The sequence below is a fragment of the Nannobrachium achirus genome (genome assembly GCF_963921795.1).
Source record: "Nannobrachium achirus genome assembly, chromosome: 10".
In the NCBI taxonomy this organism is placed as follows: Eukaryota; Metazoa; Chordata; class Actinopteri; order Myctophiformes; family Myctophidae; genus Nannobrachium; species Nannobrachium achirus.
The window spans coordinates 41156460-41228548 of NC_137819.1; the positions used below are offsets into that span (position 1 = coordinate 41156460).

The 72089-nt window shown below is 41.6% G+C and overlaps 3 protein-coding genes across 3 annotated transcripts in view; 2 read left to right on the forward strand and 1 right to left on the reverse strand.

The window, feature by feature from the left end:
* Positions 1–1115: 1115 nt before the first annotated feature.
* LOC308293053 (glyceraldehyde-3-phosphate dehydrogenase-like) lies at positions 1116–8895 on the forward strand (the record flags this gene model as incomplete). The annotated part of the gene is made up of 11 exons (XM_080735483.1): positions 1116–1138; positions 3013–3115; positions 3438–3547; positions 3951–4041; positions 4180–4295; positions 4675–4756; positions 4881–5032; positions 5177–5255; positions 5990–6073; positions 6562–6659; positions 8820–8895. The coding sequence occupies 11 exons, from the start codon at positions 1116–1118 to the stop codon at positions 8893–8895; spliced, it is 1014 nt and encodes a 337-aa protein (XP_080591609.1).
* Positions 8896–10471: 1576 nt separating this feature from the next.
* On the forward strand, positions 10472–42109 carry iffo1a (intermediate filament family orphan 1a; the record flags this gene model as incomplete). Its single annotated transcript, XM_080734547.1, has 10 exons — positions 10472–10834; positions 11830–12506; positions 31661–31721; positions 34525–34620; positions 36001–36141; positions 37372–37562; positions 38117–38237; positions 39090–39179; positions 40269–40399; positions 41962–42109. The coding sequence occupies 10 exons, from the start codon at positions 10472–10474 to the stop codon at positions 42107–42109; spliced, it is 2019 nt and encodes a 672-aa protein (XP_080590673.1).
* A 15253-nt stretch (positions 42110–57362) lies between these two features.
* LOC308293054 (C-type lectin domain family 6 member A-like) overlaps positions 57363–72089 on the reverse strand; it is a gene marked incomplete at both ends in the record, with an annotated part of 15450 nt that continues 723 nt past the window's right edge. The window contains 5 exons of the mRNA XM_080735484.1: positions 57363–57513; positions 58202–58326; positions 58910–59061; positions 59532–59659; positions 61795–61884. Coding sequence (XP_080591610.1) covers positions 57363–57513; positions 58202–58326; positions 58910–59061; positions 59532–59659; positions 61795–61884 — 646 coding nt within the window. The remainder of the gene's footprint in view (positions 57514–58201; positions 58327–58909; positions 59062–59531; positions 59660–61794; positions 61885–72089) is intronic.

Sequence of the window (72089 nt, forward strand, 5' to 3'; positions counted from 1 at the left end):
AGTCTAAGTTAGGAAGGAAGTCCTTTTCAATCGTCCGTTATGTGTCTCGTTGTACGGGTTAGGGTTAGGGTTAGGTTTAAGCATAGTTTTACTGAGGTTAGGGTTGGGATAAGGTTTTGGTGGTCGGACCAAAGCAAATTAAGGGTGTTCGACCTAAGGACAGACATATATAATATTTAAATGACAAAGGGATAATATGCAAACATGGACAGTCTGACAGCAGATTTTTTTTTGTCGAAATGGCTCTTCAACGGCGGCGAAACGGCCGGACAGGTTAGGTGAAAACACTCTCCTCCACGGCAAAAGTGCCACGCAAAAAGGCCAAATCCATGTAGGCGAAAAAATCATAGGCGAAAGCAGGCGAAAGCGCTGTTGACCGGTCCACTGCCAAGGTGCACGAACTGGAGCGGCGGAACAAGGCGCTGGAGAAGCAGCTCCAGCAGGCGCTGGATCAGAACGAGGAGAGCGGGGACTCCGGGGAGGACTGGAGGTTCAACCCCTCAGGGGGGCGTGTCCGCGTCGCAGGGTGCCCCCACGTGGGCGTGACCAGCACCACTCGGACAGAATAAATAGCCGTGGCACCTTGTGCTCATTGTGCTTCCCACCTTCGAGGACACAGAAGACTTCCACACAACCGGTACTTGCCTACTTCCATCTCTGATGGCTTGGAGTTGGGATTTTGCCTCTATGGTGCCGAGATGTTGCCTCGTTGCGCATTTTACGCACAGCTTTTTACGCATGGCTAAAGGACCGGTAGAAGACTACATGTGCAGCTGGACTTTGTGCCACTTCTCTGGCTCATTAATGCCGTCTTATGAGGTTAATAGAATGTTTGATGTAGTCTTTGGTCATTTGGGGGAAGTTTATAGTTTTAATTAATGTATCTAAATTGCAGAATCCTGGACTAGCTTGCTCCAGTGTAGGCTAGTATGCCTACGTTCAGGTTGTGTGAGTAGGTATAGGGGTGTACTGTAAATTCTGTAGTGTAATTGTAGCTTTCCATTGCTTGGTGTTAGCTGCACGCTGTTGTTTTCTCTGTGTGACAACAAATGTAATCAAATGTTAATCAACTCAATTGTTTTCCTTCCAGTGAGGAACTGACCTATTCTGGCAAAATGGTTAAGATTGGAATCAACGGGTGAGTTTGAATTGTGTTTTTACTTGAGTAAAGGGGCAATACCACGATATAGAAATGTTACAAGTACAAAAGTATTGGCTTCTAAATATACTCCAGTAATATATATAAAATGAATCATTATGCAGAAAGTCCTATTTCACAATCATATTAATTATTGGACTGTACTATTAATGCATTAAATAACAGCTGGCACATTTGGGTGATACAAGTGAGGTTGGTTTTAGTTAACATGTGTGCTGCTGGGTAGCACAAACGTATAAACTTTAAACGTATATATAACCATAGTTTATCAGCAAATGTATGTTTTGTATTATCATTCGAAATCTACAACATAATAGTAGTAACTAAAGCTGCTAAACAGTGAAGTAAAGTATTTGCCTTCTGGTGGACTAGAAGTAGACCTACTGTATAATTGTTGTGATCTATTTAAATAACCGCATTAAAGCAAATGTACCAACTTAATAAGTACAGTAGTAGTATGTGAGTAAATGTAATTTAGTCACTTACCACTGCATTGCTCTTATGTATCTTGAACTTTGTAGTGTGATGTCCGGGTAAACAACAATGATAGACTTCGACTTCCCTTCCCTGTGTCAACACTGACGCCATAAATTAAGCATTGCTGCTTTATCGAGACTGCCTCGAAATCGCGTTATTTGGAATTGCACACAGGGCGTACAGGGCGCATATCAGTTATTTTGATCTGACACATGCCTGAACGGATTGTTAAATTACTAAAACTATATTAATTCTCTGTTGATGGGATTAGCCAATTATTTATATTAATCCTTACACCCCTAAAAATAATGTTGTAGGTGTTCTGCTTTTAATTTGATAACAAAGCTGCTGTGTTTTCTATTAGCCTATAATTGTTTTTACCCCTGTGCTTATCTGTGCACTTGACCTTTACATATACATATAGAACAGGTCTCTTATTTTAGTGCAGGGTGGGCGTGTCACTGGGCACTGCTGTAAACGGACACATGGCACCACTGGGTACATACCATACCATACCATAACCATGTAATATGACACCGGTCTATCCTGAAGAAGGCACACACAGTTACATAACGGGTTATGCTGTGGAGCTGTGCCACACATTTTAAGTCTAGTCTAGTCATCTTGCAATGACTATAATGTAAGATAAATTAAGCTTTAATGATTCTAAGTCAGGCATGTGGATTTTGATTATGGGAATTTTGATTGAGGGATTCCCTGATGTCAATCCCTGCCTGGTCACATGCAGGTGCTTGAAGGGTCTGTGGTACAACACTATGGCCTCCTTTTGCTGTGGCAATAGTCTTATTTTTAGGTGTCAAGAGTAGCTTTGGGGTGTCTCAGTCATTTCTTCTCTCAGGGTTGCCAAGTTCAATCTGGTCCTTCTGTCTGATATGGCCCTTTTGGTGTGGTTGTACTGACACCTCTTGGGTGTAAGGAGTACTGCACCACAGTTTTAATTTGGATTTGAACAATAATATTGTCCCAAATAGAACATTGGAGTGCAGCAAGGCATAGAAAAAGACAAGTTATTAATGCATGCTGGAATACAACCCTATTCAAGTTGCACAGTTTGCATTAGGCCTATATGTAACAAACTGCTGTTCCCTTTTTGTATGATAAACATGATAAGAAATGTCACTTTGGCAGCAATTCCTCTGTAATACTGAGATGACTTTTCTCTCTAGACCCGTGTTTATTCTGGTAAATATTTGTCTGTTTCTAGTGCCCATACTCCTATCAGTGGAACCAACAATGACCATGTTAAAAAGTTATATCTTCTTTTCTTTCATGACCTAAGAGACATAACCTGACCAATGTTGTGTTTGCAATAATGAACCAAGTGAACTGATCGGTGTGCTTGCTGTGTGTTTCAGATTTGGACGTATCGGTCGCCTGGTGACCCGTGCCGCCCTCAATGGCGGTGGCAAGGTCGACATTGTGGCCATCAATGACCCATTCATTGATGTTGACTACATGGTAAGAGGAGGACCGCATGTCAACTAGAGTCAGTGGTGGGAGAAGTACTTTAGTGAAAATAGTAATAATACTACACTGAATAAAGGTACAAGTCATAAAGGACTGACTTGGAACCAACAGAGCTAAGGTACTTGAATAAAATACAAAAGGACTGGTATAAAAAAATACTTAAGGTACCAAAAGTATATGGGTCATGCATATGTTTCAAATGTTTCAAAATCCCCCAAATCATATGTACTACTGTAGCTCACATACATTACAATGCAATGAAAAGTAAAAATATGGAGATAAGAGGTTTCTGACTGAAGCTGTCTCTCTGCAGGTGTACATGTTCAAGTATGATTCCACCCACGGTGTGTGGAAGCACGGTGATGTGAGGAACGAGGACGGCCACCTGTGCATCGGCAACATGAAGATCCAGGTCTTCCACGAGTACGTCCTCCTCGTTGTCTTCATTTTGTATTTATCCCTGTGCGGTTAAGGGAACATTTAGTTTTTTATTTGCTTATTTTTCAGTGGCTCTGAATCTTTCTCATGTTCAGGGCAGTGTTAATTTTGTTGGCTAAGACTAAGACTAAACAATTTCAGAAGACTAAGAATAAGACAGGGACCCCCAAAGTGATATGTATCTGGACCCCCATCTCAAAAGCACGCCCATTGATTCATGTTGTTGAAAAATGAAAATGTATCTTACTTATAGTAACAGTACAATTACTTGTATACACTCAGGGCCAGGCATATTTCTTGCAGTGGAGTTATGTAATGTTATAAGCTATGCAATGTATATTATGTCTATGCTCTAATGAATCACCTACCCTATGTGTGTGTTATACAGGAGGAACCCCGCTGACATCCCATGGGAGAAGGCTGGAGCTTACTACGTTGTTGAGTCTACTGGTGTGTTCACAACCATCGAGAAGTGCTCTGTAAGTCTATACGTATACAGTATACCTGTTTGAGGGGGGCAAAAAAACTTTAATGCAACCTGTTGATAGCAGTGGAATATATTCAACAAAAGCCACTTTGACATCTGACAGTTTGAACCCTGGCTCTATCCAATGTAGGCTCACTTCAAGGGTGGTGCCAAGAAGGTTGTGATCTCCGCCCCCAGCGCTGATGCCCCCATGTTCGTCATGGGAGTCAACCACGACAAGTTCGACCCATCCATGACCGTTGTCAGGTAAGACTCCCCCATCTATGGTTCAAGTTTGTTTCGTGTTCAAGAGAAAAACAAAAAAAGAAGTTTATTGCGGCTTTTTTATCTTCTATATTAGTGGATATTAGACTGTGAACTATGCTCGGGTGGCACAGGGGTAAAGTATCTATCCACCCCTGGAGTCTTTTGCATAGGGGTGGCCGAGTGTCTATCTGAACACCTTTGGCCATGTTTGCTATATTGAACGGGAGGAGTAGGAAACAGGCGATAAGATACGTCGTCCCGGTGGGGGCTCCTCACTGGCAGTAGGAGGAATTAACTGGTATAACGATTGAACTGGGAGGAAAACAAATTTAAGAAGAAAAAAGTGAACTCAAGGTTTTTTTGTTCTTCTAATCTATAGCAACGCTTCCTGCACCACCAACTGCCTGGCTCCTCTGGCCAAGATCATCAACGACAACTTCGGAATCATTGAGGGACTCATGGTAAGGAACCTAGGATCTCCGCCTATAATAATGACATGCCGATAATCAGTAAGTGTGTAAGGAGGAAAATATAAATGTTTTCCATCTTCCTAACTGTCCTTCCACCTTGTGTCATGACTACCAGAGCACCGTCCATGCTGTGACTGCCACCCAGAAGACCGTTGATGGTCCCTCCGGCAAGCTGTGGAGGGATGGCCGTGGCGCTGCCCAGAACATCATCCCTGCCTCTACCGGAGCCGCCAAGGCTGTGGGCAAAGTTGTGCCCGAGCTCAACGGGTAAGATGCACTAACAGGAGGCTGATGAAGACATGCAGGCATTAGTACATACAATAGATGCGATCAAGGAAACATTTATATATATATATTCTCCTCCTGATCGGTTTTTGGCTTAACTTGTCTCTGTCTCTCATTGCCTCGCAGCAAGCTGACTGGTATGGCTTTCCGTGTCCCCACTCCCAACGTCTCTGTCGTTGACCTGACTGTCCGCCTGGAGAAGCCCGTAAGTACAGTAGCTAGTTTGGTTTACTTGAAAAATAATAAAACTCAACCACAGCTAAAGTCACAGACAGTTATGCTGGTGAGATTTTATTACGAAACGAATAGGCCTGTAATAAAGGGGATAAAGGGGTTCTAAAGAGTTCCATGTTCTGTTTTGAACAGCATTTCATTCCTGATGAGTTTAGTTATTTTCCAACGTTACCCTTTCTTAATTCACTGTACAAGCACCTGCAAGCTGTCATGGCCGAGGAGCCCGAAAAAATCCCGTTGTACGGCCCTGCCATGCCCGAGGAACCCGAGAATTTTTGAAAAAAAAAATCAAAATCAAAAAATGTAGTAGGCATGATAGCAATCGCGAAATTGCATGTTTAACCCCCATAGCAACCCCATCTTTCAAACATGGCAGCCATCTTTGTTTACATTTTAGGAAAACATAATGGCTGCTATCTCATGAATGCTTGAACGGATTTCCATTCGGATTTTTTTGTTTGAAAGCTGTGAGCAATGTAGACACACGTGGTGCATTATCTAGGCATGGGTGTGCATGATCCATGCACTATGAATTACATGGAAGTCTATGTCTAGATATGGCATATGAGAGTACGAAGGTATTGTTAAATGGCAGCAAATGAGTTAACAACAGTTAACAAAGACTCTACTCTAAACAAACATACCTATTAGCTACCTTAACATAGACCCCTACTCTAACTTAATAAATCTTTATTTTATCTCCAGGCCAAGATGGAGGACATCAAGAGGGTTGTCAAGGCCGCAGCTGATGGACCCATGCACGGAATTCTGGGATACACAGAGGACCAGGTATAAAACACACCTGTTCAAACATGCAGTCTCAAGATGTAGTGTACACATGTAGCCACTAGATGGTGACACATCTCTGGTTACTGTTGGGCCAGGACAGGAGTGGACTCCTGAGATGTGTTCAGTTTTAGATAATATGAGCTGATATTTTACATCACTTGTTGGCACAGAGTGGCCCCAGACATTTTGTTTTTTTCTTGACCACACACACACATTAAGAACACAATTTAGATAGCATGTTATTTAGACAGATGCCAGGCTGTTTAACCAGCATCCTAGTTTCTTGAGGCACGAATTCTATGTAGCCTATAATGTGATTATTTACCTTGCTGATTGTAAGTCACTCTAAATAAGAGTGTCTTCTAAATACCTAAATTGTAACCAAATTAATGAAATGATGTCATATCGGTGCCAAACACTGACCACTAATAACGCCAAAATTGAGGCCACAACGATCTTAACTGCCTTTCCCTCGTCCACCTCCTCAGGTTGTGTCCACAGACTTCAACAGCGACGTCCGCTCCTCCATCTTTGATGCCAGCGCTTGCATCGCACTGAACGAGCACTTCGTCAAGCTGGTGTCCTGGTATGTAAACGTTTACACACTCAGAGGAAGTCTGGCTAGCTGCTCTCCGCTCCTGTGGCTTTCCTACATTAACCCATATTAAGCAGCTTCTGCTCGACCTCTTTTACGCTGCTTAAATTGTTGGTCATTAACCACTTTCAAGCCGGCATCCCTGTTTTGGGCAAGAAATGCAATTTTTTGGCAAAATAGCAGATCTTCACAGCTCACAACAAATTGCGATGTGGTGCGTTGTGAACTTGTTTTCAGTATTTGCCATACGACAACATTTAGATAGCTTGAGTGGTTAATAATCAAAAGTAGGCCAAGGTGTTGCTTTTAGCTGGTGTATTGGAGCATACAATATTTTGGCAGGTCACTCTCTTGTGAGGTTTGAAGATTCACTCACTATAGTAAGTTTAATTCTGTACATCCCACAACATTTGGGGTAGCCTATATTTTAGCCTATATATTATTTGACAGAACAATAGACACAGTGGCCTGACCTAAATAACAACATATAGAGACTATAGACTATCCCAATATTACTGTAGATTTTCTGTTCGATAGAGTTTTCCTGCAACACCAGCTTACAGCGCAACGTTTCTTCTCTCCTGAACCCCTTCCTTTCACTACCTTTAGTCTTCTTGTCTCATTTGCGATACTAGTGCGGACTAGCCAGAATCGCTGGCGCTGCCCTCCACACCCTCCCGTCTAGCATCAGGGTCTGGAGCTCGGCAGTGTTGTTAGCTTCCCTGTCGCGCAGCAGTTTGTGTCTCTTTCCCTTCCTAGCTGTGCCCTGGGTTGACTCTCACAGTGTCAGTCTGATAGGGTGCCTGACGCAGTGCCCAGCCATCTACATCCTTCTCTCTCTGACATTGTCTGTGACCCGTGGGAGGCCCCTGTAGAGGTCCACGTTTCTGATGTGGTTCCACCCATATGACACCCTAGTGCCATTCGCAGCATTCATCCAGGGCCCTTTTCCAGCTGTACTAAACAATGTCCTTCCTTGTTCTTAATTCTGTCCGAGTCTATGCTAAAATCTAACCTTAAAACTAACCTCTCAAGCATTACCTGCTTCCCTGTAAATAGCTACATAAACACGACAGTAACTATTCAGGGAATTAGGCTCCTTTTACTAACTTAAACTCAGAAAAACTATGCCTGAACCTAACCTAAACCCTAACCTCACAAAAACAAAATGCCTAAGCTTAACCTTAACATCATAAAAAAAGAAAGCCTTTCTATCAGAAAGATTTTCTGTCAGAAAGTGTTTAACAAACAAACAAACAAAGGCATACCTACAGATATTCAAACCCATGATGTTAGGACCTAACATCCTCACTATAGGCCAGCAAGTTTGCTTTTCTACACAAGTCCCGCCCCAAACATCTTCATCTCTCTCCCTCTCTCACTAACTCTAGGTACGACAATGAGTACGGCTACAGCCACCGTGTGTGCGACCTCCTCTTGCACATGTACAGCAAGGAGCATTAGTAAGGACCAATTATATGAAGATATGGTTGAAAATGTGTGATGTGCTCCTGATGTGCCGCTCAATTTTATGTCTTGCAATCTGGATCACAAGAAAAAAATATAAGATTAAGGGGTCTGGGTCCGGTGCAGGCTTTTAACGGGGCTGGTAGCTGCCTGACTTGAGTTGAGCATGACTCCTGCAAGTTAACAATTAACAACTAACAATTTGGAATATTTTATTCTTATTTTATTTCATCTGGGGTGCCTGCCACAGGAAGAGGGGTAGTTGGTGCCGGAAAGTCATACTCTATTATACTATACAATTTTTTTGTTTTGTGTAGGCTAGTTGTATAGTCTTGGTTGGTTTTGGGATCATCTGAGATGACTTACTGTCTATTAACTGTCTACTAACTATGGGTTGATTGTTCCAATAATACAGGGCTGAATGAAGTGCTCTCTCCTCCTCCTCTCTCTCTCCAGCATTTTTATGTTTTAGAAACGTTTTGTACTGATTAGGTGCGTGGTCTACCTATGTTATTGTCTTTTCTAGATTGATATTCCTATGCATTGTTATATTGTTGTTGATGTACTGACATATTATCCTGCTTATTATATTGATGTATTACTTGCTTATTGTAAGTCGCTTTGGATTAAAAGCATCTGCTAAATGCCTATATTGTCTCTCTCTGTCTCTCTCTCTACCTCTAGGTACGACAACGAGTACGCGTACAGCCACCGTGTGATCGACCTGCTCCTGCACATGCAGAACAAGGAAGCCCACTAATGGACTTGTGTCATCTTTCAGTTCATCCTCATGGGAGCAACTCTTAGTTTACATTTCCTTTTTATACAATAAACTAACCTCTGTTCTGTTCCATCTGTGGACTAATCATAGGTATATTACCTATCTACACAATTATTACAGTTTTTCCATCACTGAACTGTATTGCCTAATGGATGGTTTTTACTATCAATAAAACTCCTCCATTTGAACCATATTGTATCTGCCTTTCACTCTGGATTTGTGTGACTGAAAGTGGGGTATGATGTAGTCGAGTAGTGTAAGTGTAAGAAATGAACATTATTCAGTGGTGAGGGTTTGCATTTTATGCATCATCAGTTTAAACATTATAATAAAAATAAATAATCTGTACATTGAAACTATACAAACTAGGATGGTCAAGACCCAGACACTGAAAATCATAGCCTAGTAGTCTACTACAGTAGCCTATATCACCCCAATGATAGAAATACTTATTTCCTCTTTTCCAACGGGAAAAGCCTTATGAGTCGCATATTAAAGTGACTCACTAGGCACAGTGAGTCAAGTTTGTGACATAATGCAATTGAAAGTTCTTGATATGAGCTTAATGCCATAATGGCTGGATTATATAGGGCATAGCAGTGGGCGTGGTTTTCTAAAATCAAAGGTTTTATGGTCATTATTCACTATAGGATCCTGGGTGGCTTGATTCTAGAAAAATTAATGGACGATTTTCTTTAGTGAAACAACCAGAGAATGCCCACACTGCTATGCTTGTTGTCTTAACAATCTTGGCGAATTGCACACTTAATTAAATAGAAACAATATTGCAGTAGGCCTACATGATGAAAATGCATATTTTAACACAACAACAAAAAACTGCAGCCTGAGCCATGTTTGGTTTATGAACTTGTGTAGGCCTATTGCACAGTGGTGTAAAGTAACTAAGTAAATTTACTTAAGTAAATTACTTAAGTTACAATCTTGAGGTATTTGTACTTTACTTGATGTCCATTGTCCAATGTCCAATTTCCAATACTTTATATAATATTACTTTTAGTCAAGTACATTTCGAAATCCGGACTTTTACTTGTAACAGCTGAGTATTTCTACATGGCAGTATTGATACTTTTACTACTTTTGCCACCACTGGTATTGCGTCTCTCAGCAGTCAGCACTCCACCCTCCCTCTCACCATAAAGACTTTCCTCTGCGCTTATATCCCAACCCCTACGGTAGCCAAACGCCGCAGTCATTCTCTTGTTTATGTGTGCTCTGCTGTGCAGGCAGACTGTTGACTGCAGTCTAGTTCTCTCCACTCCTCTCCTATCCTCTAGGACATAGTTTAGTACTGTAGCTGGATTTACAGCTGCTGTTAGATACAGTACGTTATTTAAACATCGTTGTAGCCTGTCTATTCCGATAGCACTGTTTTCTAAGCCCACCGCCCCATCACACCGCAGGTGCGCCGCAGTCCAGGTTTTCATCGGAGGAGGAGGAGGACGTCACGCAGGCTTGCGTAGCCTTTCTTCTTTATTATTATATTATTATTATTTTTTAACCTGATAGACTGCATTAGGAATCAAAAGAAGTGTTCATGCCGGATTTCGAGCATTTCAGATTTTCTTACTCTAGCATGAATCCGTTACTGGGGGAGAGCGCCCCCTACCTGGCCCAGCACCAGATAACGGGCCCGGCGGACCCCGGCTCTGCGGACCCCGGCTCCTTCCTGGGCGAGAACGCCGGCTTCGGAGCCGCCGACGGCGGCTTCTCCGGCCTGGACCTGGGCTCCCTGCCGCCGTCGGGCCTCGCCTCCTACCTGCACCTGAACAACCCGTTCACAGCCCACCGCTCCCCGGCGCCTCCCCCACCGGCCGCCATGGCCCTGCGCAACGACCTGGGCTCCAACATCAGCGTCCTGAAGACTCTCAACCTGCGCTTCCGCTGCTTCCTGGCCAAGGTACAGCGGTGTAATTTGTGTAAAGCAGGGATCGTCAACGTTTTCAGGCCAAGGACCCCTTAGTTGAGAGAGAGTCAGAGAGATGAAGCAGACCCGGGAGGTGACGCGATGGACCAGAGCTAGGACCCCCACAACCTGTTCATAGATTCCATATAGTTTCATTGTTTGACAGCACAATCATCAGTGTATTTTGGATTCATGTCAATTTGTGTTTTCAGATAATTAATCACTTGAACTGTCAATACTAACTTACTAACTTGACCTTTCACTCTGTAGTCTACTTACTTAGTCTGCACTTTTCCCCCTCTACACCAAAGCTCTTTGCCAAAAATAGCAGATCTACAAGCTCACAACGCCTCTGCAGCGCGAGGCATTGTGAGCTTGTAGATCTGCTCTTTTTGACTAAAGCTCTCAGAATATGGACACTAGGGTCCAAGTGGTTAAAATAAAAAAAGGAGAAAAAAGTTTCTATCACTCAAAGATTTGGAGGACGCCCTGTAGTAACTCTCAAGACCCCTGGGGTAAAGTACATGGTAAAGTAGCTAACTAAGTACATTTACTCAAGTAGGCCTACTGTCTGTACTTAGAAACAATCTTGCAGTGCTTTGACTTCTACTCTACACTACATCTCAGAGGCACAGCACATATTGTAGGCCTACTTTTACTCCACTACAATTATTTGAAAACTTGAGTTAGTTGTTACTTTGTAGATTGTGATTATTACTAGGCTATAAACATACATTAACCACTTCAGCCCTATATACATTTCGGCCATTTTTAAATGGCCGATCTACAACCTCACAATGCGTCTTGATGCGAGGCATTGTGAGCTTGTAGATCTGCTTTTTTCAAAAGATCTTTATACATTTGAAAACTTTAAATGGGACATCGTTCAAGTACAATTTGATGACAATACTTTTGTAGTATTTCTATGTTGCAGTATTGATACTTTTACTTCAGTAAAACATTTGGCTACTTTTTCCACCACTGCCAAGGTGCACGAACTGGAGCGGCGGAACAAGGCGCTTGAGAAGCAGCTCCAGCAGGCACTGGATCAGAACGAGGAGAGCGGGGAGGTTCACCCCAAAAGGTCTACCCGAGATGTGGGTGTCCAGACCGGCTTCGTGGGGACCATCCCGGTCAGGCCCGGCTCCATCGCGCTCCAGAACGCCAACAACAACCCCTACCTGTCCGGGGGAGGCCACCTCCTCCTCTCCCCGACCCTCACCCCCTCGCTGGGCTTCGATCCCAACCGGACGTCGCTGCTCGCCAACAATTTGAACCCCACCACCACCACGATCGCGACGGATTCGAACTCCAACCCGTGCAGTTACTCGGTCAGCCCCGCGCTCACCCCGACCGACCCGAGCAGAACATTCTCCACCTACACTGGCGGCTCCACCAACAACATCAACGAGAAGTATGTCAGCGCCGGCACTGGGATGTCCACCGCCAACAACCCTCCCCCGCGGTTCCTACCCGGGAACATCTGGTCCTACAACCACACCCGGAGGGGCATCACAGGGAGGGAGACACGTGTAACGGGCCCCGGGGTGTCCTGGAATCAACCGGACGGGGTAGGGGTGCAGATTGACACCATAACACCGGAGATAAGGGCCCTGTACAACGTCCTGGCCAAAGTGAAGAGGGAGAGAGACGAGTACAAGAGAAGGTAAGATTAAGATATATATTAACTCATTCTGTGCCGATCCCGAACTAGTTCGGCTTTATTTCAATCCAATACAATTTTTTTTTTATTAATTCACTTACCCCGAGCTGCTTGTAGAGTCGTGGGTGGTCCTGGCTCGCTAGCCGCTAGCCAGCTAGCCATTCTACTCTGTCCGACGATATATTCCATTAAAAATGGTTTAAAATACATTTTTGAGCTCCCCAATGTTCACCCGATGTTCGGCGCCGCTTCCGATGAGTACACGAGTGTGCCGATCCCGAAGTAGTCCGGCTTTTTTTAATTAAATGAATAAAATGATAAGAGGCCTTCTGAAGCCTGGCCTGATTTTTCTAGCTACTAGCCGAAAGCTAGCAACCTCCCGGCCGGCCGTCATTTGCGAAAGCAATCGCCAATCTCCGCCTAATCCAATGAAAGACCACATCTTTGAAGGCTTATATCTCTGGATTGTGTCTTTAGGGAAGTGGCGCGAGGTTTATTTACGGCGAAATCGCCCAAAAATGATCTTTTAGATGACAAAATGGGAATAGCCATTCTGTTAGCATTATCATCCGGGACATTTCCATGACGTGCATGAACGTGCACACGTGAGGTCCTGGAAGGTGAGGTCCTGGAAGCTAAAGCGCTCGCCTATGAGAGATGCGCTGGCATTCTATGGCCCCTAGAGGGCGCTGGCACTCAATGAGTTAAGAATAACTCTCAAACTGTTACTGGAGTTCTTTGAAAGGGTTCCAGGGGGTCCCTGTAGCCAAATGGTTGATAACTAGGAACCAAGTGGACCCGTATGCTTATGGGGCTGTAACTAGTGTTCAAATGGAACCGAATAGACCCTTACAGGTCTATTTGGCTCCATTTGTACACTCTCAGTGTTTTGGTGGCAGGGGTTCTCAAAGTGGGGTCGGTCCTTGAGTGGGTGCCAGGGGGTCCCCAGATAAATGAGTTATTTTAACAACACCTGAATAAGATAATGAAATGAGCTCATAAAAAGCACAGCTCACTTCACTCTGGGTGTGATTTTTGTCTTTATTTGGGACATGAATCACAGTATCATGCAGACAAGCATAGCAACAATTATATATACATATATATATATATACCGGTACATATATATATATATATATATATATATATATATATATATATATATATATATATATATATATATATATACATATTACTTTGGGTCAATATCTTGCAGCACTGCCACCTAATGATATTGTTTGCTGCATCAGGCCTACCACAAGAATTATATGATTTAGGCTGTATTTAATCAATAAGGTTTCATCTGACCACCTGATGAATTATTACATTCTCGATAGCCTTTATGCTGTACGTATACTGCACATAAGTAGTGGTACACAAGCGGCCATGGTATATGGTGATAGGCTGTATCATCACAGCTCTACTGTAGAACGTGTTGCTTGTAGATCTGCTATTTTTGGATTTGAATCTTGGATTTGACATAATGAGGTATCCACCTGACGATATAGGCTATACTGTATAGCTTAGTGCAGTTTGTTATCATGATTATACAACAGTGAACTTCAATGCATATCAACGGGGAATTCCAGTTGGATGTCATAACATTCTCCCTCTTATTCCATACATAGTACAGTACTTGCCAATGACAATGCAATTCTGTAGTTTCACCATCATTGAACAATGAGCATGTGTCACTGCTGCTCGAACATATTTTCTGCTATTTCTGGTACATGAGTTAATGCAGATGTAAGTCAAACAATGACACCAGTTGTCGAGGCGGTGTCAGAGAGACAGGCCAGCGGTGTATTGGACAGGACAGTTTGACTCATGGCGGTGGTGTATATAATATATCCATCTACAGTGTGCAGACTCATATTACAGGTGTGTTGTGAAAAGTGAGCAGCCGACCACAGCAGGGCAGGCCCCACACTCAACCTCTCGTTTATACTGTGAATATTAATATACAGGATATGTCTGGATTCCCTTGTTTTCTATCCGCTGAAGCTGAAGCTGCATGGGGTTTCAGAACAAGTCAGGGAATAGGGATATGTGAGCAACTAGGTTTACTGCCTTAAAGGATGACTTCACTTCACCTTTTTTCAACCTATCTTTGTATACACTATACAGTAATCAGTACAGTTAATTAGTACTCCTCACTAATGCTCATTAGTGTGGTTGCCTATAAGGCAATCAGCCTATTGTTCTTGTCCAGCTTAGAGTAACCTTTTTCTGTAACCTTTTCTGTAACCCCAAAACCACAAAAGTCCATTGAGTTGAATGGACTTGTGGATATTGGAAATTGTTCTTCGTTCATAAAACAATTGCCATAGTGAGCTTTAGGTGTGGACCAATTCAGATAGGTTGAACATGGGTGAAGTCGTCCTTTAAACACCTATTTTATTTGTCATCATACAATGGTGTCACAAAGGCGGAACGTGTCCCAATGCATCTTGTTGCGAGCTTGTAGATAGACTATTCTTTTTATATTTTTGACAATCAATAATGAAAGAGTACGCCCGCACACTGCCAAACTGTATGGTACAGAATACACCCGCACACTGCACGGTACAGGAGCACATTTATCGAGCAGCAACGTTTCAGTCACTGATCACCTTCTTCAAACACAATACAGCTGTCTGACAGAGTTACTTATGTACAAACATGTGGGTCATGATCAAAGAGGTGACAGCTTGTGATGATGATCAATATGGTGACATCATTATTAAAGACACAAGCACCTCAGAAAACAAATTCATCATTAAAATATGAAGAGATCTTTGGCTAAAATGACAAGCCCCAAACTAGAGATGCCACATTTAAATTGGTTAATGCTGACTCTCTCTGACACAAACACTTACATCACCCTGATCATGTTACCTAATAGCTCATTTCCAATTAAAAGTACATGGCTAGGCTGTGAAGCAGTCTCTGTGGGATCATAGAGAGTAGCATGATAGCATCCTGTGGGTATACCCTAGATTGCCTGCTACCAACTAAACCTTCCTATTATCAGGGGAGTGTATTGCCCACCCTCCTGTTATATATTAAATAATAATTAAGTTAACTGTTATTTTATTTTTTTACTTAACTGCATTTGGCTCTAATGCTCATAATAAAATGGTACCATTTATGTCTATTCACTCTCTGTCTCAGAGGAGGACTGTGGACATTTCATATCTCCATATACAGTACATGGATCTCCATAATATACCAGGGGTCTCCATGGGTAACTGGTCCGATATACATCACTGGCCAGATGGCATGTCGCCCTGAGGTGTCTTACTAGTATGTTATTCTAACCACTGTTTCCAAGGCTCTGTCCACGGCCTAAAAACAAGAACTAAACGGAATTAAATGATGTGAATCGATCTAGCTTCTTAATGCCATGAATTCAATGACAACGTGGAGCGAGTGAAGGCCTCACTGCCCACTGCTTCTTTCACTGAGGACAGCACTGACTGTGCAAAGAGCCAACTCAGCCAAGCAACTGGCTGGTGATCAAGCATTCCCCCAATGATTAAAGGTGACGAGGCAAAGTAGTGCCTCTAGTCTGCACCATAGACTGTAGAAAAATATGGACGAAGCGAAGCCATTGGTTTCTATGCAGCGCAAATGGCCCTTTCTACCCCTTGGAATGGGTGTCGCCATCATAGAATTGTAAAGGCATCAGAGATGCTATTGGCTGCCAACAGTCACGTGCAACGCAGGGATACATGGGAGAATGTGGTCGGAGCCTCCCGAAATACAGCACACGAAGAAGAACACAGCCGGCTGGTATTAGTTTAGTTGGCCACGCCCCCCCCCCCCCCCCCCCCCCCCCCGCAACTTTATCATTTATTTTAAAATACATTGGACCACATTTCGACAAAACGAATATGATGGTGATTGAAAGGCAATTTTTAACTAGCGATAGGAACCATACAGTATTGATGAAAATGTTAATTAAGGTTAGAAAACGAAAGGGGGAAAATGAATGGGTTCCAATGGAGGGCAATTCTTTTTGCGATCGGCCTGGGGGGAAAACAGCGCAACTAGCGGCCAATCATAGGAAGTTTTAGTTCCGTATTGGAGTCATTTTAAATCGGCAGAACTATGCCCCTGGTCTGCACCAACTTACCTAGCTGCAGTCGCTATCCAAGGTGCTGAAGTTGATGTACACAATGGTGCAGTCGCTGTCCATGGTGCTGAAGCTATTCCTTATGCTGGCTTCTCTACACCAAATGTTTTCAAAGTGGGGTCTGGGGACTCCCAGGGGTCCTTTACTCCTAAATGTGTTAATCACTTGACACTCTCATGCTTTGAGCTTGTTTATCTGCTATTTTTGAACATTTTGGAAAATGTTTGGAAGATTTAGATCTGTTTTCGATTTTCGAGTCTCTGGCAAAAAACAGTTTCAGATGGGGGTCTGCGGCCAAATATCAATTTGGGGGTCCTTGACACAAACGGGAAAAAAAAAATCTGTGGTGCGCATTTTCGTGTGTGTGTGTGTGTGTGTGTGTGTGTGTGTGTGTGTGTGTGTGTGTGTGTGTGTGTGTGTGTGTGTGTGTGTGTGTGTGTGTGTGTGTGTGTGTGTGTGTGTGTGTGTGTGCGTGGCCGTTTGGGTGTGTAGCAGTTCATTTCAGGTGTGTGTGTGTGTGTGTGTGTGTGTGTGTGTGTGTGTGTGTGTGTGTGAGAGAGAGAGAGTGACTCAACAGCGCCACTTGGTCACACGGACAAAGTCACTCAGACAGTGTCACCACCGCTCAAAAAAGGTTGGCAACCACTTCTCTAGACAGACTCAAAAATGTAGCGAAAATAGACGATCTACAAGCTTACAATGCGTGGTGAGCCTATAGTGTAGATCGTCTATTTTAGTAATTTTTTACAATCTTTGAAAAACATTTGACAATTTGTGTGTGTTTTTTAAATAACATAACATACCGAACATAGGGAGGTGCGTGGGTTTTATTGATATTTTACCAATGCAATGGATCATCAAGAGCTTGTGACTAACTAATAACTACATTTATGTTGGGGATGCAGGGTTTCCATTCAACAGCGATGTAATGCCTCACGGTAACTGTTGATTTTAGTTTGTTATAGTTTTGTCAAATCGTGACATTCAGCAACAACACATGTTTTTCTACTTCTTCTTTTGAACCATTCATCCAGGGAGTGATTTTTTGCTGATCATGCACGGTTTTCAGCACTGTCTTGATTCATGCATTTATGTACAGCCACACCTGTGGGCCGTCACCTTACAACCACTGCCTGAGGCCAAGCCATCTATAGAGCAGGATCTGTCTCCACAGCCTTGGCAAATGCAGTATGAGCAGTCCACACAACTAGCATCAATGCAGTGTTATAGTGTACTTTTGTCGGCTTGATTCAAACCCTCCAAACAAGTCAATAAAACCCACTGATGCATCTTGAGATTTGTCTTAGGTGAAAGAAAACATTGTCCCAAGCTTGAATTTTAGTTTGCATAATTTACTGAGTGGTCCGACATGAGAGCATACAAACAAATTACCCTCTTCCTGGTCATTGTTCTTGGCTGACGCTGGTAAAAAAATATATATATATTTTAAAAAAAAAAGATTGCCCACCCAGATGCCCTTGACTATCACCCAGGCCTACATACAGCAATTTCACCACCTTGCTAAAATAATGTCCTACGTCATTTTTTGAGGTAAATAATTATATTTTTTTGCCAAAATCAGCTCTTCATGACACTGGCCACTTCTGGTAAATCTCCTATATCCTTATTGAATAGGATCATGCTGTTCCCAACCCAGGAGTATAAAGGCAATGTCAAGGTTTTGACATACTCTATGCCATTTTATGTTGCCTAATAAGTTACAAAGACAATGTAACTTAGGCAAAGAAAAGTGACTCCAGACATGTCTGGAGAAAGTCACTTACTCCATTAATAATTGGGCTTAAGTCAGGTTTACAATTGCTTAAGAAATCAAAACACAAATTGGCTTAAGTCATTTAATCCTCTTATGTTACATAAGAGGATTGCTCAAGGACACCGGGTGGAGCCAGGGTATGAACTGCAAACCATCCAATTCCAAGCTCCTGAGGCACTGGAGCTTTTCTTTTCTGGAATGCAGCTTTTAAGCCCAGAAATATTGTCCAAATTCGATGTTATGATGATATCCCATCTCATATCACAACATCGATGTAATATCCATACACACAGAAAGCTTACTGGAACTGAAATTGGTTCTTTTGAGTGATGCTACAGAAGAAACAATTTTGGATCCAGAAAAATCCTAAGAACCATTTATTTGAATGGCTCTACAGTATAAAGAACAGTTACCAGTTAAATCCTAAGGGGTCCACTTTTCCTTCTACACAAACTCTTTGTCAAAAATACCTACAGTATGTCTGAAATTGGGATGCTAGTGGTTAAAGAAGAACCCATTCTGGACGGGTACACATTAAAGTGTATTACCCCCTCAGGTCGGGAACACATTAAAGTGTATGTATTACAGTATGTACAGTATGTAGTACAGTCATTTTTGAAAACATATTTTAAGTTTTTCAGATTTTTTTCTATGAAAGCCAAAGGTGTAAGCTATCAAATAGTTTTGGAATTTTGTTTCTAACTGCTACAGAGGCTGAGTAATACGTTTTCCAGAAAAACAGTGGGTAATTTTCAAATCGGACTTAGATCTTGTGGAACCATTCGTCTTTAGTAGGGGTGGTTCTTTGTGGATCTTCATTTAAAGAAACATTGTTTTTCTGTGCCATACTGTAGTGTACATACTACATAGATGATCTCTGCATGTAAGCTAAAACAAAACAAAAAAGTGAATCTCTAAGTTACTCAAAATTAATGTTGCTCTTGTGAAGCACTGTTTCAATTTTCTCTTTTGCAAAAGGAGACCGTAGAAGACCACTACCACACTTGTTGACATGCCCACAAGCAGCCACTACACTATGTCAAATACAGGCATTTCTTTCCAGAATTCTTTCCTGCATAGTGCAGCATCTCCACTGAACACTGACCGCATTGGGATTTGTGCAGCTTCGATCACAAGTAACTTGCTGTCGATGGCTAAAGATCGGACAGGGAGGTCACACCGTTATTAGACAGCTATGTCTTCTTGAAGAGAGAGGGAGTGCCAATTATTGCATCTTTTGAACTGAAGAGAGAGAGAGACCTTGTACTGGGTTAATCACCTTAATTTCCAATTTAGGCATTTATTAGACTCTTAATCCAGAGCATCTAATAAACAAGGTAAATCCGAGGTAATACATCAAATGCATAGAAATAGTAATCTAGGATCATAGGTAAGCCAAAACCCTATCACCAGTCTAAACAGTATAATATGAAAAATAAATGATCTGTTTATCAAAAAAATAAATGTAGAAACTATAGGATGCCAGGTCAACAACTGAACCTGGCATTTGTCTAAATAACATGCAACATCTAAATTACATTTTAGCCTTTGCAAGCCTGCAAGGTCGTCAAGGCTAGGGCAAGTGCTACTGCAAGTATTCGTTAACTCTTCACTACTTTCATTAAAAAAGAGAAAATAGCAGATCTACACACTCACAATGCTTTGCACCTTGTCTATTTCTGCTGTTTGTCGTACAACAGGGTTAGGGTTAGGACTTTGAGTAAGTGGTTAATGTCTCCACCCGCAAAGCAGACAGCAAGAATAGAGAAATGATGACACATCCTTGTGCTGGCTTTGAGCGTCATCCTCTGCAGGCCATCCCTTAAGACTTAATTCAATATGAAGTGCAAACACGCCGGGGCTGCCAATACAAAGCACTTAAGTCTTTGGCCTGTGTGTGTAGTTCTGCATGTAGTGCTGGCTTAACAGCATCATGGATCGGATGGTTAATCGAGCCTTCCTGAATCTCTCGATATAGATTTGGAAACTAAGCAGGGATGGAAGTTAAAGGACAACTTAACCCATTTTTAATCTTCATATAATTGGTCCTCACTAATGTTCATAATAATATGGCACCATTTTTGTCTACTCACTTTGTGTGTCAGAGGAGGGCTGTGGGTAGTTCAGAAACCTGCCTTCTGAACGGTCCACAGCACTCTTCCGAGACACAGACTGAGTAGACAAAAATGGTACCATATTCTCATGAGGACCAATATAGTGAGGACCAATTACATGAAGACAGGTTGAAAATGGGTGAAGTCATCCTTTAAGAGGAGCCACCCTCATTGTTTATCTCTCCCTCTTCCCCCTGCACAACAGTTCAGCCTAAAAGTCAAAAAACTAATTTCATTAGTCTGGTTGCGACCGTCAGGTTGCAGTTACTATCAAAACCTCCACCGGCTGTCAGTCAGTCCGTCAGTCCGTCACGTCACATCACATCACATCACATCACATCACATCACATCACATCACATCACATCACATCACATCACACTTTTGCCCTACTCAATATCTCCGCAACCGTTGCCCCTATCCATGCCAAACTTTGCACACAAACTTTGCCTGCCAATCCACAACCTCCACCCCTCCAAGGGACCCCCGGAGCTCCAGGGACCCCCAGGCCCAGGGACCCCTGGCGCCGCCGGCAAAAAGTGCATAAATGACCAAATGACCACCCCAACGGGGCTACTCACGAGGAATTCCCGGGGACCACCAACTCCTGGTGCGAAGTGGAGGAACCCCGCCACTGCAGCCCACATAAAATGCCGTAACTCGGGCTAGGAGCAACCGGGAGAGACGGTGCCGCCACCCAGGGGGTCCCTGGGGGCCCAGCCACCGCCGGGGCCAGCCCGCGGATCCCTGCGCCACTGGGAAAATAATATGGGAAAATAGTCAAAAATAGCCAATCATACATGTGACCTGACGTTCGCTTATCTCCCAATTAGGGAGTCTTACTGGTTGTTATAGGCAACACACTATTGTATTTGTCCGAGACCTTTTTGCCAGCAAAGTGAACCTGTGTTTTGGAAACATTTTTAGTGATGTTATCCAGGTTGTAAGGCTGAATATCATGTACAAAGTAATGTCCAATCAGACACTTTTTTTGATTGAAGAGTTTTTCAAGTACAGTTTTATGACAGCACAAATCACTGGTACAAGGTCAACTAAAAGGAGATCCTTGTAAGCTTTACGGCAGTAGTGCCCAAAAGGTAGAGGTGATCTACCAGTAGATCACCAAGGGTGTGCATGTAGACCACATGACATGCCTCTAAAATATATATAATTAAAATATAAAAAGAATATGTCAATATGACATCAAGAAGGGCCTGTCAGCTCCCTTCATGGCTTCTAAAGTAGGCAAATCTCCAATGCAATACTTTGTTCAAGAGTCACCTCAGTAGCATTACAAAGAACCCCAAAAACTACGACTTCCATACAGAATGGGATGAAGACATTTCCCCCAGTATTTCCCATTTATTTCCCCCTTACAGTAAATGTGTTTGTCTAAAATGTAACGCCAGTGCTGCTATTCCAAAGCCCCCCTCAGGCCCTCAGCTAAAACATTTTGGATGGGTAGATCATGTTGAGCAAGTCATTTTAAAAGTAGATCTCACGTCAAAAAAGTGTGGGCACCCCTGCTTTATGGCTTATATACACAGGAACCACTTTATGTATCTCATATAACATTGAAAGACAGATGGATAGAACATAGTACTTTACATAGGATAACATCAATTACAAAAGCAGAAAATGGGGAGAAAATGGGGGGTGGAAACATGGGGGCTTAGCTTTACAAGTCTCGAGACTTTTCAGACCAATTTTGAAGGAGGCTAGGGATTTGCACTCCTTTAAGGCTTGCGGAAGGGCGTTCCACATGTTGGTGGTATAGCTGGAGAACGAACTAGAGCCTTTTATAGTTTTAAATCTAGGTTGAACATGATTATTGGAGCTGCCACTGGTGTTGTGATCGTGGACATCCTTGACCTTTAGGAAGTAGTTTGTCAGGTACATGGTTATCTTGGAGGTGTAGTGTATCTTGTACACCAGGCCCATTGCAAGATGCTGTACTCTGTCAGCTACTTTGAGCCACCCCACGCTTCTGTGGTGATGAACGGTAAGGTGGGCCCAAGGAGGAAGATCAATCACGACCCTAAACAGTTTGTTCTGGGCTGTTTGGAGATTTAAATTGGGGCAACTGGGGCATCGCAATACCAAACGAGGATTCCGTAATCAATGAGGGGCCCAACAAGAGCACCTCCTAGGGTCTTTCGTGATTTAAAGGAGGGGGAGCAGGAATCTTTCTTTATCTAAATAATGACGCATATCTCTCAAAGATCCCCTAAGGATGCCCAAATAAATTTAAAATAAATAAAAACACAAAAGACATAGGCACATTTGAAGTTATAATCAGTGTCTCCCTCTACACCCTCTACTTCCTTCTGCTTCCCTCGACTTCGGGACCACGCCTCTTCCGTGACTCACAGCGGAGGCTCGTTTCAGTCAGTGAGACAGGCAGACAGACAGACAGACAGACAGTCACCCCCCTCCCCTCTGCCTGTTTCTGCAGGACTCTCCAGTCTGCACTGAGAGAGTGAACGATTAGTGAAATAATTGTTTAATGTTCTGATTGTGTGTACTTTAGCCTACTTCAGTAGTAGAGACACATTGCAGACTGTTTGATTGCGTGACTGTTTGTGTTCGCGGCTCGCTGCACGCCCGGACATCACCGCGATGTGTAAAGTAACTATAAGTATATTTACTCAAGTACTGTACTCAAGTACAATGTTGAGGTATTTGTACTTGGATATTTCCAATTTCCAATACTTTCATTTCTACTACACTACATCTATCTCTGAGGCAAATACTGGTTACACCATTAAAATTATTTGAAAGCTTTAGTTACTACAGTAACTTTTCCTATGCAAACTTCTAATAAAGTCTTCAATCAATCAAAACAGAAATACATTATAATATAAAACATATATTAACTACCTATTTTATACCTTGGCTGTTTTAAACTAGCCGATCTGCAAGCTGCACGTCGTCACGTCCTAGGCGACTGTCATGCGAGAATGATATGAGAGTACTTTTACTTGAGTAAAATATCTTTTCCACCATTGCGAGTTCGAACGGCCGACGGCCCAGTCACTCGCGTTTGTGAAGAACCACATAATAACTACTTTAGCCCTATTATACCGTGGCTGTTTGAAACTAGCCGATCTGCAAGCTCACAATTGTGAGCTTGTACTGTAGATTGGCCACTGCGTGACTGTCCATGCGTGCGAGAATGATATGAGAGTACTTTTACTTAAGTATGAGTGTCTTTTCCAGTCGAGCTCGTCACGTGGCTCGCACAGCCCACGGCCCGTCACTCGCGTTTGTGAAGCACCTTTTAATAACTAATTCCAGTGGAATACATTTGTCTACCTTCTTTTGGGTGAGTTAATCCAATCTCGTGTCATTGTTTGGTCCAGAGGTAGAGAACACATCAATGGAGAGGCAGGGGGAAAAAACGGGAGGAGAGAGGGAAAAAAAACAAAAAACATCCACAGTCACACACCGAGGCAACTCCAGCATTTGGCCGAAACGAGCACCCATCTCGGCTTGGTGTTTCTCAGTGCCTCGCTAGAGAACCGGGCCGCGAAGAGACACGCCCCCCAGGCTAGTAAAATACGTGCATGCTACACTATATAATGGATACGGAGAAAACGGCTTATTGATTCTTTATAAAAAATTGCAAGTGTATAGCATTCATGTTGTTGTTCATGTCAATTAAGAAAGTTAAGAGTTCACTTTATTAGAAATAGTGTAAAATATTGTAATTTCCAAGACATTCTTCACATTCCTTTCAATGGGATCACGTGATGTTGCTCTGCTTTCATACGTCATGCTTTTGCTCGGCCATTCCCGAGCTCGTGGAGGAGGAGTTTTGAAAAAGTAGGACATTAAAATCTCCGTCTGAATACAACTCTGAAAACAGGCAAGACAACTATATGGTTGCATTGGCAAATATTTTCACAACTACCTAACAATTAAATTGGGACAAAGTAGATGTTATTCTGCTACCCTGTCTTTAATGGTCATGCTTTGCTGGACATCACAATATGTCATTCGTTGTTAACCTTTTTCTGATCTCTGACTTGACAATATAATGTTCAATTAAACAATATAAATACAAGACGGAATTCAAGAAGGGAACTTTCTATTAAACCCATGGATTACAAGTGTGCAAATGGAGAGTATGATGTGTTTGGACCTCCTCAGAAGCACTCTCGACTGAGGCACATGTTTGCATCCTCGCTGCAGACCCCTCCTCCTAGTCTCAACCTGGGGAAGAACGACTATGAGATTACATTGAACAGAACTACCACCATTGTGCCCTATATGATGACAGTGTCAGTGCAGCCACACTTGCAATCTCCCAGAATTGCACCTTTCTAGTTAGTGTGGTTGCTATAGGCAACACACTATTGTATTCGGTCGAGATTTCTTTCCCAGCAAAGTGAACCTGTGTTTTGTAAACTTTTTGACTAATGTTATCCGGGTTGGACGGCTGCACAACAGAAAAGTGAAGCTTTTGGTCATGCTTCTCTTGACATCACAATATCTAATATAAATATTAAGACGGAATTGATTTCCCAGCGGATTCCTTGTGACTCACGTCACAGCAACCACACTTTAAATTTCCCAGAATTGTTCCAATGTCCAAGGCCAAAAAAACACCAATCAAATCATTTATTGCAATTATTTGTACAACAAATCCTCGTCAAAAACGAAACTATAATGATCATAATCGCGTGACAACGACCCCTAACAATCCTCCCCCTCCCTTAGTCCCATTTGTTGTTACATCTACCCATTCCTCGCTCTCTCTGTCTCCCGCTTACAGTTTACAATCTCACCCCTCCCTGCCCCCTGCTCCCTCTGCCCTCCCTCCCCCATCTCTCTCTGTCTCTGTCTCCCTCTCTCTGTCTGTGTCCCTCTCCCTCTCCCTCCCTCCCTTCTGTGTGTGTGTGCGTGCGTGTGTGCCAGCAGCACCTGCAATGCAGCACTGACTGCACAGAGAGCTGTGACCGCTAGCGCTGGTGTGATGCCATCCCCCCCTCCCTCAGGACATCATGTCTACCGTCTACCTCTCTCTTTCTCTCTCTCTCTCTCTCTCTCTCTCTCTCTCTCTCTCTCTCTCTCTCTCTCTCTCTCCATCATCTGTCAGTTCCAGAGCTTTATGGGCACGATAAAGACTGTTCTCCTACCGCCAAAGCATCCATTTAAAACCCAGCACCGATAGATCAACTTATCTAATCTATCCAATCTATTTACCTCTATCTCTCTCTCTCTCTCTCTCTCTCCCTCCCTTTCTCTCTCTCTCTAGCCTCTCTCCTCTCTCTTTCTCTCTCCCTCCCTTGGTCCCTTGTTCCCTAGTCATTTGTTCGTAACCACCTTAGAGTTGCCTCTCCCTTCCCCACAACACAGGTGCACGCACAGCATGCACTCATAATCAATAGAAAAATTTATAATGAACTACTCTGGGAGTGAACTACTCGTTTTAAATCTGCAAAAGTAACCAGTAACTAAAAATGGCAATAAATTGTAGTGGAGTGAAAAGCACAACCTTTGCCTCTGACAAAAACATGAAAGAAAGTTGAGGCCAAGGGGAAAGGCCTGTGTTTAAGTACTTTCAAATTGTACTTAAGCACAGTACTTGAGTAAATGTATTTAGCGCACACTAGCACCCTAAGTCCTGGGTCAATTGTCAGCCGCATGCAGAGTCAGTGAAATGCTGACATCATCATTGCCAAGACAACCCACATTGGTTACCTTCACTCCACAGGGACAGGGATTTATCCATCTGTCTCCCTCTCTACCCATCTCTCTTTCTCTCTCTCTCTCTCTCTCTCTCTCTCTCCCCCTCTGTGCCTCTCTACTGGTTTATCTGTCTGTCTCCCTCTTTGTCGGTATCTCTCTCCCTCCATGTCTCTTCATCCTGTATCTCTTATGGTCTCACAGGCACGAAACCTAAAACGGTATCATGTATATCTCTCTTTGTCTCTCTCCATCTCGCTCTCTCTCTCTCACTGTTGCTCTCTCTCTCTCTCTCTCTCTCTCTCTCTCTCTCTCTCTCTCTCAATGGTGCTGTCAGATACACACATACAGCACAGTAAGCTTGGTGCTGGTGGTAGTCTGTCTACTCTATGCAGAACAGGTCATCTCCCTCACATTATTACCCCACCTTCATACTGACAAACACAACAAGACCAAACACTGTGCAACATGTTGACTGCTTTATTTACACCAGTGGTTCTCAGACCTTCCATGTCAAGGACACCCAGATAAATACTATATGTATGTATTTGGCCGCGGACCCACATCAGAAAATAGCTTATCTCCAACAAGATTTGTGGTAATGTTTCCACAAATATTTAGAGCTTATAGATCGTTCACTTATAACTCTGTCTGCACTACTTACTACACTAGAAATTCCTGTGTGTCACTTTAACCCAACTCTAAGGCCCTGATGTAAAAAGTAAAGATCTACAAGATAATTGTAAATTATACAAAACCACTGAGACATACGCTGCTGACTGAGATTCAACCAAGATGGTTTGTTACACGGAAAATACAGGCATATACAGTATATGCAACTATTGTTAGTAAAGTAGTATAGTCTCGCATAGCCAGACAACTATTCCACAATCTCCGAATGATATAGAGCCTGGAACTACAGCTCCTGAACGGCGAGTAATGGAAGCTGGTATTTCCGTTCATGAAAATACATTTTAAAATGTCATTTCTGATAAGCAGCAAGCTAAATATGCTTAGATGATTTTTATTTATATTAGGATAAATGTGTGCGATGTGAAACGGAAACGGAAGTGAGGAGGAGGCTTCACTTCCGCTTTAACCGGGTACTCATCATTCCTCTTACGTTACCCCAGACTGTATGACGGGAGCATTTGCAAAGCATTTGGCCAGTCTCGCGTCTGGCCACGCGAGACTAGTAAACTAGTAAAGTCCCATCTTACACATCATTGGTCAAACTAGAGGAGAAGTAGTAGTGGGTTTCTCATGCCAGAAGCCTGAGTCTGTCAGCAGCAGATCTGTAAGGGATAACTAAGACCACAAGCTGTCATGACTTGTCAGAAAACATCTTCGCAATCGCATATGTTTCACAAGTACCTAATAGGACAGTTTGTAAGTACAATAGCTTATAGTGTGGCCAGAGCAGTGGTGTCATAGGTAAAAAAGAAACCTGGCTATATTAACAGTTTTACACACAATTAAATGGTGAAAATAGTCGATCTACAAGCTCAAAGTGTATTGCTCGCTGTAGCTATTTTCACAATGTCTTTTAAATAAAGAAACACCTAATAAGATTAGTCGCCACACAAAATGGGGCCCTAAGTGTTAACCCATTAAAACTGGGAAAGCATCTGTCATTTTAGTGTTGACTATTCAAAAATAGCAGATCTACAAGCTCACAGCGCGTCACATTTTGCCACGCTGCGAGCTTGCACGTCTGCTATGTTTGAACATTTTTGAAAAATCTTGAAAGTGTTTGAATTTTATAACTCAAAATGTTCTCTTCTGGGCGGGGTCCCTGGCACAAAATATTTTCAGATGGGTTTCTGCTGCCAAAATTATTTTTTGTGGTCCTTGGCACAAAAAAAGTTTGAGAACCACTGATTTTAGAAGGCATTTGTAGAATGCCCTCTGTGTCTGTGTGCATGCCGCTAGTCACGGAAACAGAATTTGTACTTAAAATTATTATTAATTCATAATGCTGCACTGAAGAACATCGAGCAGTCCCCCCCCTCCCTCCCCCCCCCCTCCCCCGCAGTTTTTTAAGCCCCATTTTATGTGTTTTTTGACTGGCTGCTGTGCTGGAGGACCAAATTTCCATTGCAGGTTTATTACCTATATTACGGTAGCATCATTCACCTCACTTGCCCATGTGTCAGAGCTGAGGGAGGGGACTTGGCCTCTCAGTCTGCAACACCAACCTGTCTGTCTGTCTGTCTGTCTGATGTAAACATTAATATTTAGTGTTATTATTTGGGGGCCAACTTTCACCATATCCACATGGCCCACCGTTGGGCCCTCTGCCCTACCGGTTGGGAGGAACTCACTGCTCTAGAGCGGTGCTTCTCAAACTTTTCAAAATAATCACATTTGAAAAGTCCCTCAATTGTCACTTTAGAAATGAGCAGATAACATGGCCCATATGCACTTAAGATGTCTGTTGGTTTGTTTACTGTTGTGTGAGAAAACATTGTTCGAATGTTGTACGTTAAGCTAATCATTTGAGAGTGTGTGTGTGTGTGTGGGGGGGGGGGGTTCTTGATGGAGTTCCAGAGGGTCCCCAGTTCAGAGAGTGTACAAATGGAATCAATTTGGTTCCATTTGTACACTCTCAGAGTTAAATTAACATTGATTTTACAACAAAGTGGGGTCTCAGAGTTAGATGGGGTCTTCAACAGGGGGTCCGCGACCCCTAGGGGGTCCGCGGAGGTACTGCAGGGGGTCCGCGAAATTATTGCTTGACAAAAAAAAAAAAAAAAAAAGATTTCAAAAAATGTTTGTTTTTTGTTTGTTTTTTGCCATTTTCCACATTTATGTTAAAAAATAAATCATGATTCTATCCATTTTGAATAGCTTGAATATATGATTACTATGCAATTGACAGATTGTTGATATTATTTACATTTGTTCTCAGTTAATTAGTTAAGTAGTATGTTTAGAAATGGTAGTGGTACGGCCCACCCTGGTCGCTGTAACTTGTAGTTTGTTTAAAATAAAAAATATGTCGTAGCCCCGACCCCCCCACCCTACGAGGTGGTAGGGGGTCCCTGCTCCATCTCCCCATCAGTTTGGGGGTCCCCGGCCTGAAAACGTTGAAGACCCCTGATGATATGTCATTAAATGGGGGTCCATAGCCTAATGCGTGTCAAACTAGGGGTCCTTGAAATTAAAATGGTTGGAAAAATCACTGCTGGGTGCATATTGTATCTACCTTGCTGCTGGCGTGACTCAGGACTTGGCCTCTCCTCAGTAGTGCACTACGTAATGCATACTTCATGGTCTGCTCTTACATAACTCCTGCTGAGTAGTAGCTCCTGCTAATCCTGCACACTGCGTTCAGCAGGTCAAGTAGGTTGCCCTGGTAACCATCTAATAGGTTGTTTACCCGACTGTGCTGAGATCGAACAAGTTTTAACCAAATCTTTCAAAAGTAGCTAAAAGTAGCACATTTTGTATAGCTGCTATGTTTACTTTTTTGTATGGGGCTTAAGTGGTTAATCTGAGCTTTTAGAATGACAAGAGTATACTCAGGAAAGGGTGTGTGAGTGAGTGCGTGCGTGCGTGCGTGCGTGCGTGCGTGTGTGTGTGTGTGTGTGTGTGTGTGTGTGTGTGTGTCAGCCTGTGATTTCAAGGCAGCACTGTATTTTAGTGGTGCAAGCTTGGATTGACACTCAACCTGAATTTTCATTTACGTAGGTTCACTCCATTATTATTCAGTCTGAAAGCCATCTGCAGCCGTTTTCTGAGATGAGGGTGTGGCCAACGTGGGGCCCTATGGCGATTGGTTCATGTGTACTGGAGCATCCCCATCGCCATTGGGCCGGTTAGATTTTCAACCGAGAAAACCCTGCCTTCAACAGCGTCACCAGACCCTGAATCTATGCCTAGCGATCAGAGGCTGAAGCCAGGCTAAAGGCCCATTCCCACTGGGCCAGATAACAGATATCTGGAGATATTTCTCCAGATATTTTTCCATGCAAAGTGGATGGTAGATACAGATAAAAAAAATATTTGCCACAGATAAAAGTATCTGTGGCAAATATCTGTGGTAGACTTTTTTTTTATCTGTATCTACCATCCACTTTGCATGGAAAAATATCTGGAGAAATATCTCCAGATATCTGTTATCTGGCCCAGTGGGAATGGGCCTTAAGCTTGGACGGCACTGCAACATCTGATGAGAGTTAGGATGTTCTCTTGGCCTTGGTGCGAAACCTGAGAGCAGACCGAAAACTGCAACAATGTGCAGAGCAACATGCTGTCCAGTGAATTGTGTTCAATGTGTTTTCCATACAGCTGTAGTTTACAAACTTTGCAAATCGCAATCTAACGCCCTGTTTTGCTTTCACAGAACCTAAGCCTGCAGAAAGTTAAAACCATGGTGTTTTTTATTTAGATGTTTCAGTCTGAAATGGTAGTAAGCCTGTATGTTTCTAATGACTTACAGCCCGGGGGAGAAAGAGAGGGACAGTGTGAAACATGTTTATTTATACTGCGTTGCGTATTTCTATCCTAAACATTTTCAGATTATATATACATAATTTAGTGTACCGTCTGGCCATCATCTTGAGTAAGATAAAGAACGTAGTAGCTCAAGATTGTCTTCCTAATTAAAAGCAGGTGCAAGTGTAGCAACATGAGCTATGGGAATCAAATGGGCGAAAGAAATAAAGATTAATTTATATTCATAAAAGCCTATGTTATCACACAGTACCTTTACAATTACTTGAAGTTATTAAAATTCAACCTTTAGGGACTTTTGATATAAAAATTTACTACAGGTATAGTCTAAAAGTGTGACTGACTGTATGGGCAGGAGCTGTTCCATGGAGGGGGGCCTCACTCAACCAGGGGCGGCGCATCAACAGTGTCAGCATGAAACTGCTTCTCAGTGAAACAAACATGATGAATGCAGAAGAAACGTTACGCCAACAAAAGCTGTTGATGTGTGTCAGCTTTGTGCATTGCACCTCGGGCAATGTTTGGAAACATTTCACTTCCATTTTCTTAAGCCTACAAATAGGTGGATATTATGCCACGTTGCATCAGTCAGCCCCAGTGAATGCTATAGCAGTCACTGCCAGTGAATGCTATAGCAGTCAGCTCCAGTGAATGTTATACTGTAGCAGTAACTGCCAGTGAATACTAACCAGTCAGTGCCAGTGAACTGAATGCATTGGCAGTCAGTGTAAGTGAACGCCATAGCAGTCAGCTCCAGTGGATACTATAGCAGTCACTCACTGCCAGTGATACTAACTGGTCAGTGTAATGTAAATTAGCATTGATTAATAGTAATGAATATCAGGACTGTAGAACAAAATTATGCTCAACGTCACTAGATTACCTGCCTGGCCGCCGTGCCAACTTGTTAAATGTGAACGCAAATAAAGATGTTAAATGTGTGTGTGTGTGTGTGTGTGTGTGTGTGTGTGTGTGTGTGTGTGTGTGCGCGTGTGCGTGTTTCAGGTGGGAGGAGGAGTACACAGCCAGAGTGGACCTACAGGACAAAGTGGCGGAACTGGAGGAGGTACAGTTATTAGATCTTTAGAACCACCAACAGTAGATCTTAAGAACCACTCAAAACAGCCAGACGCAGAACAATAGCAGAGTTTATAAACTGCATATTGTCCACAGTAACACAGAACAGAAGATGAACTGTGAACTGTGTGAAGTAACTGGCCTTAATATAGAGGGTATGCGCGTGACATCATCATCACACCTGGAGGTTATGCAGGAAAGCCTACTGAGTGGCAAAAAACTACTTTTTGACAGCCCATACATCAAAACAGAAAAGTCTTATCTGATTGCATTAAACAACGTTAAACTCACTTTGCCATTCACTTTGCCACTCGATTTGCCACTTACTTTATGCATGCGCATACCCTCTATTATGAAAGAATGAGTGTTATACTGTACCTGTATGTCTGTAGTAGGACATTGAATGCTTTTAATACTTTAATCAGAAATGTAAACAGCATGTGGTACAGTAGGACACTAAGGCTAATGTAATTTGAAGTAGACATGTCTGACCATTGAGATCACGTCCATAGTGGGTGAGGCTCACATGGGCTGTACACAACTTTTTTTAGTGCATTCAAAATTAACAGGAACTGTGCTTTTCGTTGCATACATGTGTATTTCTGTGCCTCTCTCCATGGTGCTGAAAAAAGCAGATAAACAAATAGCCTTGTTATGTGTTAGTAGCCTGTATGATACCTGTAGTAATCAAGGTTTCATCTTTATACTTTGTGCTTTTCATGTTGTTGGCTGCTTATTGTGTTGTAATTGGATGTCCATTATAATGCTTGGTGTGCTGGAAAGTCAGTTCTAATCTACATGTTTCATAATTCTGAGGAAGGCATTAACTAAAGAATCATTTATGCACCAGAACTTCAATAAAATAAAAGTGCCCCTAGCTGCAGAATATGGTGCAGGCCTACACCCCTTCCCACACACTTCGATCAGCAAACACAGATAGAATGTCTTTCCCTGCCGTCCCTACAACACCCTGGCCAACACTCCAAGTGTCCTAGACTTTGTTAAGACAGCAGGCAAATCTGATTCATTTCTCAGATATGGTCTTTAGGACTGACTGTCCACACTGTTATTTGCAAGTGGTCAGATCTAATTAGTGTATTCAGACACCATCTACCTATCTCCATTGATTACTGTGATAACGACATGGATGTTAGTAAATGCATAATTTATATATGCATAATAATATATGCAATATAATATACAGTATATCATACACTGTTGTCACTCGCCAAAAATAGATGATTTTCCAATCTATCTGTAATTGTACATCATGTGCATTGAGCATCGGCATAATTATGCAGCGACTGACAAAGCCCATTGATGAAGCCGATTTAAAAAGATTTGTGAACTCTGTCGTCAACTATCCTCATATTTGTTTCTCCACAATGGGTTGAGCAATCGATCTGAAATTGCACATGAAATTGACATGGTTATTGACCACTGGCTTACACAGGGGCTGAAGAAAGCTGATTTGTCAATTCTCCTACATTTACACTCTTTATTAGCATTTTGCCAAGTCAGCACAAAGTTGTGCCATGCGCAATCTCGCATCCCAGAAGTCTGCATGTAATGCTATACCATGCCCTCACCCATCACCGGGTATGGAGAAACCATCCATAGTATCCCAGTCAATATGTAGCACTTTTTTATTGTGATCCCTATGAGCTGGTGCCATACATAGAAGTGTGCACTCAACCCAATACAAGATAAATCAACATAACTAATCGGAAAGGAACTTTTAACTCTTACATAGATGCTCATATAACTCACACTGAAGTTAGGTTTCTACTTCCACGAGAGTGTTTTTTTTTTTTTTACAAGAAATAGGTTGTCTCTGCTACCTTCTTGCAGGTATTATACGCTCATGTGGCAGCACTGGTACGTAATGCTGGACACAGAGTAGCGCGGGGTGCAGAGATTTGTCACCAACCATGAATCTCAAAGCCATCATTGTACCCTCCATATGAGAGCAGGCTGGTCCTCCTTAACTTAGCACAAGCTGAGTCACTGGTGTCTATTCAGTCATAAGGTCACACGGACACACAGCTGCCATCATATTCATGCACACTCATTACCCTGCAGAACAGTAACCATAATCAGCTGTGTTCTCAGAACATTGTCCTGCTGACCATAGTACTAGAGACTCAGACACTGTTCGGCAAAATAAAGCCTGCAGTCGTCTGCCCCTTTGGTCTGGAATGAGCTTCAAGGAACTATGACAGTGTAGGAGCTTGTGTCTTGTGTTTAAACTCTTAATCACTTCCTACCTGGCATTACAATGTTGGTTCATGTCATTATAGGAGAAAACCTTCAAACTTTCTCATCTACAAGCCCAGGCTATTATCACGTGACACCGTCATACATATAAGTAAAAGTATACAACAGGGCTTAAGTGGCAATGTTGTCAGAAATAATCTTTCTCTGTCTGGTGTGTAACTTTATGTGGAATTTCTGTTTTAATCTTGACTTTTTAGAAGGCTAATCTTAGTAATCTACAGTATTATGACTCAAGGTATAATATTGTAACTTTGTGCTGCCTTTCTGTATCATGGCCTCTCTTGCAAAGAGATTATTTATCTCAATAATAATAAATATGTGCACGTCAGCGGGTGGAGCTCGTGCCAGACCAGGTCGGGCAGCCACAGATCAGAAATAACCTGACTAATGCATCACTGCTGCAGACATACTTTAAAATGCAGACACACTGTAATATTTAACACCTATTCATCTATACGTACATAATTCATGTCTTCATGATTTGTGTGTGTGCGCGTGTTCGTGTTCGTGTGCAGGACCTCCAGGAGAGTGAGGTGTGTCAGGACGAGCTGGCTCTGAGAGTCAAACAGCTGAAGGCGGAGCTGGTCCTCTTCAAGGGTCTCATGAGTAATGTGAGTATTCAGAGACCCCTGAGTTAACATCAATGTACAGTACTGTATGTTCACTTATGGATGGAGACGCTTCTCATGGGCCTATGTCAATACCATTTTTTTTAATACTGCAATATATAAATAATCTGTTAAGTAAAAGTCTGGAATTCAAAATGTACTTGAGTAAAAGTACAAAAGTATTGGAATGTACTTAAAGTACCAAAAGTAAAAGTACTCAATATGCAGAATGTCATAAGCTTTCAAATGTATACAAAATATTTTGAATATAGCAGATCTATGAGCTCACAATCAAATGGCCGAAATGTATGCAGGGCTGAAGTGGTTATTGCATGTTTTGTAATAATAATCAAAATATACAAAGTAACTAGTAAATAAAGTTTTAGAATAATTGTAGTGTCGTTTAAGTACAATATTTGGATCCGACATGTAGTGGAATAGAAGTAAAATTATTGAAAAGCGAGTGAGCCTTTCCTTCGTGACGAGGAGGCCGGAGGGTCTGAAATCAGTCCTTGGTGCCGTTTGCTATGAGAATGTATAAACCGTGTGGCTGCTGCCGTGTAGTTGCAGTGTCGTGGTGAGAAGTGGTGCCGCTTGACACTCGTGTGACTATTGTAACATCCGCCCTTGTTACGTTACCTGTGGATTGGGCTGATGTCAAACTATATACGTAGGCTTACCTTGCCCCACCCCAGTTCAAAATTGCTCTCTGCGCCCTTGCTTGACACCCTCTACAGCAAATATTTACAAGCTTGTGAATGTGTACTGGAGAACATGTTACAGGGTCTATCTTATCTTTTACTATAGAATTGAGAACACTGTCTGTCTGTCTGTTGTTCTGCGTCCATCCATTTTTAATTAAATAAACTCTGTCTTTCTGTCTGTAGGCCATACGCATAGTTTTTCTCCTCAGTGGTTTGGCCAATCAATTTGAAGGCTGACAAAGCTGTTTTTTATATTTTCTAAATTTAAGCTGTACTGTATATTGGCATTTTTGGCAAGTTTGCACATGGTGTGGGTATGCGCTTCCCTGCGTATGGACTAGTAATCTAATAGACTAATACAAATTAAGCCTGCATTTTTTTGCTGTTGTAGTGGTGATCTTTGTGCATGTGCACACGTGTGAATGTGAATGTGTATATTATATTGGTTCTTTAATTGATATTATATTTTTGTTTTCTTTTCCGATTTCTTTTAATCGCACTGTCATTTTTTAATTGCACTGTTTGACCCCAGGAACAATAGTCACTGCTGAGGCAGTTACTAAAGGGGATCTAAAGTAAGCGATAAATAAATGTGCGTGGCTGCACATTCTATCACAATAAATATGGATTGTGTCAGTTCTTCTGCTCACAATTGTCTCTCTGTCTCTGTGGCCACCAGAACCTGTCAGAGTTGGACAGTAAGATTCAAGAGAAGGCCATGAAGGTGGACATGGACATCTGCCGTCGTATTGACATCACCGCCAGGCTGTGTGACGTGGCCCAGCAGAGGAACTGTGAGGACATGATCCATATCTTCCAGGTACACATGTCAAAGTTATTCTGTATTGTGGTTAGAGATGGGACGATATGAAAATTTAATGTCACAATTATTGTGACCAAAGAAATTGCGATTTACGATATTATCGCGATAATCAAAACATCCCCAACATCCAATATCCTTGGGCGGAACCAAAAATAGCCGATCTACAAGCTCACATCTTGTAAGCTATACTCTTCAATAAATGCACCCACTTTTCAGGGCTTATTGTGCATTGACAATAAATTTGAAATACTGAAACAGCCTTGCCCATTCATTTGTTCATTAAAGTGTAGCCTATATTAGGTCAATATAATTCTAAAATTGATTGATTGAATACAATCAAATTAAATACTGCAGACTTGTACATTTTAAGCATCAATAAAGCCAACAGTAAAAACAAGTTGTGGGAGATTGCACATACTGTAGCTGGTGCTGTTGATCAGTTTATTGACGGAGAAGCAAGAGAAGATGAAATGGTGATGGCATTGTGGGTAATTTGCTGTGAGAAGTCTGTGCAAGTCTGGTCCAGAGCAGACTTGGTAAAGTGGGAGGATCAGGCGGATCAAGTCTACATACGGATATTTGGTCTCTACTTGCTCAGATGCAAACTTGAGTATTGGAATAGTACTTGGGCACCGACTGATGACGTTTACAAGTTCGCAAGGACGGGAGTACAGACTAGGGCATTCACCAAATATTCGAATATTCAAATATCAAAGTCACTATTCGATGTTGTTCACCGAAGTCGAATATTATTATTTATTTATTTATTTATTTATTTTTTCTCTTTAAAAAATATATAGTTTATAAAGCTTGGCTAGATAGGAAGTCAATGCCCCTGGTGGATGAATTTGTTAATGCTCTATACCAGGGCTTCTCAAACCTTTTTAGGCCGTGACCCCCAAAATAAACATATTTGAACTGGGGACCCCCACCCTGACAAGCCCTTGGAATTCTAGGTATTAATGTGACTCGGTTCCACAGATAAATATTGTGAAAATAGCAGATCTACATGCTCACAACGCCTCGCAACACGAGGCGTTGTGAGCATGTAGATCGTCTATTTTCACAATGTTCTTGCTTACTTAATATTTGACAGTTTGGCCAGTCCTGTCGAATATTCGACTATTCGAATACTTTGAGGTCGAATAATTCGAATACTAAAAATCACTATTCGTGAATGCCCTAGTACAGACAAGTCTGGACATTGATAATCGGCCTTTATCTCAGCAGGTGGCCACGCCCCCCTCCACTCTGAGCCGCCGGCCCAGGAAGCACAGCGGCCCGCCGGTGAGGGGCGCCGACAGCGACGACCCAGGGAGCATGTCCGAGAGCGAGGGGGGAGGAGCCAAGGACGAGGACTCCTGCAGCACCTCAGCCAATCAGATCAACGAGGAGATGCAGAGGATGCTAAACCAGCTGTAGGCTATATCTTTTTTTCAAAATCTTTTCTAGGAGGAAAAGTGAATAGGATGTGAAAACTGACATGTTGATCAATGTGCACGGAATAGGCTCTATGTGCAGCATCCATATTGGAAAAGAAAGTAGGCCCCTTCCTGACTTGTCTTACCGATGGTGGAAATTAAGGCACTGTTCCACTGTACAAGTGGTCTCAAACTTTAATTTCAAGGACCCCCATAACTCTGAGGCCTCGTCAGACATTGTTAGCACAAGCCTCTAGCGTGCCCTTGAGGGAGGGGGGGGGGGGGGGGGGAGCGGAGTCCAATTCATTCCCTATGGAAGTCACATGTTTTGAGAATGACTAAATCTGCCCCAATTTATTTTCAATATGGCTACTGTTTCATAGAGCTGAATATCTTGTGACGCAAAACTCACGTTTGTTAACTATATTAAAATGTGTCCACTGTGTGTGTGTGTGTGTGTGTGTGTGTGTGTGTGTGTGTGTGTGTGTGTGTGTGTGTGTGTGTGTGTGTGTGTGTGTGTGTGTGTGTGTGTGTGTGTGTTGCGTGTGCAGTCGTGAGTGTGAGTTTGAGGATGATTGTGACAGTCTGGCGTGGGAGGAGACAGAGGAGACATTGTTGTTGTGGGAGGATTTCCCTGGATACACACTGAGCAGCATGGACACACAGGGAGAGGTACACATGCACATACACACACACACACACACACACACACACACACACACACACACGCACGCACACACGCGCACGCACACGCACACACACATAAACTTCTCTTCCTGGAAGCTACCACAGCATCGTCCTGAAGACTCCATCCTTTTTTATTGTCATACCGATAAATAGGAATTTCATATTAGCTCTATTGATCCAAGCCAGTACACAAATAAACATGCTCTGAAAATGCAGGCCCACCCATCTGACCAATTAACAGGTTACGGTTGGACCTCAAATGCTTTCGACATTTTCAGAAGGTTGCGAATCGCTGTATTATACTGTTATACTGTTATACGACATACTGTACAGCGAGTCAGCAACACACACAAACATTGTTTCATCTAAAGAGCTGTGTTCCTGCTGCTGCTAAGCTCCTAAGAACATTATGTACAGTATATAAAACAATGCAATGCAGCGCTGTACCTTGACTGATGATGAATGCCTGGCTGGTGACTCTGTTGGAATGCAGTCCATTTCTTGCAACTCTCTAACATTTTGCGGGGAAATGCAAAAACAGAGTTTCTTTTTGATCATTATGTGTTTCCGGCAAAGCTCATCTGGACTTTTGGGACAAAGTGATGTCAAGCAAATACCGGCGCAGTAAAAACCTGATGTTTAGACAAAGCGAGACAAAAGCCAAACAAAAGCCAGTGTTTGGTTGCATTTGCACAGTATCTGAGTTATGAGGATTTTACAATATAGACTAGAGTTTTGTTTAAACATGTTCTAATTCATAATTACCTAAAGTGATAATACTGTACGTATTCTGTTTCTCTCTGTCCTACATTACACACACACACACTCAAACAGCAGGACGAGTCTATAGAGAAGGTGATCAATGACACAGAGTGTCTGTTTAAATCCAGGGAGAGGGAATACCAGGACACCATCGGCCAAATAGAGGTGAGACACAACCACTGGGTGTGGGGGCTCTACATTTATTGCTATCCTTGTCGCCAACCAAAATCCCCAAAAGGATTCTGATATCAGTCAAACCTTCCCTTGAGGCAAAGGGTAATTTTCATGCCTAAGGAAGAGTTTTACTGTTACGGTTAGCTGCTTGATTTAGTCCAGTTTCCATTCGCTCCACACTTACCCGTCCAAAAATGTCACCTGGCTTTACAACATGTTTTGCAGATTAGTCCTTTCTCACTGGAAAGAGAAGAAGAAAAATCTTGTAGTTTGCATTTTGCTTGATGCATCACTGTCCATACCTTGTTGTCTTTGTTATTTAGGTGGCTGATTCATAATGATGAATCATTAGATAGCTACAGTATGCAGGCTGTTTGTGATGACGCAGGTTAAGATCTATACTATTGACGTCATCACACACTATAGGTCATATAGTCTTTATGCAAGGCAGGGGAAGGTGTGGCAGTGTTGGCAGACAGTGACACGAAGGAATCAAACAAGCTGCCAGGAACCAGCGGGTGGCATCATTTTAACATATAGGACAGAGCCTTCTAAAGGATGGATGGATAAAAGATTTTTATTTTGTCATTGAACAACAACATTGTCCTGATGGCATCAATCCAATGCAAAAAGAACGATAGAATGCAAAGATGTTAGTAGCAGCATAGGTGCTAATAAATAAATAATGTTAGTGTACATGCATGTACAGTGAGGAGTTCATTAGTCCAGCAGGGCACTTAGATTTCGTGTTCAACAAAATTATAACGGAGGGGGAAAAGCTGTTCCTGGATCTGGTTGAAGAGGTCTTGAGACATATGTAGCCCTCTGTGAGCGGAGGGGAGATTTGTGTATTGTCTGGTCAGTGGCCTGGACTACAATACACAAATCCACCTACTGTTCTGCAGAGACTGTTCTACAGTTGGTTTACTTGGTTATGTCTCTTCCTGGTTACCTGCCGTCGCAAGCCGCCTTCTTTTCACCTGCCAGGTTGAAAGTGGTTAATAAACCAGAATGTGGAAACGGTCATGGAAGCGCAATTAAGAAAGTTTCTAAGATTTATGATTGTAATGATCCTTCCAGTTGGAGCTGGCTACAGCTAAGAGTGACATGAACCGTCACCTGCATGAGTACATGGAGATGTGTTCTATGAAGAGAGGACTGGACGTTCAGATGGAGACGTGCAGGAGACTCATCACACAGAGTGGAGACAGGTATGCATGCGCACACACAGGCATGCACGCTCGCTCGCTGAAAATGGCTGATCTACATCAAAATAGTAAACAATAATCGTAAAAGTTTAGGCATAAGGGGTAAGACAGCGCACAAGATAGTGTAAACATACACTGCATTCAAAATTATTATTACTAGTAAGACACCTCAGGGCGACATGCGCGCCAATTCTTCGCCATCTGGCCAGTGATGTATATCGGACCTGTTACCCATATATGGAGACCCTTGGTACCCATATATGGAGATCCATGTACTGTATATGGAGATATGCTGTGAGAGCCCAAACCTGCTTACTCAGTTATTCGTTATCTGAAAGTCCTATGATGTCTATGACATCATACCCTTTTATGCCCATACATGGAGATCCCTGTCTGTAGAACCAGCCACACAGATATGTGCTGTCTTGGCCATCTGTCTTGGCCATATATGGATTCTGTTAGTGTGGTATGTGGCCGATGTGGCCTCCATATATGGGCACTCCCATATGAAGTCCTATTAAATATGGGCTTAATATTGATGACATCATAAAAGGGCATAAAAGGGATTCTGTTAGTGTGACATCACAGTGAAGCCAGAGCGTGATGTCAGAGCTGCAAACCCATTCTGTTAAGAGTGGTTCCCCTTACATCACAGTGATGTCAGAGCATGATGTCGTTATAGACAGAGATACATACGGACAAGCTGTGACCGTTCACATACTAAACTGCGACCTACGGTCACAATTATTGCCATATAGTCTTTTTGCAAAGCAGGGAGAGGTGCGGCAGTGCGGGCAAACAGAGTGACACAAAATAATCAAACAAGCTGCCAGGAACCAGCAGGTGGCATCAGCATGAAATGCTAGTGCAGCTTTAAATGCTTAAATTCATAATTTTTGTTGTTGCTCCTAATCTCTTGAATATCACAAAGTAACCTGTTCAGGAAAACCATGTACAAAGTCATGCTCTTCTAGATCTACAGTATGACATGCACTGAACACACGATTATACGATTATGCATGCTACACACACACACACACACACACACACACACACACACACACACACACACACACATACACACACACACACACACACACACACACACACACACACACACACACACACACACACAGTGCGATACAATTGCAATTAGCCTTATTCACGGCCCGCCCACTCAGCATCCCCCGGGTGCTGAAGTCACATTTTGAAGGGGAAAATCCTACTATAGCCTATAGAGTTAACACAGAAATCGCAAGTTTTATGCAATTTCCGAATAGTAAAGTATAAAATACGGCTAGCATGATCAAGAACACAAGATAGTAAAAGGCACAAAGCATTATAATTTACTTTACCTTTCGAAATAATGATTTGTTGGCTTTAAGTCCAGCTATTTCTGTTATAGTTTCCCCTTCTAAATTGATGTCAGCACCCAGGGGATGCTGAGAAATTTGCTGAGTGGGCGGGCCGTGAATAAGGCTTACTGTACATATTGCTCTCTCTCTCTCTCTCTCTCCCCCCCTTCACTCGCTAATTCTGTCTGTCTGCCTGTGTGTGTCTAACAGGAAGTCCAGTTCTCTGATCACTCTGACGGTGGAGGACAGCGACGGTGAGGACAGAGAGAGGATGAAGCCGGCGCTGCCTGCAGACTGCGAGGGATCTGACACCTACTGTGACAACAACATCCCTCCATTACCCTGGAGGAAACCTTAACACACACACACACACACACACACACACACACACACACACACACACACACACACACACACACACACACACACACACACACACACACACACACACACACACACACACACACACACACACACTGATACAGGTACCTGCTGCGAACACACCAATTAACTTGATCATTCTCAATCCGGCGTCCCTGTTTTGGCCATTCAACATTTTTCAAACATATCCAAAAACTGCAAAAATAACTTTTGATTCATAATTCTACTCTAAAGTTTAGTACTCTAGTACTATGAGGTACCCACACACTGACACACAGACAAGCAAACACATGCACACACATGTTAAATCCTCGTGGTTCTGATTATGCTGACATTTGTCTTCCAGTGCTGTTTTTTTTACGTTGTTGTTGGGTACAGAAATGATATTGATAAACATGGGTTACAGTATGTACCTCACTGTCTGGTCTGCCATGGACCAGGGGTCCAAATAGACTGTTAGAGGTCCATTTGACATGTGACATATGAGCCAGATTTAAACCCAGTACTGTCTGACTCACTCCAGTTGTTATAGTGTCAGTATGTACCGGTACCAACCAAAACAATGGTACTCCCCTCTCTATCCAGCTCCCAAGAACCACCGGCAAACAATTATTTGCAGCCTCTTTATGGGTTTTATTAAAATGCCAGTGACTTCAGAGAAGCAAAAGCAACTAGACATAAACCTAACCCTACATATCACAAGGAACCAAAATACAAAGCACTAACCTACTAACACAGGAGCAAAGACGAGATCAACAAAAAGACTACCCACCCCTACGAAACCCAAGCTAACAATCATTTTACAGATTTTCTAACAAACATTTTACAGATGACACATATTGACTGCCAGTCAATATGGTCATATTTGTGTGTCCATTTGGCTATGCTTTGCCTTCCGCCGGCAGCCCAGGGCTGTAGGAACGGTGACGTTAGTCCATCGTTTCCATCCATTCACGGATGGACCTTTCTGTCCAAACAGGCTTATTAGCTCAGCAGTTGAAATTGGACACTCGCACAGGGGACTGGGGTTTGAATCCGACATGAAAGTTACAGGAGCATTTTCAACCTGATCTTCCTATAATTGATCTTCACTAATGCTCATTATAAGAAGGCACAATTTCCGTCTACTTGCTCTGCGTCTCATTGGTGGGCTGTGGACAGTTCAGAAACCTGCCTACAAACATCGATGGGGGATTCCAAGCTAATAGAAACTAAAGCTTTTCTCTTCCTGGAATGTTAGCATGCTGAAATAGAAGCCATTGCTCTTGCATTCATTAAAATAATAATAATAATCTTGTTTGAAATGACCAAACATGCCTACCGATGATGTCACTGGTTGGCTGGTTCCTGAGATGTCCGCAGCCCTCCTCTGAGACCCAGTGAGGGTACCATCATTCAATGAGTGTTTGTGAGGACCAATTATATGGGTTGAAAATAGGTGAATAATAATACTCTAAATCACTTTACGGAAACAAAACAAAAAACAACTTTATTAGGAAAAACTAGTTAAAACGTTTAAAATCTATGAACACAAAATAAATACATTCTAGAAAGTAAAGGTAGAAATGGGTTAGGTATTCGAATTAGGTAGAGAATGAGACTGAAAAGGTGGGTTTTGAGTGTGGTTTAAAATTACTCGATTTTCAGGCCTATATTGTGCTTATCATAGCAGTGGTTACCGAGTTATGGCCATTTGAAGTGTTAAACACTGGTTAATGCCCCATGGAGCAACAGTGCTCCATGTGTGGCCCCTGGTGTGGCTGTTCTGATAGCAGACCCCTGAACAGTGCTTCTGCCAAGGTTTAGTGCGAATCGGAGCAACAGTGCGCCTGTGGCCACATGTGGCCCCTGATATGGCTATTCTGACAGCAGACCCCTGACCAGTGTTAGTGCCAGGTTTGGTGCGCATGTTACATTTGGGACGTACGTCCGTCCGTCCGTCCGCCCACCCACCCAACTAGGACATTTTAATTTAGGATATTGATAGGAATGAGCATGTGGTATAATTTAGCATAAAATCAAAGCGCATTTGTAGACATGGCTGTCTGTATCAGTTATCCTTAATCTGACACATTTTCTTCTGTGAATCAGTGTTTCCTAGAACTAGGGTGATTTTGCTTAAATCATGTATCACCACTGCCCTCCTGTGGTTGTAAGTTGTCATAACACCTCAATGAGGGTATGTGACAGCATCATTATAGGCATCGTTATATAACTAATTGTATCTATAAAGCCTGTTTAAAAACAACCAGGTTGTACAAACAAGTGCTGTACAACAAAGCGTAAACAAACAGTAAACAGCACAATTATACAATGGCAGACAATAAGATAAGAGTACAGAGGGTGCAGGCTAGATGGAAACAGCCTAGGGTGATTCAAATGCTAGGGAGAAGAGGTGTGTTTGGAGTCTGGTTTTGAAGGTGTCCAGGGAGGGGGCAAAGTTTTGGGCCAAGTTTTGGTAAAAGCCTGGCCACCCTCTCAATGGCCTGGTGTTGTCAGGGTGGGCATAGTAGTCAAGCAATGTGGGTTGGTGCTAGCTAGTCCATTTAGTGCTTTAAAAACAAATGGAAGGATCTGTGACATACTGTAACCTAAACAAACCTAACCCTATACCAGATGATTTTATTATATACAGTAGTTCCCGGTTCTCTGGTATAGAGTTTGCAATTGCGTACCTTTTCTTCTCTGCAACACGTGATCAGGCACCGCCGTTTTGTGACAAATAAACTAACAAATGGCATTCTGGAAGACAAATTCAGCTTGTATTCACCAAGGAACTCTAGAGGAATACTGAACACTTGTTTCCATTATTTGGAATTATTGTCTTTTTATAGCAAAAGCTAATCATCTGCACAATATATGTAATAATGCCTTGAGGTTTGATTTCGGGGATGGTAAGCCAACATAAAGTTCACAAATAGAGTAGAAACTAAAGCTTTGCACATGATAAATCTTTTAGTATAGTTGTAGCGTTTAGTGTACTGTAGTTGTAGTGAAATTATTTTATTTGTGATTACCAATGTAGGGCATTTATCAAAGTGCTCAATGTAAAAAAGAAGTTTAATTTATATTTCTACATGAAATAATGGTATGATGTTGTTTTTGTGTTTGTTTTTTAATTGCAGCTAACAAAACAAGGCCAATTCCTCGCACCTTTAGTGCCCCAAACCACTGGCTGCAAGGTGCTCTTGAAACGACTCAAAACCCAACATTAGAACAATAAATTACTGTGTGTAACATGCACACATCCATTGCTGTGTGTAATTTGCACCGTGCAGAGTAGACCAATTGACCAAAACTCTAATCAGACGTGATAGATAAACTTAAAAAAGGAGGCTCAAAGCAGACAAAACAATCTTAACTTCTGAACTAACACATTGATTTTGGGATGTGCATATCAATGGTCAACTTAAATCAATGTAAAATAATAATATTTTACGTATTTTTTTAATTAGGTGATTTGCTGAAACGTGCATGCAAAACACAAAGCCGTGAAGTTTAAACTTTACTGTAACATTTAAAACCAAAGTTTCTGGATTTTTAAAATCACTTATAAAGTCACCTCTTTAGACATTTCTTTTGCACCAGGTACATCTTTTTCCCGACAAATTAGCACCAGCCACCTGTTAACACAGTATATTTGTGCAAGTCAATGGAAACTGATACCATTACTTCACAGTCACATACAGGCCACTCCCTGTTTACATAGAAATCCCATTGTTTTTCTATGACAGGGGTCTTCAACAGGGGGTCCGGGACCCCTAGGGGGTCTTCAGAGTTACTACAGGAGGTCCTCCAAATCTTTGTGGGGTAGAAATCTTTTTTATATTAACCACTTGAACCTTGGCGTCCATATTCTGAGAACTTTAGCCAAAAATAGCAGATCTACAAGCTCACAGCTGCGAGGCGTTGTGAGCTTGTTGATCGAATGTCAAGTTTATTAAGTATTGAACGTTCAAGTGGTTAAATATCTGAAAACACAAATTGACATGAACCCAAAATACACTGATGATCGTGCTGTCAAACGATCATCAACACGGCTATATTTATTAGTTATATTTATATTTTACTGTACTTGTAAGTGATTTTGAAATGGCTGACATCAATAGAAATATATGTAAGATAGTACTAGGATTTAGCTTTCTTTTTGTTTACAAAGTTGAAAAGCCTATTTTAAGGAATATTTTGCCTCAAACATGTACAGTTTGTAAAGATCGTTAGAGAAAAAAACACTACAAAATATTATCCTCTGTACACAATATAAAGCCTGTATAAAATGCCTAGCGGACATCAAAGAGTGCTGTCCTTGAGTTGGGTCGAATAACTTTCAATTCTTTTAATTTAAAATGTAACTATTCACATCATAAGCATACTGTTCATTTGTGTAGTACAGAAGATGGCTATACAAAAATGATGTGCCATTAATATTATTGTTAATGTTATTAATAATGATATAGAAGCAGTAGGCAGGCATAGTATTGTTTAAATTTTGTCTTTCTCTGAATTGTCTGAATTGAAGGTGGACTGATCCCAACCTGTACATTCTGTACCGTGTCCTGGATGATTGGACCCGCATCACAGCTGGTCTTAACACTGGGAGCTGAATTTGCACTGTAAATATTAATAACACGATATATCCATGTAGAGAGTGATCCTTTTGTCTGCAAACCATATTTGGCTCCCAGACCCACAGGACAGGTTGAGAACCGTTGGCAATAAAGGTGTGAGAACAGCCTATAAGGAAGGGAAGCCATGTTAAAGTGTATCGACTGCATTTTAAATCAGCTGATGCACTGTAAAGCCAAATGATTGTACAGCAGGATAGCATGTAGTGTAATGTAGATGTACAGGCGCCTCTGTCTGTCACAAAGTCAATGAAATAGGGTTTTTAATATACTAACTACACAGTAAAATGATTCTTGCCAATCGAACTCTTGGGGTGTACAAATGGACCCAAATCAGATTTAGGTTATTGTTTAAAACCATCTGTTTTTCTCTGCACCCAGATTTACTCTTTCTTTGAGAGTAAACAGATATATGTTCAAATTAACGCTGAGTATTTTACTGTGTATTACGTTTATTATTTACACTTATCCAGGAACAACAATTTAATTAAATGAATGTCTGCTTATTTCAATAGCTCCAATAGAACATCATTTGGAAAAATACAAAGCAATCAAATGAAAGATGTTTAAAGCCATCCTCATCCATCAATGTACAGAAGCTGCTGCAAGTAAACGTTTGAAAAGCAATATTATCCAAGTGTAAATAGTAGCTGTGTGAAATATTAATTCACCAACCGTCGCACACGGAAGGTGAAGGTCGGTGAGAAAACGTCTTTGTGACGTGAAAGGAATAAAATAAGACTTAAAGACCCCTTGATACAGAAACCAGAGTGGATGTCCACTCTTACAACAGAACATGGAACAACATAATTGCTCTTCTGTTGTCCTGATCTGTTGCTTGAAGCTTAAAACTGAGACACGTTGTTGAATATACTGTATGGTTGACACAGAAGTGGATATTGTGTAGGACGTAGGTAAGTTGAATTCTATGGATGTGCTTGTATAGAATCTAAAACCGATGACCTGTTGTTTGTCCCTATGTTGGGTATTTTAATATAGCGAACAAAGCAGATCTACAAGCTTGCAACACGTTGAGAGCTTGTAGATCTTACATTTTCACAAGCCTAATTGCCATACAACAAAGTATATGGGGCTTAAACTGGTTAAAAACAGGTCAAAGGCACTTCTGTTTTGCTTTGTGGCAGAAATCAATGTAGGGGATATGTATTTATGTCACAGTCTCCTGTGTCACTTCCACATGATTTATCCACAATTCCACATCAAACACAAATTCTCTTTATTTTCTTATTTTCTTTTCACGGGGTCTTTAATGCTATATACTGTTGTCTTGCTCAGACATTGATCTATTGGACCTTGCTGCCCTTGGTGCTGTAGCGTTTCATTTGACACTGCAGTCACAATGTCCAGTGATGGGCCTGTGTGTTTGAGCAGAAAGCAAACGAATGCACAGAATAAATTATAATCAAAACAGCTCTGCGTGACTGTGTGTCTTTGTACTGTCTGGGAGGTTTCTATATGTTTGCATCAGTGGTGGAAGAACTAGGATCTTTATAGGGCATGGGTCTTCAACAAGGGGTCCTCATACTAAAGAAAATAGCCTGTCTACAAGCTCACAAGGCGTCATCCTGCTATACGTTGTGAGCTTGTAGGACGGCTATTTTTTCTCTACGCAGATGATTAAGCCTGGCTACGCGAGGTTAATTTTTGGGTGAACAGATTTTGTGTAGGGGGAAAAAAAGAGTAGGGGTAGGAATGTTAAAGTGGTATCTGAAAATACACATAAGAACATTATACGCAATTCTGACGATTGTGCTGTCAAACAAGTCTATGTACATTGGCTATCTATGAAATAAAACAGTGATACTTATAGCCTACTTTTTATTGGTTTCCTATTAAATATATAATATGCTACTTTCTGAAGTCATGTGCCTAGATCAGGGGTCTTCAACGTTTTCAGGCCAGGGACCCCCAAACTGACGGGGAGATGGAGCAGGGACCCCCTATACTCGTAGGGTGGGGGTGGGGTTACAACATATATTGTACTGCATATGCAACACTGCCAACATTGGACCGTCAGAATCCAAGAGATGTATTTCTGTGCTGGTGACTTTTACTTTTATCAGATTACTAGCATTGGAGAATTATCGGATTACAGATACATGGAGGTACATGGAGGACCGTTTCCTGAGAAGTAAAGGCTATCTGGCAGTATGTGACATCATGTCCTATATGGGCTAGGCCTATTGTCGCTCTTCAGGGAAAGCATAAAGATATTTAAGGTGTTTTCATTTTTTTATTTAAGTTATACTGTATATAGAGGGCAATTATGGTGTATTAAGGCATATTTGGCTTATTTTGAAATCCCAGTCCTAAATATCATTGCTGGAGAATTTTGAAAATGTCAAGCCTTAAAAAAAGAAGTACTCTCAAAAGCACCAATAGAGCTGGCAGTGAGATGGTGTAGCGGTCTCAAGATGAAATTCTCAGTGCAGAGCTCTCATGTTCAAATCCCAGTCCTCCTACAAATCATAGGGTGTGATACATTGAGAGATAGAGATGGTGTAGTCTAGTGGTTTAAAGATTAGATTCTCAGCTCAATGGTCTGAGATTCAAATCTGCGTTCATTTCTGCAGAACTTTGACCTTTCATGGCTAAAATACAAGAGAACAAGTCAAAGGCACCAGGAGATACCTGTTGAGGGCCTGAAGGAGCTATGGCTCAGTGGTGTACGTACGTGTGCTTGATCGGTACACTCTGCGACAGGTAGATCGCAGGTTCAAGTCCCATGCCATGAAGGTATACAGTGGACCATTGGTGAAATTCAACTGGCTTTTTTTCAGGTGACATGTCAATTATTCTTGGAATCCAGAAAAAAATCAGTTGAATTTGACCATTTAAAACTTCCTCCTGTGTATAGCAGGAGGAAGCTGGACAGAGTTAGGATAGCTGGACAGAGTTCTTTCAGACACAGTAGTGCTTTGGGGTTTTCTTTTCAGGGCGGACGGTCATTCAACTATGACAATATGTGACTGTGTGACCGACCCACAGATGGGGTCGCGCCAAACGGAGCCAACGCTTGGGATACAGTTTGGTCTAATTCTGTAATTAAAGCAACAAAGTAGATTTATTTGAGGTAATTGTACTCTAAGTAAGTGTGTTAACATGTTCTAGGGGGGGTTGATATTGTCATCGTAAACCAGGCTTGTCAACTCTCCTGGATTTCCCAGGAGTCTCCTGGATTTTGAACCCCTCTCCTGGGAGTCTCCTGGATTGGCAAATCTCCTGGATTTCTCCTGGATTTTGTATCAAACTCCCCAAATTCACCAGAACATAGGAAATTACATCTACTATGTTAAAAATTTTCTGGGGGAGGACCCCCAGACCCCCCGCTTTAGGGGTGGGGACAATGCATGCAAGACAGATCATACAGATATCCACTTAAAGATTTTCTGGGGGAGGACCCGCTTTAGGGGTGGGGGCAATGCATGCAAGATCATATTCATATAGATATTCACTTAAGTAATGACTTACAGATGAGACGTCATTATTAAAGATGTCTTACTTTGCTTCTGTCATCAGATCTGTACACCTACATTTGACATATTAGGCTGAAATTGTACACATGCTAGTAAAGTAAGCCTGATAAATGTACCGATTGTAGTGGGTTGAGCTATCTTTGAGTCATGTGACTCCCCTAATCACCCAATATGCTGAACAGCTGAGACACCTAGCAGTATAAAATTAGTCCATGGGCCAGACGGGTTGTCGGTATCAAAAAGGTGGCAAAGGTTACCATGCATTTTTGAAAAGCTCTATATCTGTAGATTATATTTTGGTATGATAACCCTTTCTTAGACCCAGCTAAATTGGTGTTATCAGCCGCTAGAGTTGGTCCCATTAACTTTACATTACAGGGAAAAAATGCAAAAAATTAATCTGCTTTAAGTAGCATAAGAGGGGTCAAACTAGGGGGTTTTCATGATGCTGAATCCATTGCAAGCATCTGTTTAGCACGAAAAACATTCCTGGGGCTAAAACAGCCCCCACAAAAGTGATGACTCATCACTTTTCATCACTAAACCATAGTCTTTTTAGCCCAAGGAATGTTGTTTGTGCAAAACAGATGCTTGCAATGGATTCAGCATCATGACAAACCCCTAGGTTGACCCCTGACACCCCTCTTATGCTACTAAAAGCAGATACATTTTTTGCTTATTTTCCCTGTAATGTAAAGTTAATGGGACACCAACTCCAGCGGCTGATAACACCAATTTAGCTGGGTCTAAGAAAGGGTTATCATACCAAAATATAATCTACAGATATAGAGCTTTTCAAAAATGCATGATAACCTTTGCCACCTTTTTGATACCGACAACCCGTCTGGCCCATGGACTAAATGGAGACACACCCGGCCAGCAGAGTAGCTGGCTGGCTTGTGGTTGCCTGGTGGTATTGGGTTCTAGGTGCTGGGGTCATGGAAGGTATGCTCTGTTCTCATCTGTATGTTTTAGCTGATATGAAGTTCTGGGCATAATATGAATGTTTAATGTTGCAGGCACTACAGTGGGATGTGCTGCCATTTCCCCCCACTTGTAATTAGGTCTATTAGCCTCGTATGCTTTGCATGCGGCGCTGCTGTCAAGCTTCTGAGGTTTGGACTTGCCTTTTGGACCAGCCAGAGCACTGACTGCGTGGACCCCTCCACGCCATGGCCTCGTATGCGTTTGCATGTGGTGCCACTCAGCTCTGGATGACTCATGACGCGTGGCCTCTCCAGGGTGTGACTGCATGGCCTCTCTTTGCTTACTGTGACTCTCAATGAGGTAAAGGTCTGCCTGTATTTGTAGTATTCTAAATTGTTTCGATTTGTATTGTTTATTAATTATTTATTTGTTTTGTTAGGAGAAGCTCTGTATTTGCCTCTGCTGTTTTTGTCCTCCTTAGTTTTGTTATTTTGTTTGGTTATTGTTTAAGTTTCATTTGTGCTTTCGTGTAAACCAGCTGTTATTAGTTTAAACTAGGGCTGGATATTTGGCTCTGGCCGTGCCGGTGGAAGGGTGGGCAGAGGAGTCCCGAAAGGGGGTTGGTCACAAGCGGTGTTGTAGTGAGGAGGTTTATAGTGTTTTAAACGGTGCATGATAACTTGTCTGCTGCATGTCTTTTATTGAGTGTCTAATAGTTTGTTTCTCTTGCAGTGCGAGTGATAGAAGTGATAGAAGTGTGCGCTCCCTGGTGGCGGTTTATCTTTCCCCTCACTTCCCCTCACTCCTTGCCACCCTCCTGTATGTTGGACACCTCCCTACCCCCCGGTACAGTGGCCTATAGCCTGTATAGTATATTGAGTAGTTTTAATCCTTTTGATATTACTATTGGTATTTTTGTAATAAAGTCAAATATAGCGCTTTTACATCGAATAAATCCATATATTTCTAAGCTTGTCTTTCCTTAAAGTTTGACATCCTTATTACATAAGCTGCCTTGATTGATTAATAAAACAAGTATATACTTTCAACTGGAAATACACGTCTCTGCTCATACTTCTTAACTAAACCTGTGATTCTGGTATTCAATATATATGGTTTATAGCAGGGGTCTTCAACGTTTTCAGGCCGGGGACCCCCAAACTGATGGGGAGATGGAGCAGGGACCCCCTACCATACCACCTCGTAGGGTGGGGGGGTCGGGGCTACGACATATTTTTATTTTAAACATGTAAGTTACAGCGAGCAGGGTCGTACCACTACCATTTCTAAACATACTACTTATTAACTGAGAACCAATTGTGTCAATAATATCAACAATCTGTCAATTGCATAGTAATCATGTATTCAAGCTATTCAAAATGGATAGAATCATGATTTATTTTTTAACATAAATGTGAGAAGAAGAAAAAAAGAAAAAAAAAACATTTTTTGATTTTTTTTTTTTTTTTTTTTTTAAAGCAATAATTTCGCGGACCCCCTGCAGTACCTCCGCGGACCCCCTAGGGGTCGCGGACCCCCTGTTGAAGACCCCTGGTTTATAGGGTATTCTTTGGGTGAAATTCCCAGAGTGGCGTTGTCGGGTTTCCTGTTTCCGGGCCAAGTGCCCAGGTTACAAATTGGCGTTGTCGGCAGGATAATAATTGTAAAGCAGAGACGTGTCATAGTTTTTTTTGTAAGCTGGTTTGCACTTTGTTTAGTTTTTGTTTGTAAATGTTTGAGTCTTTGTTTTGAAAGTAAGGCTTGTTAAGGACAAAAACAGCAGTTGGCCTTGGATTCTACTCAAGGCACCGGTGGACATCTGCCTTGCTGGACCTGTGATTGGTGATAAGAGATCTGGACTGAAAAGGAAACACTGCAAGATCTTCTACTGCTAACTGAACTCTACCTCCGACCTTACTGATGGGGCCCTGAACGAACTGACATGAGTTAATCGTTGGGACATCGATAGAAAGCAGGGGGTAGATTGTAGTGGGTTGAGCTATCTTTGAGTCATGTGACTCCCCTAATCACCCAATATGCTGAACAGCTGAGACACCTAGCAGTATAAAATGGAGACACACCCGGCCAGCAGAGTAGCTGGCTGGCTTGTGGTTGCCTGGTGGTATTGGGTTCTAGGTGCTGGGGTCATGGAAGGTATGCTCTGTTCTCACCTGTATGTTTTAGCTGATATGAAGTTCTGCGCATAATATGAATGTTTAATGTTGCAGGCACTACAGTGGGATGTGCTGCCATTTCCCCCCACTTGTAATTAGGTCTATTAGCCTCGTATGCTTTGCATGCGGCGCTGCTGTCAAGCTTCTGAGGTTTGGACTTGCCTTTTGGACCAGCCAGAGCACTGACTGCGTGGACCCCTCCACGCCATGGCCTCGTATGCGTTTGCATGTGGTGCCACTCAGCTCTGGATGACTCATGACGCGTGGCCTCTCCAGGGTGTGACTGCATGGCCTCTCTTTGCTTACTGTGACTCTCAATGAGGTAAAGGTCTGCCTGTATTTGTAGTATTCTAAATTGTTTCGATTTGTATTGTTTATTAATTATTTATTTGTTTTGTTAGGAGAAGCTCTGTATTTGCCTCTGCTGTTTTTGTCCTCCTTAGTTTTGTTATTTTGTTTGGTTATTGTTTAGGTTTCATTTGTGCTTTCGTGTAAACCAGCTGTTATTAGTTTAAACTAGGGCTGGATATTTGGCTCTGGCCGTGCCGGTGGAAGGGTGGGCAGAGGAGTCCCGAAAGGGGGTTGGTCACAAGCGGTGTTGTAGTGAGGAGGTTTATAGTGTTTTAAACGGTGCATGATAACTTGTCTGCTGCATGTCTTTTATTGAGTGTCTAATAGTTTGTTTCTCTTGCAGTGCGAGTGATAGAAGTGATAGAAGTGTGCGCTCCCTGGTGGCGGTTTATCTTTCCCCTCACTTCCCCTCACTCCTTGCCACCCTCCTGTATGTTGGACACCTCCCTACCCACCGCCGGTACAGTGGCCTATAGCCTGTATAGTATATTGAGTAGTTTTAATCCTTTTGATATTACTATTGGTATTTTTGTAATAAAGTCAAATATAGCGCTTTTACATCGAATAAATCCATATATTTCTAAGCTTGTCTTTCCTTAAAGTTTGACATCCTTATTACATAAGCTGCCTTGATTGATTAATAAAACAAGTATATACTTTCAACTGGAAATACACGTCTCTGCTCATACTTCTTAACTAAACCTGTGATTCTGGTATTCAATATATATGGTTTATAGGGTATTCTTTGGGTGAAATTCCCAGAGTGGCGTTGTCGGGTTTCCTGTTTCCGGGCCAAGTGCCCAGGTTACACAAACATGCACAAAATTCAACAGAACACAGGAAAATATATCTATTAATAATTTTTGGGGAGAGGACCCCCCCAGACCCCGGTTGGGGAGTTCCGCGCACCCCCCAAAAAGAAATCTCCTGGATTCTGACAGTCCAATGTTGACAACCCTGTCGTAAACCCGATGTTTATAAAGTGTGAAACTGAGCAAAAAATGAACGCAGCTGCCGCCCCGAGCGGCGCAGCGGCGGCGGCGATGATTGCCGATGAATGACGAACAGGCGACGCCGAGAACAGAACAGCAGCTGCGTTCAGATTCTAATTTCCAACTGACTCAGTTTCAGACTTTATAAACAACATACTATTATCCTACTAGCTCCAAAAATGTAAAATACTACAGTGAAGTAAAAGTATCAATACTGCAGTATAAAAAAAAACTCTGTTACAAGTAAAAATCCAGAATTCAAATGTACTTGAGCAAAAGTAAAAAAGTATTGGAATAATTAGTATCAAAACTAATGTTTGAAAATAGAGGATCTACAAGCTGAGAAAAAAGAAAATACTCCGGTAAAGTCAAAATTGTACTTACAGTAGGCCTACTTGAGTAAATACAGTTACTTTACTCTGGGTAAAACGTAGAGCTGCATTGTGTTGATAAAACTGACTCAATGATGTGCAGCGACGACTGGTGGTGAGGTCTGTGTATGAACGTCTGACTTTGGACGGCGTATGCACGTCGTATAGACGGCGTGCGAACGCTAGCCTGGTAATGGCTGTTTTTTGGTTGTTTTTTGGTGTGTGGCAGGTCTGACTTGGACCTCGTATGGACGGCGTCGCCCGCCGGTTGTGTGAGTGGGCAGAGTCTGTAGAAAAGGCGTCACATTAACGTCTTTGTGCAACATTTAAATATGGCCTTTGGATTGAAATCGAAGTGTGTGTGTGTGGGGGGGGGGGGGACCCTGGGGGGAGTGTTTATTCTCCTCATCAGAGCGCACACGCGCTCACACGCACGCACACACACACACACACACACACACACACACACACACACACACACACACACACACACACACATATATATATATATATATATATATATATATATATATATATATATATAGGCTATATATATTTTAATCAATCTTTATTCAAAAGTCATGACATACAAGACAATACAAAACAGACAGTGAGAGACAGAAAATGTTTTTCACTAGTCTTGAACCGCCAACCTTTGATTATCTAGTCAAAGTTCTTTCCTCCAAGCTATAGAGCCATAAGTCTAAAAGAGTAAAAATGAATAGAATGACACCTTTATGAACATTTTCTGTCTTTCACTGTCCACCTATGGAAAAGAACTTTTAAATTATGAAAAGAAAGCTTGGGCTTCTGAATCCTATGAGATTAATAACTTTGTTGTCCCCTGAGACTTACTATGGCTCTATAGCACAGAGGAAAGAGCTTTGCCCAGAGAACCAAAGGTTGGGCTGCATTCCTTGTCATGAAAGGTGCTATAAAAATAACGTTTATTGTTATTATGTAACATTGAAAGACAGACAAACAAAGTAAAACCTTACTATTGCAATTTCTTTTGGGTCAAACCTCAGATTGACTGGACTAATGTCTTCCCAGAGTTTAATCATGCACTACTTTTTTCTATGCAAAACATTATACATGGGTGACTCAAAATGCCTTTATGAATGCATTGGGTGCTCACACATCCTGAGTTATGGAAGCTCTGTTGACCCAATATCAGAAGGTCATTGACCCAATATCTCTCTCCTTTAAAGGGGCCCCACCATTCATTTCACATTTGTTCTTGTTTTTTGGTCTTCCCAGTGTCTCTTCCAGCCCCCAAAAAACATTCATTAACTCTAAGCCTTGCCTTTCATTTCAGTGATTTTCTGAATGGGCGGATCTGAACGGTACTCTTTTGAAATCGAGCCCTTGTTTATGTCACAAAGGGGCTCATTTCCTCTTGGGCCCCCTTGAGGAGGGGGTGGTACTTTTTGGGAGGCTATATTCTATTGACACTGACCATGAAGTGAAGTGGTACTAAAAATTGGATTGACTCCACATGGTTCTCATCGTGGTACCATGCTAATCTTCTCTGTATCATTCCAATTTTAGCCCAAAGACAACACCCCATTGCCAACAAAGAGCATTTTGATATTGTATCTGAAATGGCTTGGAAGGAGGACATGAAATTTAAATATTTGATTTGTTCTTTAGGCTAAAACCTGTATAAAACCGTATTATGGACCAATATTTATATAAAATATATATTTTGAAAAGCATGGTGGAACATGGTGGAGTAGTGGTTGAGATGCAAGTCTCATATGTTAGTGGTTCTGGGTTCAATTCCACTGAGCTTGTTTTTCCAAGTTCAAACTGGAACTACCACAAGCAGAACTATTTGTTGATTCCTTTTTATTTTCTTCTAAAGCAGTGGTTAAGATACAGGGATTGCAATCAGTATGTTCTTGGTTTGAAACTAGCAAGAACATTTTCTCAAGGTTTACCTGGCTCTTGTAACCCAATCTTTCATTAAGATATTCACATAGACACAGCAAAGTATTAACTTTTCATTTACAAGAAGTCTACAGTTAGAGAATGTAGAAGCATTGCTGTTTTGACATTTGCCTGTTATCTCTCCTATATGGTACCTAAGTTTTGCATCTGGGTCTGAGAGGCTAAATCTCATCAAATGGTGGTCCGTGGCTCAAATGCCTAATAAATAATGGACCTTGATATGAAAAAGGTTGAAAACCACTGTCTTAGAGGTTAGAATATCTGGGGAGTCAGTTAGGAAGTTCTCCTAACGCTATGGGCAGAGCTAGGTGTCCTCTAGCTGTGGTAGCGCTATAGGACATCACTGCAGGGTTCCCTGGGTTCTCTGGCAGATGCTCTTCAAATGGTTGGTGCACCTGGATGTGTACCAGCTCATCTTATAGCTGTCTCCTGGGGACAGACGGCCACACATCTCCTTGTTTCTTTCTTCATCAGGGACATGGAACCAAAACCTGACAAGACAAAGGAGAATGAGGAACGTTGTCTATAGTCCCGCAATTCCCAGCCTATTGATTGATTCTTAAAATAAACATTCACTGAAAAAAACACACAGCCCACCCAAATGACCACTTTGGGCTGCAAATGCTTTTCAGGTTTTCAAATGGGCCCTGATGCCTGATCCAGAAAAGGCTGGGAACCACAGCTCTATATACAATCTAGGGCAGTGGTTCTCAACCCCAGGGGGGTCCCCAAATTATTTTGGGGGGTCCCCAGATGATTAACTTAATGTGCAACATTGTTTTGTAAGAGTAAACACAGCAGCATAACGCTTAAGTGTATGGAGGGTATCTGCACATTTCTAAAGTGACAATTTGAGGACTTTTTAATCTCTAAAATGACAAATTAAACATTGGTCAAATTGTCAAATATTAGAGGAAGAAATTGTGAAAATAGACGATCTACATGCTCACAACGCCTCGCAACACAAGGTGTTGTGAGCATGTAGATCGGCTGTATTTTCACAATAGAATATTGTATTGTACAAAATGTAATGCCTCAACTCTTAGTGCTCCCCAGTTAAAATATGTTTATTTTAGGGGTCGCGGCCTGAAAAGGTTGAGAACGCGACTGATCTAGGCCACCCTGTGTGAAGTGTTTCCATCAGTGATGTTAACATTGTGCTTGCAGTTGTGCTCTTACTGTGGCCTCTTGTCTATGGGGGTGGTGTCGCTCCACTGCCAGCTCCCATCAGCAACGCTGCTCCTCAGACCCAGCCAGTAGGAATCTCCCTGGCTCAGACTCTGGGCCTGTTTCCACAGGAACACCTGAGAGCAAACAATAAAAACATTATGATCAAATTAATACCAACCGATGATGATGATGATGATGATGATGATGAGAGAGAGAGAGAGAGTGCAGACCAGACAACACCAACTATTTAGCATCAGGGTCTTGATTGGTTATTTTGCGCATGACACCATGCATGACAAATATAGGGTGTAAGCATATTAACGATTATATGAAAGTCAGAGCTTCATAATGTCAGGGGAACAAAACTGCAATAAATATCATTGTGCTGCAGTTTCATGGTGTGTATATGTGTGTCCGGGGCTGTACTAAATATGTTCAGAATGCAAATGAATAGAGATAATAGATAATAGAACTATTTGCATTCTTTGACACAGATGAAATATCTTTGGAAGTTGCAAAAAACACAAGGAAGGGAAGCGTTGGAGCCCCGATATACAGTGTATCACACAAATTGAACCACTTTGTCAAAACAGAAGAAATGAAAAACACTTTTCTTTTTACTACTAAGAGATTGAGATAACCTTGAACCTTAAAAGAGAGAGAGAGAGAGAGAGAGAGAGAGAGAGAGAGAGAGAGAGAGAGAGAGAGAGAATTCACCTGCTCCTCCTGTGTTCTGATCATGACCAGAGTGCCCCCTAGTGTCATACAGTGGTATTGACTGCTGATCCAGTCAGCTCGGTCCTTGCTGAACAGATAGCAGCTCTCTACTAGAGACAGCCATCCTTCAGGACAAGACGTACAATTACGCTCTAGAAAGAGGATAATAATAATTACTAACTTATGGCAAAATAATAAATGTTATTTTCAACAGAAGAAATACTGTACAACCACAAGATGGTGCTGCACCCTTTTCTTAATAAATATTCCTAGCCTAGGTATGTTTCATAAATCATTATAGGAGTTTTAGTGCCAGCAAACTTAGAAGGGATACCTGGTCTGATTCACTGTTCAAGACTGTATCGTCCACATACTTACTATTGAAGCCAGGCTGGCTGAAATACTCTAATTTATGTATACTCATAGTCATGATAGTAGATAGTCTACATATTAATTCATATATTCCAGTATTTCTCAAGCATTTTCAAGTAAATTACCCCCACATTCTATATAGCTGTGAAGCCCCATCTGACAACTTGTGGGAACCCCCACACACAATATTCAGTGAGACACAGTGCAGATGTCTATAGTGTCAGATTGTCAGTGTATTCAGTTCACCCACCCTTGCTGGTAGTGTTGGTATCAGGACAGTAGAGGTTGAGGGCAGGGTACTTGGAGAACAGCATCTGGTAGGCCTGCTGCACAGAGTCCAGTCTGTGTGTCAGCTCTGTCAGTCTGGACTGCTGCAAGCTAGACTGAGACTGGAACATCAAGGTGACACTCACTACTGCAGTGCACGCACGCACGCACGCACGCACGCACGCACGCACGCACGCACACACACACACACACACACACACACACACATACACACACACACACACACACACACACACATACACACACACACACACACATACACACACACACACACACACACACACACACACACACACACACACACACACACACACACACACACACACACACACACACGACAACAACCAAAGACCAGAGCATTCAGATATCTTACTCTACAACCTCCTGAGAGTGACTAAAAGTGATCCTACGTTAAATTAACACTCAACATTTTGCTGTGTGCTGCTATGGTTCTGGACCTTGTTCTCCTTCACTACTGCTTGCAATTCAGGAAATGAAGCTGACTGTGTTTGGACATGTTGTCAGCTAAAAGCCTAAACGTAAAATAAGACACTGTAGAAGCTCCTCAACTGTCAATATGATGGATGGAATACTGTAGGTCAATGTTCACACTGCATTGTGGATAAACTGTTGCTCTGCTTCTATCCCAAAACAACTTGCATTGGAAATCCTAGGCTGAGAGTGAGTGTTTGTGCTGTCTAATGTTCAGTGTACTGACATGACATCATGTGAGTGTACCCTAAGCCAGGGGTTTTCAAAGTGGGTGACGGGGCACCCTGGGGTGCTGTGACAACAGTCCAGGGGTGCCGCAAGATAATTTGATAATAGTTGGAATTTATTTGGACATTTAAAAATATATATTTAGTGTCATTTTAAACTTTAAATACAATGTTATTTTCCGTCAGTTCTAACCAAAATGTCTATTATCTCAATGTTTTCCTTGCAACATAATCGCTAATATATTCTATAAATATAAGGTGCTGAGAGTGAAAACTATGAATATAATGTAGGGGTGCCTCGGATGAAAGATACATTTCTTGGGGTGCCTTGAGCCCAAAAAGTTTGGGAATCCCTGCCCTAAGCTGCTACTGTATACAGTTCTTCCTTCCACGCAAGTGATCCTTCACACAATGCTTTACAATTTTTGCGTAGGCAGTTTGGTTTCCAGGCAAGGAATAGATGTGATCAAAGAGAAATCAATAGGCTTCAGATTCAGTGGTCTAACAACAAAAATCAAACCTCTGTTCGAAGTGGAGCTGTGTGTGTGTGTGTGTGTGTGTGTGTGTGTGTGTGTGTGTGTGTGTGTGTGTGTGTGTGTGTGTGTGTGTGTCATGTGTACCGATTTTTGTGACATTTGAAGAAAATATGTAGGAAAGGGAGCAAAAAGTGTGTTTTGGAGAAAATTCAAGATGGCGGAAAATCTATTTTTTTTTTTTTCCGATCTACGGTTCAAGAGTTACGGGGCAAAACGTAAAGTGGGCCGTTATAGCGCCACCATGAGGCCGAGTGATGTAATTATTTTTCGATTAATTCTTAAAATCATTATGAATCTCCTCTCCGAGGTTTGAAACTGTAGCTCCTATGGTTTACGAGAGAAAAATACTTGAAAGTGATTTCTTGCATTGTCCCATTATAAGTCAATGGGGACAATTAAGCGTCGTTTTTTGCCGATTACGTCGGCATGGTAAGGCGGATCGGAACGAAAGGTAATAGAACACCATTCCCGGCCGAGCCGCACATTTTGATGTATATATTGCGCGAGTGGCGTAAATGGTGCGGCACTAGTTACGCGCCGAAGTCAGGCTACATACACACACACAGACACACAGACACACAAACCCACACAGCCACGTATAGGGAGCTTGTGTTCCACACAGCTCCAAAAATCTGCAGTATGGTGGCAAATTCAAACACATTGTGTGTTTGTGTGGGATCATTTTAATGCACTGAGCAAACTTCTTCATCATCACAGTGTACACTCCACACGGGCAGGACAAGGTACAACACCTCCACAGTATGGTTGAAATGTCATGTTTTGTGCACTGTACAGTGATAAGCCCACACTGCACTGAGAAGTAGAAAATAGACAGTTGAGCCTAAATATGAACATTTGCTCACAGCCCTGCAGCAAGATGACATAGACCTACAGTCTGTTTGGTGGAAATCTGGTAGTACAGTACTACTCACTATGGAGAGTGTATTATAGGAGACATGAAGTACAGTACTCACTATAGAGGGTCTGTAGGAGTGTGACCAGAGTCAACAGAAAGCAGAGCAGGGAGAAGTAATAAGCCAGCTGCCTGTGACACCATGAACTGAAACACACACACAAAGCAATGCAATAAACTGTGGGGTTCTCATCTCAACTCAACACTACATGAGTTTTTGTCATTACAGAAGAGTTGAACTATTCAATGAAATCATATGATGTAGCGTTTGGCTGGAATGAAATCATATGATGTAGCGTTTGGCTGTAACTAAACGTACTGTAACGTTTAGTTACAGTACGACTGCTATAAACAATAAAATAAACAAACGGTCACCTAAATCAGGGGTTTTCAAAGTGGGTGACGGGGCACCCTGGGGTGCCGTGACAGCAATCCAGGGGTGCCGCGAGATCATTTGATAATTATTTTGAATTTATTTGGACACTTGAACAAAATATTTAGTATCATTTAAAACTTGAAGTACAAAGTCAGATCTAACCAAAATGGCTATTATCTCAATGTTTTCATCGCAACATAATCACTAAAATATCGTCACTGTTGGGCAGAAACCTCGTATCTCCAAGTTTCAAATGTGTACGTCTTTTGGTAAAGCAAGGCCCTGCTTCATCATACAAGACTGTCGCACAAAACTAGTGAAAACAGCCGATCTACAAGCACACAACGCCTTGCGATGCAAGGCGTTGTGTGCTTGTCGATCTGCTGTTTTCACTAGTTTAGTACATTTTATAGATGATAAATACAAAACGAACGGTTTTGGACATACAACGATATGCTATAAATACGGTATAAGGTGCTGGGAGTGAAAATTATAATCTAGGGGTGCCTCGGATTAAAAAAGAATATTTATGGGGTGCCCTGAGACAAAAAAAGTTTGGGAACCCCTGACCTAAATTATTCATATTTATTCTTCCATTACTGCTGACCCAGAGAGATGTATTTCATTCTAGCAACTTCATGATATTATAAACTGGTTTACAATTGTCACTTATGGTGACAATTAAAATGTTTCTAAAATGCTGAATTTGTTTAATATCAGATATGAAAATGAAAATAGAGACCTGGTTTGTTGGAAGCTGGCTTTTGTTTTTTCTCCATAGTGGCATCCATCATGTTCTGGAAAAGTTTATGATTCATTAGAAACAAAATATTTCCTCATACTGTACATCTAACTAAATTATACTAGCAATACTTTTAGGAGATGGAGTCTACTCACATAGTTAGCTGTTCTATATGGTCTCTGTAGGGCAGAGGACAGCATTAAACATAAAGTCTGTTCACTAGCAATTATTCCATTTAAAGCTCTGCCATCAAGGTGGTTTCTGGCAAGGCAAGTGAAACACCTGTTACACTTCAGGTTTGATCATTGAAGTCTGTTAGAGTTAAGACAATACCCATTTCATTTGAATATTATGAGAGATACTGTACTGTAGTTCTGCTGTAGCTTCATGCAAAGCAGCTCTATGTCTGATAAGAAAGTGTAGTTTTACAGCAGCTGAAGGCCTCCACTACATATTGTGATTCTGTTGTTCATCACATCTCATGCTGAACAGTTTTAAAATGTCAACAGAACAGCACTACACTGACTGGATCAGAGAGAACCAAAGGTGCTGGTGTTGGTGTACAAGAAATTGTTGCTGTCTGTCTGGCAGAAACCTCTTATCTCCATATTTTAACTTTTTACGTTTTGCGTAAATGAATGCCCTATTTCCCCATATCTAAGAGTGTCACACAAAAGTAGTAAAAATAGCAGATAAACAAGCTGACAAAGGCTCGCAAAGTGAGGCGTTGTGAGATGTACTGTATATCTGCTATTTAAAACAACTTTCTGACTTTTGCTGCTCAGTAAAATACTTGCCACTAATAAATCATAGGTACAGTGTTACTGTTATCAATTGTTTATTAGCATGGTGTTTGTCTTGCTGCTATTTCTGCATACCAGACAGATGACTGGGTGTTAGGATTAGTCCTGTCTTCACCACTGTTCTGCACCAGTTGTGACTTAACTTAAGGTCAGTGGGTTAGTACCAGTAGTAATAGTTATTATAAAGAAGCCATATAGTAGATTATTATATTAGTTCTCCAGGAGGTATCGCCTATGATATTAAGCTTAATTAATTATTAATAGCAGATCAAGGCACTGTTATGCAAGCCATGGTCTAAGATACCACACACACAACCTTAAACTGTACATGGGAAAAAAGAAAAAAGTGTGAGGAAGGCAGAGGGATACAATAAGGGATATAATAGCCTACTACTTATCAAGGCTGGTATTATTATTATTATTCACTATTCAGTATTCTATAACCATTAGCTTAATTTACAGCCAAGCATGCTGTATGATGTATGCTATGAGGACATCTACTGGTCAAAACAAAGTGCATTATGTAGAATTAGCGTTGGATCACAAGACATTGAAGATGATCACCTCGCAAAAAAAAAAACAGGACAAAAATCCACTTGTCCTAGACAATTTGCCCTCCTGACCCCCAAACTGTGGAATAAACTCCATGTAGCACTTAGTCTTAGAACAACAGACTCACTCCCTAACTTCCGCTGTGGACTGAAGACTCACCTCTTCAGACTCCACCTAAACCCATAGCACTACTTTAAGCAGCTAAATGTCTTTGCCAGTTCCATATATGGGGCTTTCTCCATATCTGGAGTGTATCTCATCCAGGTCCAAATATGGAGTTTGTAAGGTCAGACTTCGGGCATCTCCATATATGGGAATATCTCTACAAATGGAGTATGAATATTCAGTGGCTACCTATAACTGCCCATGTGACGTGCGGTGAGTGAGGGTCTTCGTAACAGCCTAAATTGTAAATTGTAATTGTAATCTATCATGGCTTTATCAAAGCTACGGTAGAATAAGACTTCGTCTCTAATAAGCTAAATCTGTGCTACTCTATAAGGTCCATTGCAGCACTAAAAAGCTACACATCAAAGTAACAACCTATGTTGATAATAATGGACAGGTCATTAGGTCAGTTCCTGTAGTCCAGACTGCATTGCCACAAAGCAATGAATGAAAAAGAAGAGTGAAGTCAGGGTCATTGGCAGTTATTCTAGGCCCTGTTGAAAATACTAGGGCTCATAGAAACACACTGCCGATATTAATATTGTGGAAGACAGAACATCATCAAACACACATCCAAACATTCTTTTGCATCAATAAAGATGTTTTCATTAGGATCGGTGTGCATGTTCAAAATTATGTTCTGCAAAGCATCCACTGCACGATGTGTCTATAATGTATCTACATCTACCTCAGGCCACATACATCATTATCAACTTTTACTGCTCTAAGATGACCCAGAGTGGAGCAGTGGACTTAAACCATCAGTTACTTTGTGACTTGACTACTTGGAAGTTAATGATTAACTACGGATAAGAATCTAACATTAATACTTTCACTTGTGTTCACACTGGTTAGTTGTATAGGAGTCAGTAATGTGTGAGGATTTGTATGAATTTGCTTTTCAAGAATAAAGCATCATACCGTATGCCAAGCAGTGAAAGGTAAGAGATTATCTTAACATTTTCAACGTTTAATAATGAATAAATGTGGCTGCAGAACCATTGTTGTGTCAGGGTTTGTGAGCAGGAAACAGCAGTCGGTACAAACTGTTATTTGTGACGACAGTGCAAAGAAAGATATTTCCATTCTCATGAAGAAGACTGCAGCTCACAAATCTAACTATTTACAGATACATGTTATGAATGTCAGGTGTGGTAATTTGGACATTTCTCTTCTATACAGGAGACATGGCAGAGGCCAGAGGTCATGGTAGGTCACAACACAGTTTTTTATTTCCTGATAATTGAACCATTATCACTGATATGAAGGAGGAGGGAGATATGTGGTTCACATTTAAAGTAATAATACATCAACACTATCATTCACACAGAGCTTGACATTAAGGCTTGTCCTGTTGTCCGGGACAAGTAACAAATCCTTCCGGACAAGTTCATTAATTGTTCGTTGGACAAGTGGCTCTTGGTTTCACTTTTTCTGTGATGATTTAGTGCCTGCGCAAATCAGTGTTGTGAGGCACACATGGCAATTTTTTTCTTTTTGTTGTGTATGATGTCAGACTAGAGGCCTGGTCTTACTTAAGGTTTTGTATGCTTTCCATCGTCGTTTTGTATGCTATGACATGGAGATCTGCCTGGGTTTTGGACTGGTGTCGGCTGAGTGCCACCTAAAACCTGTGACAATAACCATAATCTGTTAGTTGCTGTCCCGGTCCTGGGTAGCTTTCGGCTGGAATACAGGTCCTCTCGCCAAATTTCCAACTCGCCAAATGACGCCAAATGAATTTTCTAGGGCAGCTCGCCAACTAGCATGGACATGTCGCCACATGGGTTAGGATGCCTCGCCAAATGCTCCAAGGACAGGTCGCCAAACAGCTTGGATGGCTCACCCCTAAGCCACGGACTGTGATATAAACAGTGGTGGAAAAAGTACTCACATGTTGTACTTAAGTAAAAGTATCAATACTGCACTGTAGATGTACTCTGTTACAAGTAAATGTCCAGAATTCAAAATGTACTTGAGTAAAAGTATGAAAGTATTGTCATCAAAATGTACTTAAAGTACCAAAAGTAAAAGTACTAAATGTTTGAAAATAGCAGATCTACAAGCTCACAACGCGTCGTGAGCTTGTAGATCGGCTATTTTCAAATAGCCAAGGTATAAAATGGGGCTAAAGTGGTCCATGCATTTTGTTTTATAATAGCCTATTCTATTTTTTAGTAGGCCTAATTAGTAACTTAAGTTTTCAAAAATTGTAGTGGAGTAAAAGTACAATATTTGGATCCGAGATGTAATGGAGTAGAAGTAAAAGTATTGAAAATTGGAAATACTCAAGTTAAGTACAAGTAGCTCCAAAGTGTACTTAAGTACATTACTTAAGTAAATGTACTTAGTTACTGTACACCACTGGATATAAACAATTATAATCTAACAATCAGGCCACTAGACAATATCTGCTCAGGGACAGCAGCATTATTATAACCATTAGCCTACTTACTATATAATATACTTTAACATATACAAACAGCTTTCACTTCATGGACACTGGATTTCTTTCTTTCTTTCTTTCTTTCTTTCTTTCTTTCTTTCTTTCTTTCTTTCTTTCTTCTGCTTTTCTTTGTGCATGGAATGTAGCTACATTATAGCACAATATGTCAATATCACATACTTATGGGTCATTGCATAATGCAGGCGCATGACCCATTAATCAAACACCTCATTTGACTGGACGTTTCATTGAAGGTGCAAAGTGCTTTGAGAACAAAAGGTGATGATAGCCTTATGTAGCCTACATTCCATCCTTTTGAAATGTCAATGCTTCCAATTTGTTGATGTGACACACCTAGAATGTAGTCACATTTTTGTGTTGAATTATTCATTTTATTTTGTGATTTGAATTCGTTTTGGGAGCTGTCAATGTATATAGATTGGAATTCATCTTGTCAGTAGGGGGCAGTATTTGATAAAGGTTTGATCTCAGAGTCAAACCAGAACATAATGTGTATATGTAACCAAGGTTGATTTGAAGTTTGATTTCTGGAGGAAAACTGTGAGGACCACCATTTGATGAGATTTAGGGCTCTATTATGATCCAGGTCTTATGCCTTAACTTCTTTGCCTTTTTTTTACTATTTTGAAAAACATTTTTAAATAATTCAAATGCTGATCTATTCTTATCTATTCTATTCTTCATTCTTAAACACTTGTGCTCTTGAATAAGCCTCCATGAACGTGTATCATTCACGGGCCCTATTCCCTACTGGTTGGTGAGCTGACTCGGGAATTTTGCGAGATGTCCTTGACTGGTTGGCGACCTGACTTCGGCGACATGTCCCGTGAATTTGGCGACTTGGATTTTTGGCGAGTCGACTGGATACCTTCGGCTGACACCAGTTTTAAATTCAGGATAACATGGAGATCCGTGCAATACGTTTTTGGCTAATTTATTTGGCTAATCCATTTGGATCTCCACACATGGTCCGTGTTGTAAAGTAACGAAGTAGGCCTACAAGTACTTCGTTACTGTAGGCTACTTAAGTACTTTTATTTATATTTTTTCAACCCTGAACTTTTACTTTTACTCTGTTACATTTAAAAGGAAAAAATCGTACTTTTACTCCACTACATTAAAATTGGACAACTCGTTACTCACTACAAATCGAAAATCTTAATATCATAGCAGTCTGTCTCATACTGTTTGATTAGTACAGCGCTGACTCGCTGTCTGCCTGTCTTCAGCGCAGCACTGCAGCCTGCCTAAGTTCCTAACCAATGGACCAAGGATAATAGGTGACGCATACGGAAGTATAGTCTATCAGTCTCATAGAGCAGTCTGGTTGTTGTGATGACGTCACAATCGAAACCTTTGGATATACGGAAATTGTGTCACAGCAGCGAGTCAGCGTTAGCTCTGTGGAGCGGCTACGATGAAAGTTTCGAGCTGCATGTTAAATTAAAAGGCTGCAGGCAGTTTCACACGTTTGTAATAAGTATAAATCCAAGAAAACTACTTGCAAAGCAGAACCAACCTGGATATTATTGACAAGGACATAAGAGGATTGTATTACAACAACATCAACATGATCAACCTAAAAGCACCATACGTGACATCCTCTGGTAAGAAGATATTAATAATTCCATTATGCTTTCTGGTTAATCAAGTGTCCTTTGCTGCTGCTGTGTGCATTTATATTTAAAGGGTTTACAGCCGCAGCGCGACGCTTATTACAGTATGTTTAAAGGAGTAGTTCACCACTTTTCAACCTGTCTTCATATAATAGGTCCTCACTAATGTTCATGATAAAATATCACAATTCTTTTCTACTCAGTCCAAGTCTCCTAGGAGAGCTGTGGGAAGTTCAGAATCCATCGTCTTGTGACATCATCATTTTCCAAAAAAAAAAATGTAATCAATATTTTTGAAAAAAATATTTAGATTTTTATTATCGCGAGAACAATGGCTTCCACTTTAAAATTGCAACTTTTCAGGAATAGAAAGCCTGCAGTTTCTATAAACTGGATTGGCAATCGATGATGTCACAAGACTATGGGTTTCTGACCTGCCCACAGCGCTCCTCTGAAAAAAAATAAAAAAAAATAAAAAAGAAAAGCTATTTTTGAGTGAGGACCAATTATATGAACATAGGTTGAAAAGTGGTGGAGTGCCCCTTTAAGCATGGTGGCCGCAGGTGGTGTCGCGCACTAAACAACAGATCTAACCAAAACGTGTTCATCTGGCTTGCATTCTGGGCTGCAAGCCCAGAATGCAAGCCAGATGAACACGTTTTGGGTTTATAGATCTGTCGAGCCAGCTGCCTGTGTTTGATGTGTCAACGTTGAAAGGACGAAACATAAATCACGCAGGCAGCGACAACAGCAGGGAGAGAGAGGATGAGAGCTGTATGATTGAGATCGACTGTTGACAACAACAGGGATTTAACGTTAGCCCATTTTGTGTTTTGTTCTTACTGTAGGTGTGTGCTTGTGCCCCTGGTATCCAGGGGTCACTGAATGTTCCAACCTATTAATAATGAAACACTTTGAGAATTGTACATTTTTGGTCTTCATTTTTTGTAGGCATCTTGAAAATATTTTTTGTACTTTTACTTGTACTTGTGTAGTCTACTTGTACTTTTTACTTTTACTTTTATACTTAAGTACATTTAATGAGAGCTACTTTCATACTTTTACTCAAGTAATAATATTATCGGTGACTTTTACTTTTACTTGATTAACTTTCAAGTGGAATAACGGTACTTTTACTTAAGTATGGGTTTCCAGTACTTTATACAACACTGCACATGGAGATCCTTGCAAATCTTTGAGGGTAAAACATTTGCATCTCCATACATGGAGATCCGTGCAAAAAACTTTGGCTGACACATGAGCATATCTCCTTGTATTAGTCCGGGAGCTGTGGGGGTGAACGTGGAATCGGCTGATAAAGTTTTTTTCTCAACTGATTCTTGTAGCTTGGGGTCACCTCTTAAGGATTCAAGATGATGACCAGTGATATCCATTGAGCATTTTTTATTATTAACCCCTTAATGCCTGAAACACAAGAAATCAACCCAGGAGGAAAATACCCAGAAAAATATTTTTTTCTGGGTATTTAAGGAGGATCTGAGGGGTCTAACTAGGGTTTTGTCATGATGCTGAATCCATTGCAGGCATTTGTTTTGCACCAAAAACATTCCGTGGGCTAGAAATGGCCTCAGAAAACAATACACGTATGGGTGAGTATTCATGTTAGTCGGAGGCCTTAGGGTTTTTTTTTCTCGTGCTAATCAGTCTAAAAGTGCAACATTTTGCACAGATGTAGCTCAGGGCATGCTCTAATGATTTAGCTAGGGCGCCCGAGTCGGCGACCTTCGGGGTCACCACAGCACCCACAAAACTCTGACTCATCACTTTTCATCACTAAAGTCGATGGGAGCCCAACTTGATTTGGCCGCTGTGTAGGCCTGTCACGATTTACGAAAAAATCGATTTAAATCGATTTTATTGGGGGACGGTGAAAATCGATTTTTTTAAAAACGAATCGCGATTCGACCACCAGAGGTCGCCCTCGACTTAATCTCCATTCTGTCTTCAACGTCTCTGCGTGTTCCAACGTCTAACGTCAGGCAGACACAGGCAGCGGCAGCTACAGTAGGAAGGCTCACCCACTCACAGCTGCCAGCGTGCCTCCATTGGGCTGCAGAGAAGAGCTCCGCGATTTCGATTGACAAAGAGAGCAGTTAGTTGAGTGCTGTGTCATTACTTTGCTGCTACAGAGCATAGCACTAATCAGTGCTAAGGGCTAACAACAACAATGCTACGTACCAGATGCATGTCTCTGCCACTGGTTACAATGTGGAAACAACGTTTCTAGTGAAAACAAGAATTGACACAGTCAATATATAAGCCGGTGGAATGGTAAACAAGAATTGACACATTCAATATATAAGCTGGTGGAATGGTGTGTTAGAAAGTCAGGGACTTTGAACAGTCTATCCACAATGAGACACTAGGTCTTGACTTTGATGAATTATTGATTTTGAAAAGAGGGTAAGAGTTGTTATTATGCCTTAGTTTGTGCCTGGCTTACAGTACAGTTGGCTTGATATGTACCACAAAAAATGCATTCTTTGATACAGTATTGAAAAAAGTGTAAGAGTGTTGTTTAAAAAAAGAACAGGATTTGACATTTAAGAATTGATAAGTTTACACTATCTGTCATTTGCTATTTGCTACTGTATAGAGGATAAGAGAACATCTAAAACATACAGGATTCCTTGTAAGAGAAGACAAGTGAACTGAAATGTTATTGTTGTTTTTTGTCATTTGATAGTTCTACTGTATTGAAAAGAGCATAAGAGTAAACAGTATTGTTAAAAGCAAAAAAAATACTGGAATTGTAAGAATTGTGGATTTTTTGGGGTAATTTCTCTGGAAAATAAATTTGTTGAAAACATTGTGAAAAAATCGTGACATGGTGAATCGTCAACCTTGAATCGTGATTCGAATCGAATCGTGGGTTTAGTAAATCGTGACAGGCCTACCGCTGTGGCGACCCCGAATGTCGCAGACTCGGGCACCCTAGCTAAATCATTAGAGCATGCCCTGAGCTACATCTGTGCAAAATTTTGCACTTTTAGACTGATTAGCACGAGAAAAAAAACCCTAAGGCCTCAGACTAACATGAATACTCACCCATACGTGTATTGTTTTCTGAGGTCATTTCTAGCCCACGGAATGTTTTTTGTGCAAAACAAATGCCTGCAATGGATTCAGCATCATGACAAACCCCTAGTTAGACCCCTCAGATCCTCCTTAAATACCCAGAAAAAAAATATTTTTCTGGGTATTTTCCTCCTGTGTGGATTTCTTGTGTTTCAGGCATTAAGGGGTTAATAATAAAAAATGCTCAATGGATATCGCTGGTCATCGTCTTGAATCCTTAAGAGGTGACCCCAAGCTACAAGAATCAGTTGAGAAAAAAACTTTATCAGCCGATTCCACGTTCAGCCAAAAATCACCATTTGGCTCCCGGACTATATGGGCCGTTCTGTCCATGACATCATGTTTGTGAGCCACGGATCTCCATGCATGGAGAGCCAAGCACATTTTTTGATAAACAAAAAAAAAAAACACAGAAAAAGAAATGACAAGTGATTTTGTAACCGGGCAAGTAAATGGGAAATGTACTTGTCCAAAGGACAGGTGCCTCAAAAAGTTAATGTCAAGCCTTGATTCAGACAGATAAGCCAGA